At 42.4% G+C, this 72,089-nt stretch overlaps 1 protein-coding gene and 2 long non-coding RNA genes across 3 annotated transcripts in view; all 3 read left to right on the top strand.

Moving 5' to 3' along the window:
* LOC120909320 overlaps window positions 1-18,609 on the top strand; it is a 19,219-nt gene extending 610 nt beyond the window's left edge. Inside the window, exons 2-3 of the long non-coding RNA XR_005741246.1 lie at window positions 13,686-13,820; window positions 18,487-18,609. This is a non-coding gene — a long non-coding RNA (uncharacterized LOC120909320). The remainder of the gene's footprint in view (window positions 1-13,685; window positions 13,821-18,486) is intronic.
* On the top strand, window positions 3,748-4,157 carry LOC120909316. Its single transcript, XR_005741242.1, has 2 exons — window positions 3,748-3,859; window positions 3,959-4,157. It is a non-coding gene; the product is annotated as an uncharacterized LOC120909316 (long non-coding RNA).
* A 19,165-nt stretch (window positions 18,610-37,774) lies between the features above and the next one.
* On the top strand, window positions 37,775-67,065 carry LOC120909311 (membrane-spanning 4-domains subfamily A member 4D-like). Its single transcript, XM_040321059.1, has 7 exons — window positions 37,775-37,893; window positions 40,527-40,822; window positions 53,812-53,925; window positions 54,028-54,084; window positions 55,905-56,027; window positions 57,694-57,813; window positions 66,891-67,065. The coding sequence occupies exons 2-7, from the start codon at window positions 40,553-40,555 to the stop codon at window positions 67,032-67,034; spliced, it is 828 nt and encodes a 275-aa protein (XP_040176993.1). The 5' UTR covers window positions 37,775-37,893; window positions 40,527-40,552; the 3' UTR covers window positions 67,035-67,065.
* Window positions 67,066-72,089: the final 5,024 nt, after the last annotated feature.

Genomic DNA, 72,089 nt, shown 5'->3' with positions numbered 1-72,089 from the left:
AAACCAAAGTTGCGGCGGCGTAGCGTAAATAGGCCGGCGTAAGCCTGCCTAATTCAAATGTGGAAGATGTGGGCTTGTGTTTTGTAAATTTTATGTCTGAAGATACGCCGGTGTAACTTGTACGTGAATCCAGGCCTAATACTTTACCTTAATCATTTAAAAAATTACTGCTTCAGGTTGAATTTTTTATTTTTTTATCTGTATATGTTCCACTGGACAGTGTCAACCCCCTTGCCTTTTAACCCAGATATGGCATTTATATTTATATAAACACATGCTACTGTGCAAAAGTTTTAGGCAGGTGTGAAAAAAATGCTGTAAATTAAGAATGCTTTCAGAAACAGAAGTGTTAAAGTGTTAATAAGCTCAGGGCCCTGCATTCACTATGTCTGGTCTTCCAGTGTACACAGAACATGGAAATGCAATTATTTTAGTAAATATAAATGGCTATATACCTTTTTTCATCAGCGGTATATGGCAGTCTTGTGATATCTATGTGTGTCCGGCTGAGCACTGGTTAAAGCTGGTAGGAGGAGTTTTCATTATTCTCTGACTGTCCTATGAGGCTGCAGGACCCCTGACTCTCTGTCTGAACAGTACTGATTGGCCCTGTCCTGATCACATGCAGTATCCTCCAATAAATAAATAAATAAACAAACAAATAAAAACTCTCTAGCAATACACACCAAACTGAGCATGTGCAGAGTGCCTCTAATGCACACACGATCATTTTTCAGCATGAAAAAAAAAACGTTGTTTTTCAGCCTTTCTCCAAAAAACGAAGTTTTCCCATCTTCATCATTAAAACGACGTTGCCCACACACCATCATTTTTAAAAAATGATCTAGCAAAGCATGGTGACGTACAACACGTACGACGGCACTATAAAAGGGGAAGTTCTATTCACCTTTGGGCCGCTTTAGCTGATTCCGTGTTAGTAAAAAACGATTTGCGCTTTTCTGTCTGTTACAGCGTAATGAATGTGCTTACTCCATTATGAACGGTAGTTTTACCAGAACGAGTGCTCCCGTCTCATAACCTGCTTCTGAGCATGCGTGGGTTTAAAACGTGGTTTTAGCCCACACACAATCATTTTTTTACAACCCGAAAAACGAGATTGTTTAAAACGACGTTAAAAAATGCAGCATGTTCGAATTTTTTTTTTTTCGTTTTTCAGAACCTGAAAAATGATGTGAAGCCCACACACGATCATTTTAAATGACGTTTTTGAAAAACAACGTTTTTTCCATGCTGAAAAATTATCGTGTGTACGCGGCATAAGACTGTTCTATCAGAAGATGGATTGGGGACAGTAAAAAGAATCACAGAAGACGGTATCAAACACCCTTTTTACACAATGCACAGGATTAACCTCTTAGGTTCCACAGAGAGTATAACCTGCATATACAGACATATTTACTGTTTTTAGGAAAGAGACCGCTGGGAATACCATATTACATGCGGGTAGCTTTCACCCCGAACCCCTCAAGAGGTCTATACCCTATAGCCAGTTTCTTAGAATCAGGAGAAACTGTTCGATGGAAGATGACTTCCACGAACAATGCAATGCACTCTCCCTCCGGCTATCCGCCAGGGGATACACCAAAACCTGTCTCCGGAAAGCGTTTAACAGAGTTAAAGCCTTAGACAGACGCAAGTTGATTTTTAAAACCAAATCACAAAATGTCAGATCTGAAGAAAACAACTCAAGGATCATTTTGGGGTTCTCAAATGAGCATGCAAGAATTAGAAGAATAATAACAAAATTTTGGCCTATACTCACTGAGGACCCCATCCTCCAAAATTTACTCTTGGATAGACCTCAGCTTACGTTTAAACGTGCGGATTCACTGGGGACTATTTTGGTCCGGAGTGAATACAAAGGCAACTCTGCCAAAGACCCCTGCAAGACCCATGGGACTTTCCCATGTGGACACTGCGCGCAATGTGAGGTCATTGGTAGGAGGACCACACTGGCATTGCCCAATGGGGAGACTCTCTCGCTAAAACATTTTGCCAACTGTACCACACGGGGAGTAGTCTACCTCATGCAGTGCCAGTGTGGCTCCTTCTACGTTGGTAAGACCAAACAACCTCTTTATAAAAGAGTGGAAAAACACATGCATTCCATGAGAATTGGCAATTTGTATTTACCCCTTGGGAGACACGTGGCCAAAGCACATGGGTACCATATGCCCAAAGTCAACTTTTCCGTTCTTGACAGAATACATATCCCTCTACGTGGGGGGGACTGGAACAAGGTACTTCTCCAGCGCGAGATGCGCTGGATCAGATGCCTTAAAGCTACAATCTTTCCAGGACTCAACGAGATGGAGAGCTTTAGGCCCTTCTTAGAGGGGTTCAGTTCGGGGAAAACGGACTAGCCCCCACATGCCACTGGGAGATCATCCTCCTGCCCCTTCCCCTTCCCCCTTTTCCTGAACCGACCAACTGTTAAAACTGTGCTTTTTCCCCAATTTTTTCTCCCCCCTCCCCCCCCTCCCCCCTCCTGCCTCTTTCTCCCCCTTTTTTTTTTTTTTTCCCCCCCTCCCTATTCAAACCCTAACTGTACCCTTTGGGATACTGGGGTCTCAGGTTGAGATTTGTAATAAGTAGGATTTATACTTATAAATTATTGTATGATTTTGATTTTGTAAATGTATGAGCTAAAAAGTTCTTTTTTTTTTTGGATTTATACATGAAATTTTTGATTGTAAACCTGTGATCAACTATTGATGATTTGTTGACAGTGCACCCTGTGGCTCTCCAACTAGGAGCCATATGTGTCAAGTACCGCTTCTTCACCGGCCCTTTCTGGATGTTGTTGATGTCCGTGATGGTCCCATCTCAACCAATCACAAGAGGGCTCCTCCATCCACTGCCGGGGGAGAGTAGCACCTTTGTGCCCGTCCCAGGGGCATTTTATGCCCTAGAGGCTCTCTCCTACCCGGCAGTGGTGACTTTATCTCCCTTTCAACTGTCAGACCTCCTTATCTGTCAGTTCTGAAATATCTAGGCATAGTGAATATCTTTGCCCTATCCTCAGGAGTTTGCCCTCGCTTCATGAAGCGTTCCTCCAATGGTCCCACTTTATTTGCCCTGCATTTATCCTCTGACTCCCTTATTTCCCCGGGTTCCCTGGTTCAATGATGTCCCGAAACTGCAATTTTATTGCTGTTGTTTAAACCTATGGACTACTCGGCTCTCTGGAGTGGGTAGTAATTTCCGCCCCTTCTGTGCGGACACTTCTTTATTTTTCCCTGTCCGGTTGTTGAGCGCACTTCATTCGCGTCGCTGTGACGCGCACAGTGGGTGGCTCCATTGTGTGTATTGCGTTCATGTCCAGTCATCTGACATCCCGTGCACCTGATTGGGTGCGCTGCTGTCACATGACCTTTCGGGATTCTGTAATCACACTAGACGCCGTGGGTCATGTGCTGTGTGACGCGCAGCATGCGCGTCACCAGCGGCATGTCCACGGTGTCGTGCCCTGATTGATTAGAGCTCGGCCACCTGACGTTGACGTCAGTAGTGGGCGCGCTGTTTGCACGCCAAACATGGGGGATTTGGAGGATGGGAGTCACTCTAGTTGAGCCCCAATGTCTATCCACTGCTCCACCCACAACCAATTATCCCATTCAAGGAACAGCTGCTACATCGCCGGAGTGAATGGATCATCCACACCTGAGGTTCATCATCCTCAAAGTAAGTACAAAGGGAAGTCAGGGGGGTTTCCTGTCAGCATTCATTTTCCTCCCTTCCCCTGTTGGAGCTGGAGGTTATTTTGGCTTCTGGTCAAGTTTGGTTTCTATGACTGGAATGGTTGTTCACCTTTATTTGAGCTGATGCACTGGGAGTGGTAAGTACACTTTAGGGAGATTGTTTCTATTTTTGGTCTCACTTCTTAGTGAAGAATCTAATACCCTCCCTGTACATATCTACCTAAATCTCTCCCCAGCCATTACACCTTCTATTGTTCTATGACTGCTGACTCCTTTGTGGAGACTTATGTTACTCCACCCCCCCATGGTTATGGAGTCCTCTGGATTGGGGGATCGTTATGGACATTAAGCACACCATCTGGTTTGGTTGCCCTGATTGCGGCTCATACACAAGCTCCATGGGGATGATCTAGGCGCTCTGTGTCTGGAAAGGGGTGAGTTCCACTTTCCTTTTACATATTGAGCTTTCCATCTCTCCCCCCTCTTTTCTACATGCTGCAAATGTCAAAAAACAAATCTTTGGTCACAGGTATATATTTTATATGTATGTTATTTTTTTTTTTTTTTTTTTTTTTTTTTTTTTTTTTTTCTTCTTTTTTTTTTTTCCACTTCAGACTCTGCCTCATAGAGTGCATGTTTTAATGCTCATGTTCTACTATATGTATGTTATTATATACCCTTCTTTTGTTTTAGGAAAAACTCTTGCTGCTTTCTATTCCCTGAAGAAAGATGTATTATTGAGACATCTGAAACGCGTCGGATAAATGATCACCTATACCCTTAGCCTAGTCCTGGGGTGTGTGGTGATCCTCTAGCAGTAACAATTTTCTCTATCCTGAAATCTTTCATCTTTTTTTTAAATAATGTTGTTACTATGAAATGTTTATGCTGTAAACTAATGTATTAAAATTTATATATTTTTATGACCTAGTTGTCACAATATTTTTTTGGTTGCCCGAAAAATCTCACCTCACTTAGAGGTATTCATCTTTTTCAATTGATACAGAGATGTTGGCAACCTCATGCCTCCATACATGAGCCAAATTCTTTCATAGTACCACTTTCCCTTCCATTTTGTTAATTGATAAATATAAACCATTAAATAACTAGAAGAGAAATTCAAATCAAAATAATATTTAGTGTGACCACCCTTTGCCTCTGAAACACCATTAATTCTTCTAGGTACACTTGCACCTTGTTTTTGAGGGAACTCATTAGGTAGGTTGTTCTAAAAACCTTGGAGAACTAACCACAAATCTTCTGTAGATTTAGGCTGCCTCAAAACCTTCTACCTCTTCATGTAATCCCTGACAGACTCCATGATATTGAGATCAGGGCTCTGTGGGGGCCAAAATATAATTTCCAGGACGCCTTGTTCTTTTTTATGTTGAAGATGGTTGTTGTCCTCCTGCAGAATAAATTTGGGGTCAAACATGCAGCCAATCATATGCCTCCCTGATGGTGTGGCATGATGGATAAGTATCTGCCTGTTTTTCTCAACATTGAGGACAACATTTATCCTTACCAATTCTCCAACTCCATTTACAGGAAGAAGTGCCAAACTTGCTAGGAACCACCACCATGCTTCAGTGTCGCCTGAAGACACTGATTACTGTACTGTTCTCCAGCCCTTCAGCAAGTTGCCTTCTGGTACAGCCAAATATTTCAAATTTTGACTCATCAGTCCAGAGTACCTGCCACTCATTTTTCTGCACCCTAGATCCTATGGTTTTGCACATAGTTAAGTCACTTAGCCTTGTTTCCATATTGGATCTATAGCTTTTTGGCCGGAATTCCTTCATGAAACCCACTTCTGGCAAGACATATCTGGACATTAGATGGAAACGACTGGGACCAAAAAATACCCATCAGCTCTGTGCTAATGGCACTGCTAGACATCTTCCAATGTCAAAAGGAAGTGAGCATAATGTGTCCGCCCATCCCTGCAAAAATTAAAAGCCAGAAACTACACGTACTGCAGCTGCTAATTTTAATAATAGAACACTTACCTGTCCTAGAGTCCAGCGATGTCGGCACCGCAGTTGACGTTTTCATCAGCTGTCGGGTGCTGCCACCGCCATTGCAGGTAAGGGAACCCAGCAGTGTAGCCTTACGTCTTCACACTGGGAACCCTACTGTGCATGCGCGAGGCTCAGTTCCTACTGGCCCTGTGGCGGGGGAAGGAGGACGAAGGAAGAGGGAGCCGAGCTGCTGGCGTAATTTGCCCGAAAGTGGGGTCAAAGACAGGTATCTACCCCCCCCCCCCCGAAAGGTGCCAAATGTGGCACCGGAGGGGGGAGTAGACAAATGAGCGGAAGTTCCACTTTTGTGTGGAACTCCACTTTATGTCCTTGGCCGCCCACTGTGTCTATGGTCCTCAATGTTGTTTCTTTTAGCTTCTTTAAAGAGCTTGAACAGCACATCTTGAAACACCAGTCTGTTTTGAAATCTTTGTCTGGGAGAGACCTTGCTTATGCAGAATAACTACCTTGTGTCTTGTTGCTGTGCTCAGTCTTGCCACGGTGTATGACCTGTGACATGAAACCGCCTTACACAACCTCAGCTTAGTAGCAGAGTTTGCCTGTTCCTCATCCAGTTTTAGGCTCAATTTACACTGGTGTAATGCGGATTCCTGCATCACAACCGGCTCGCAGGCAGTTCACTCTGCTAACCACTGTGGGTGTCGATATAAAAAGTTAATGACAACCCCAAATTGGTTCACAGAATGCATGCAAGGCAAACTGTGAAATCAGATGGAATCGGATCACATGGGTTTGAACACATACCCCGTGAACAAGTCTGATTGGACGAAACGTTGGGAGGAGGCGTGCTGACGTCACCGCGAGTGAGGAATTCGTTCTACTACCGGCCGGAACTTTTATGCTGTTGTTTTCTTTTATGCTGTAAGTGCATTACTTTTTTACTCATTAAAACGTTTAAACGATGTTACACTATTGTGAGTTCTCTCCTACATGCTCATTTATCGCCTGACTGCCTGTTTGAGGATCGCTCTGACAAGACCCCCACCTGCTGCACATACTTCATTTGCTGTTTGCGATAGTCATTCACAGGGCTCTGGTAAGGAGCAGTGTGTACTGTGGTGGTGGTCTTATATGTCACACTGTCCGTTTGCCAGTCACTGGGGGATATTACATGCAAGTGCTCTATACAGTATCACACTATTTTTGCCTATTTGTTTTTTCTTGGATATTCTGCTGGAGAACCATTGAGAAGATCTTTTAAGGATTCCAATCCCCTGTGCAGTCCAGGTGTGTGGCTGCTCGCTTGGCCTGATCCATGAGGATCATTTTATCTGGTAAGGGTCAGTAATACCAGGGAGTTGGGATCCAGGTCCATTGTTCATCTTCCTTCCAGATCTTCTCCATTTCTGGATAGCTGTTTGTGCTTTTGATCATTCACAGAAATGACTTTTATGAATTTATGATTTCAGCTATCACATCTCTATCAAAAGACTTTTTTTGTTTTTTGTTTTCATTATTGAATTTTTTCTCTTCATCACTGGACTTTTTTACATTTATTCTTGTCCCTTTTTTTGATGGGATAAACACAATCATTACATTTTGTTAGCGCAACTCCATCTTTCTTTATGTTCATTTTGTTTGTATAAACATTTGAGTTTGCAGCTGTATATATTTCACTTGATAAGCGCACTTTTTTTCCTTTTGATGTGTAGGAAGACAGCTTCAGCAACTGTCCCCTCCCTCCTTCCCCTCCTATTTTTTTTAGAAAGGATGATGGTACTTTCCCTTATGCCTAGCTCAAGACTCTAATATTTAAGGGCTAAACTCAAAAATCTTTCACAGATCATGGATAAAGGTGTAGAAAAGTTTAAAGGGTTAAGTTATAAAAAAATATCCCATGCTTTGAACATCTCATAAAGCACTGTTCAATCCATCATCTGAACATGGAAAGAGTATGGCACAACTCCAAACTCTTTCATCTCGACCCTTAACTTAAATGACAGGGGTATTGTTTTAACCCACAAAAAAAGTTCCAGTATGATACATTTTTTGGACTTAAACATTTCTATAGTCGAAGGCAAAATTGTTACTTCAACGTACTTTAAGCCCACTGATAGAAATGGGTATATACTGCTTGATTCATGCCACCATCCATCCTGGTTGAGAGCGGTCCCAAAGGGCCAGTTTTTACATCTCAGACGGAACTGCATGGATCTAGACAAGTATTTGAAGGAGGCAGCACTTCTTAAAACTAGATTATTAGCTAAAGGCTACGATGGGGTAAAACTTGACCACACTATTAGAGAAGTAAGCCAGATAGACCGGTGCACCCTGCTGGCTGATAAACCACCGGACATTAATGTAAAAAGAGAACTTTGGTTTGGCCTTTATAACTACTTTTTCTAGCCAACATTGGGCTATTAAGAGAATCATAAAGAAACACTGGGCAGTTATCAAAAACAACAGGATCCTGGGCCCACTCCTTACAACTAACCCTACAGTTCTATTCAGAGGAGCTCCAAATCTCAGACACTCGCTAGCACCCAATGTGCTAGATGTCCCACGCCAACTGGCGTTCTTTGGAGACTTCAAAGGTTTCTATTCTTGCAAAAAATGTAGAGCCTGTAAACTGAATGTTCTTCAGAATAGACGCTACACGGATTTCACCTCCACAGGCACAGGCAAAACATATCCCATTAAAACCTTTATTACCTGTAGCACTAAATGTGCAGTGTACCTTATAAGGTGTTCATGTGGTTTGGAATACGTTGGGCGCACCACACGTAAATTACAGGTTAGGTGGGGGGAACACATCACCAACATCTTAAATCGGATTTGACAAACATAATGTGTCCAAACATTACTAATTAAATCACAATAAAAACCCAGAGGGGACTGTTTTCATAGCCCTAGAGAAATATGCCCCACATTGGAGAGGCAGCAATGGCACAAGATCCATTTCTAGGGCTGAAACCAATTGGATTTATAAGCTCGGTTGCCATGTCCCTGGGGGACTTAATGTCGAATGGGACATTAATTGTTTCATCAATAACAGTTAAGAGCCCCACCTGAACCCCGTCCAATCAACACCTCACTGAACCCCCATGCTTTTTTTACTTCCATTTCTTTACATTAGTCTGTAGAATAGTTTCACTCTGCTAAGTACATTTTTGTGATCCATGTACATAATTCTGTGATCCTTGTGTACTCTATAGATGTAGAGTACCAATCAACTAGATACTGCTGCCTATGTAAAAAAAAAAAAAATCCCTATGGCATATGTGGAATTTTTTAAGTGTATTTTTTATATATATATATATATATATATATATATATATATATATATATATATATATATATATATATATATATACACTTTTTACATTCATTTGGGGAATTACTCTGGATTTAGTACCAATAATTCTTCAAATAACTGATATATTCAGATCATTGCCCATACACACTGTCATAATTAACGTCAGTGTGTCTTTTATGTCTTATTTTTACTTATATTTTAACTAATATTATTCTGAGCGGTAATACACTCTTTCATCCACAAGATGGCATGGTGCTTTTTTCTTTGTAATACAATGACAAGTCCAGCCTATTGTGCACTCCGTTTCATCTCCGCCTTGTCCAATGAGCCTATCCTACTCACGCTTTGGGCTGTATAAATGACGCATGCGCGGTGATGTGTGCGTGTCCCTGATGACGTCATTACGACAAAACGATCGTCGGGCTGCAACACACGCACTGCGCATGCGCTAATGGCCCAAGGCGGTCTATTTGATTATTCTGAGTTTTTATCCTTGCAAGGACCCTGTGTTTCGCTCCCTTTGTATGGGAATTGTTATTGACCTTTTAAATAAACATACATCAAGAAGTCTACACTATGGGAATGTTTCCTCTTTCCTCCATACATGATGCCTGTTGATCACCGCCAACACACACCTCTGTGAGCGCTGTCATCACCGATCTACACGAGGAGCTGTGGATCCTGACATCTGATCCGTGAGGGTTATCGATCCATTCCTACCATTCCAAGGGACAACTGTCTCCCAACACGCCTGTTTAGACCCCTCCTGAGAAGGTCGGGTCGCAGGCTTTCCGGTAAGCCTCCAATTCTCCTGGTGTGGGATCTTCTGTGGATTGCCTTTTCCTATCTCCACCTGTGGACTTTTATTGGATCTTCACTTTCCTACCACCTTCTTTGGAGTGGGCTTGTAGCCCCTACTCCCCCCTGTGGACCCTATTTTTAATATATTATTTTTTTCTTTATATATATTTTTTTATATATACACTCTGTGGATTTGCACTGCATTAGTTTACTGCGCATTATTATTAATATATTTTTTATATACTTTTCCAATTTTGCTCTCATGTGGCACAGTATATATTAAGTTGGTGGACTACTGTGAGAGGTTTACTGGTTCACTGTCACTGCGGTACCATTTTTTCTGTTATTCTTTTGATTTAGTTATCACATCACTCAACTTAAAGGTTTAGTTATCACTTCACTCACCGCAACTGTCCACTCTTTCAGAGGACAATTGCGATTTAAGATTCTGCTGGTCTACCACTTTATTCATTTATTTATGGTCTATTGCTTAAATTGTTATATTCCACATTTATTTCACACATTTGATCCTATATTCTGTCCAGCACTGCACTGTTCTCCTCTACGTGTTTTTTTTGTTTCTATATCTAAGCATTAGTGTACAGCTGCAGGACGTCCCTCTCAGGACTCACCCTTAATTGTTTAATACATTCATTTCACCTAGCGCGGATTCCCCCACCCCACGCCCTCTCCTTATACCAAACAACTCCAAACCTACCAAGACATGGCCGTTGACCAAATCTGACAGGCCAGGCAAGGAGATAATTACTCAGAGAAGCAGCCAAGAGGCCCATGGTAACTCTGGAGAAGTTGCAGAGATCCACAGCTCAGGTGGAAGAATCTGTCCTCGGGACAACTATTAGTCGTTCACTCCACAAATCTGGTTTTTATGGAAGAGTGACAAGAAAAAAATCAATTGTTTAAAGAAAGCCATAAGAAGACACATTTGTTGTGTTCGCTGTGTCCCCGACATGGCTCCTCGCAAACTGCAAACATGTGGAATAAGGTGCTCTGGTAAAATTAGATTAAAATTTAACTTTTTGGCCTAAAAGCAAAGTGCCATGTTTGATGGAAAACACTGCACATCACCATTAACACACCATCTCCACCGTGAATGGTGGGGGCAGCATCATGTTGTGGGGATGCTGGTCAGAGTTGATTGGAAGATGGATGGAGCCAAATACAGGGCAATCTTAGAAGAAAACCTGTTAGGCCGCATACACACGGTCGGTCCATCCAATGCGGTTAACCGATGAAGCTGACTGATGGTCTGATGTGCCTACACACCATCAGTTAAAAAAACAATCGTGTCAGAACGCGGTGACGTAAAACACAATGACGTGCAGAGAAAAACGAAGTTCAATGCTTCCAAGCATGCGTCGACTTGATTCTGAGCATGCGCAGGTTTTTAACCGATGCTTTTGCATACTAACCATCGGTTTTGACCTATCGGTTATCAGTCTATCGGTTAAATTTTAAAGCAAGTTCTCTCTTTTTTGACCGAAGGATAACTGACCGATGGGGCCCACACACAATCGGTTTGGACCGATGAAACGGTCCTTCAATCCGTTTTCATCAGTTTTGACCGACCGCGTGTACGCGGCCTTAGAGTCTGCAAAAGACTTGAGACTGGTGTGGAGGTTCACCTTCCAGCAGGACAACAACCCTAAACATACAGCTAGAGATTCAATAGAATGGCTTAGATCAAAGCACATTCATGTGTTAGAATGGCCCAGTCAAGGTCCAGACCTAAATCCAAATGGGAATCTGTGACAAGACTTGAAAATTGCTGTTCAGACACTCTCCATCCAATCTGACAGAGCTTGAGCTATTTTGCAAACAAGAATGGGCAACATTTTCACTCTCTAGATGTGCAAAGCTGGTAGACATATACCCAAAAAGACTTGCAGCTGTAATTGCAGTGTAAGGGGGTTCTACAAAGTATTGACTCAGGGGGGCTGAATACAAATGCACGCTTTTCAGATATTTATTTGTAAAAAGTTGTGAAAACCATTTATCATTTTTCTTCCACTTCGCAATTATGTGCCACTTTGGGTTGGTCTATGATATAAAATCCCCCAAAAACACATTTACATTTTTGTTTGTAGCATGACAAAATGTAAAACATGTCAAGGGATATGAATACTTTTTAAGGCACTGTATACATATTTTCTCCACTAGTATCTATCCTCTCTCTCACATGCACCAACAGACATACGCCTTTGCTAGTATAAATACATTTCTGGTTGTGCCTGGTTATTTTAAAAGAAATGTACATACTAGCACATTATGAAATACTTACTGTCAGGTTACCGGATGTCAGGTGACAGATGTACATCGTTGGGGCAGGAGTGCACTGCTAAGGTAGTGGACCATACGGATGACTGCTGCAGACGGAACACTGGGTGGCTAAGGAAGGCAGGTTCACTGTAGCACTAACAGGGATCCCACAGGGAGCTAGAGCCTAAGATTCCCCAGGGTGCAGAGTCTAAGATCCAGCGGGTATTCACCAGAGCTAGTGGTGAGGATGGCCTTAGCTGCAACTGAATCCAGGTCGTAGCCCCCAGAGTCCCCTAGCTCACGCCCCATAGGGCATAGAGGAGAGAGGGGAAGCACCCACTCAGGATACAAGAGATAGTGAGGGGTTAAGCCAAGGTCAGGGCGACAAGCAGACAAGGATAAAAAAAGGACAGGCCAAAGGTCAGGGTCACAAGCAAACAGGAATAGTCGGGGATAAGCCAAGATCGGTACACAGAGATAAACGTAGCACACAGCAAGCAGGAACCCAAACACACAATGCTTAACAAACAATGTTGATCAGCAAGGCAGACCTGCAGTGCACTGGTTAATATAGAGTTCCTGATATGGCCTGGGGTGGAGCCATACAGGGAGGAGAGATAATAAAAGCAGCCAGGTGAGAGTGACTGGCCTCTAAGGCCACGTACACACGACCGAACATGTCTGCTGAAACTGGCCTGTGGACCGGACAATTTTCTGGCGGATCGGACAGGTTTCCAGCGGACAAATGTTTCTTAGCATGCTAAGAAACATGTCCGCTGGAAGCCTGTCCGTCGGACATGTTCGGTCGTCTGTACGACTTACCGGACATGTCCGCTCGGCCGAAAGCCCTCGCATGTGTCAAAGTGATTCGACGCATGCGTGGAAGCATTGACCTTCCAGGGTCGCGCACGTCGTCGCGGCGACGGCGAGGCCACGTCACCGCGTATCCTGTCCGCACGGATTTCGGTTTGATGGTGTGTACAACCATCAGACCGAAATCTCCGAGTGGACATGTCCGATGAAAACGGTCCGCGGAGGCCTTAGGTGAACACATGGAGAAGGTAAGCCGACAGACAAACATTACTGCATATCCATGACACTTACCTTAGAACGAAGCCCTGCTGGCAGGGCTTCCAGCTTCGCCCGGTCTTCCTTCCAGGTTCCGAGCACATACCTTCACAGACCTTCAGAGCTCATGCGTCAGTGACATCACTAACTGCATCCAGTGTGAATAGCTCCAAACACTGCAAGTTTAGGATATATTCACTGTATCTATAGGTAAGCATTATTATAAGCTTACCCGTAGGTACAAGGGTAAAAAAGGAGTTTACTACCGCTTTAAAATGCCCTGTTTTCTCAGTTTAAAAATTTGATATGTTTTCTATTCTCTATTGTGAAAAGGTTTATGAGATATGCAAATCATTGCATTCTGTTTTTATGTAGATTTTACTCAGCATTCTAACTTTTTTTGGAATTGTGGTTGTTAATTTTTTTAAAATTAAACGTTATTGAATAATCTTCAAATGGCCAATCACCAAACAGTAGAAAGCCTAACATCTTAATTTACTTTTTTTCTCTTTGTAGGTGAGAGGTTCTCTTGCTATGAACGTTGTAAGTGCTGTCATGAGTGGTGTTGGCATTATTTTTGCCTGCCTGGATCTAGTAGCGTTGTCATCTCTGAGGTGTAGAGACCAAAGCTCATACTACTGCACAAATAATGTAAGCATATCTTTTGTAATCATTTAATATGTTTCTGTCTTCGAGAAGCAAAAATTAGAAATTAGGAAGATAGCTGTAGCAGACCCACAGTTTTCTTAAAAGTAAAGATACTTGTGTGTTTTACAGAAGGTTTCACGGGATACTCTTTATTGTCTAACTTTGGTTATTATGGTACAAGCTTTTGGGACCCTCCTTGGGTTCCAAACAAATGCATTATGAGGGGAGAGGAGCAGCACAAAAAGTCAGTCAGTTGTGTTGCAGTGCAAGGAACATGCTGATAGGAGAGAGGGTGAAAGAGAGATGAACTCATCAGGGTTCTGATCCTCTTTTTACTGGCTAGCCCAGTGATGGTGAACCTTGGCACCCAAGATGTTTTGGAACTAAATTTCCCATGATGCTCCACTACACTGCAGAGTGCCTGAGCATCATGGGAAATGTAGTTCCGAAACATCTGGAGTGCCAAGGTTAGCCATCACTGGCCTAGCCAAATGTTGGGGGTGGGAAGGAGACCTGTAACAGAAAATGAAACAGCAGCATGGATATTCTATTCAGTTGCTATAAGGTAATACTGTTAATTGTTGTTGTTGGTAAATTAGGCACACATGAGTGTAAAAGCTTCTTAAAATCTATTTATACACAAAAAAAAAAAAAAACGCTTCAGGGAATGGTGCAAAGCCCAGAGGGGCTGCATGACTTGTGGAAGGGGATGCAAGCCTAGAAGGGGTTGAGAATGTAATGCCCCGTACACACCATCACTTTATGTGATGAAAAAAAACGACGTTTTTAAAAACGTCACTTTAATTGACCGTGTGTGGGGGAAAACGTTGTTTTATGTCTTGTAAAAAACGACCAAAAAAAATTGAAGCATGCTTCAATTTTATGTGTAGTTTTTCAAAACGTCGTTTTTTACTTCACAGAAATTGACCGTGTGTAGCAAAAAACGTCGTTTAAAAAGACGTTTTTACACCCGCGCATGCCCAGAAGCTAGTTATGAAGCGAGCTTCAATGGAAAAACATGGTGGAACGTAACCTCGCTTTGCTAGAACATTGTGAGAAAAACGATGGTGTGTAGGCAACTTCGTCTTAGAAAATTGAAGATTCAAAAAGGTCGTTTTTTACTTCACAGAAAATGTTGTTTTTTTTCATCACATAAAGTGATGGTGTGTATGCGGCATTAGGCTTTTGCACCACCATAGATCAGCCTTTCTCAACTATGGTTCTGTGTAATCTTAGGTCCTCTAGAAGTTGCTAAGGGATCCTTGAGCAATATGTTATTTCTGCCTCTCAAATAAGTTACCACTGACACCAATGATCTTTTATTTATTTTTTTATTTTTTACTTTATTTCTTTATTGCAGCATTTTTTTATTTTTACAACATTCACCAACAAGTAATAAGCCAAACATACCCCCAACATCACGACCCCCCCTCCCGTTCTCTCACTGCCTATCAAATTGATAAAAAACATTGAAAAAAATCCACAATTAGAGCCATGGGGGTTTCCTCTGTGGGGGTATATACATACATACATACATACATACATACATACATACATGTAGTCCTGTCTAGTAGTTCTTTTTGGACCTTACATCCTAACCCAATCATTAACCCACTCACCACCATCCAGTTCACCCATTCATCCTTCCTTTCCACTCTCCTCTATCCCGGTCCAAATTTTTTTCCCTTTCTCTTTTCCCTGTAGGGTCACCTACATCACTTAAGTTCTAAAGTACGCTATTTGTTATTTAAATGTTAATCCCTCTTGCTTCCCACCAGGGTTTCCAGATGTTATCTTATTTCTTTAGTCCCCCTTGCGTCTTGTATATCAATTTCTCCTTGGGTGTTTCCTGGGTTACCCACCCCTTCTTCAAGTCCCAGCAGACAATGCTTTACCTCCAACTCGACCGGGTTCCAAATACACGGTCGATGATTCCTATTACCTCCCTCCAGTAGCGAAACAACTTCAGCATCTCCAAAACATGTGGATCAAGTCTGCATCTGGGACAACTTGCATCAGGTCTCCGGCCAAACTGGAAAAGTTTACGTGGAGTGTAATAGATTCTATATAATAAAAACAGATTTGACATCCTCTGGGAGAGCCTTAGGCTGGGTTCACACTACTACACTACTTTCATCCTACTTTGCTCTGCTACATTGGTCCTACATTGATCCTACATTGGTCCTACATCCATCCTACTTTCATGAACAGGATACTACTTTGGTCCAACTTCAATGATATTCAATGGGCCTGAAGTAGGATCAATGTAGGACCAAAAGTAGTACAGGGAGCATTTTCAAAGTCCGACCGACTTGTGTAGGACGCTACAAGACGCTCTCATAGGGAAACATTGAACACAGAGCAAAGTAGGATGAAAGTAGTGTAGTAGTGTGAACCCAGCCTTTTAGGCTGGGTTCACACTACTACACTACTTTCATCCTACTTTGCTCTGCTACATTGGTCCTACATTTATCTTACATTGGTCCTACATCCATCCTACTTTCATGAACAGGATACTACTTTGGTCCGACTTCAATGATATTCAATGGGTCTGAAGTAGGATCAATGTAGGACCAAAAGTAGTGCAGGGAGCATTTTCAAAGTCCGACCGACTTGTGTAGGACCAGTTAAGACAGCTCTCATAGGGAAACATTTATTTTCACACGTCATGCTACATGAGGCTCCCAATGTAGGACCGTTTGTCGGACAAGTGTGAACCCAGCCTCAGGCCCCGTACACGCGGTCGGTTTGGTCCGATGAGAATGAACCGAAGTTCATTTTCATAGGACCAAACCGACCGTGTGCATAGGCTACCGGTCTGGTTTCCTTCGGTCCAAAATTTCTAAACATGCTTCAAAACCGAACCGATGGACCACTGCCCCATCGGACCACACCGATGGTTAGTACAGAAAAGCATTGGTTCAAAACCCGCGCATGCTCAGAATCAAGTCGACGCATGCTTGGAAGCATTGAACTTCGTTTTATTCAGCACGTTGTGTGTTTGACTTCACCGCGTTCTGACCCGCTCGGATTTTGGACTGATGGTGTGTACACATATCAGGCCGTACGGCCACTTCAGAGGTGAACCGATGAAAACGGTCCGATGGGCCAGTCTCATCGGTTTGGTCCGATCGTGTGTACGGGGCATTAGGGGAAAAGTTCCCGCCTCCAGGGCTTCCACTACTACCAAACCGTGTGGGGTATTCTGCAGAAGAATTTTCCTCCCTACCTCTCCCCCTTCCAAATTACAGCCCGCCATATGCTGAAGTTGTAACGCTAAAAAGTATCTGAAGGGGTGTGGGAGCGCTACTCCTCCTTCCTGCTTCTGTAATTGCAAGATTCTTAAACATATTCTTGCCAGACCACCCTTCCAAATAATTTCCCTGAAGACAGTATCTATCTTTTGAAACCACTTTTTATACACCCAGATTGGGGAATTGTGTAATATGTACAGAAGTTGCAGCATCCAAATCATTTTAATTAAATTACAGCAACCAGCCACAGATATTGGTAGGCATTTCCATACTTTTGTTTCCCCCCTAAACTTAACCAGCAGTTGGGTTAAATTATCTTCTATGTACTGTTACGGTCTCTAGAGATGTTTATACCCAGATATTTAAATTGGTTCACCATTTGTACCTGGGCAGCCTCTCTAGGTAAAGGACCTTCCAAGGGGTCTACTGGCAAAAGGACAGACTTGTTTCCAGTTTATCTTAAGTCCAGAAATTCGACCAAACTTATTGACAATACCCATAGCTTCCCGGGGGGAGACCTGCATATCGCCAAGGAACAGCAGGAGATCGTCTGCATATAATGCAACTTTTACTTCCAGCTTGCCTTTTCTAAAGCCCTTTATCTGGGTGGAGGACCTAAGAGCAATGGCCAAATGTTCGATTGCGATGGCAAAGAGAAGGGGTGACAAGGGGAACCCCTGTCTCGTCCCCCTCCCCAATCGAAATTTGCCAGACTGTTCATTATTCACCTTTACTCTAGCCTCTGGTGTCCTATAGAGCATTTTTACCCAGTTGATAAACCCTGGTCCAAATTGGGCCGCTTCCATAGCTAATATTGCCAATTAAGACTGTCAAAGGCCTTGGTGGCGTCCAAAGACAAGACCTCCCTCTCTCCTCCCTTGTCCATTGGAACCTGAAGGTTCAGGTATACCCGTCTTATATTTGTACTAGTGGTTCTTCCCGGTATAAAACCTGATTGATCAGGGTGGATGAGTTTCTGTATTTAATCTATTTGTAGGGGGTATTGTTCTCATTGACCACTAAAGAGTATTCTTCTGTATGTTCATCAGTGCAAAGGGGTGTAAAGGGGCCTGTATTGACCACCAATATAAGGAAGTCCTTCTCTCAGTGACCACTAATGTGGGAGGGGTCATTCTCCCCTGACCCCCTGAGACCGGGACATTATTTCAAATTGGTCTTCTGTGTTAAAATGGTGGAGAAAGCCTGATGTAGACAGACACCAGGGTTACCATACATCACACAGTTGTACAGAGTAGGTACTTTAAGATCCTGCAGAGGATTGATTAGAAAAAACAGGTAATGAAACTATTTACCAAGTCATGATACTGAAGCCATCAAAATGTACACTGTGAAATTAAGGTCATGTATTCCCTTGTTTATTGATTTTCTTTAATCCAAGTCCATTTATTTGGCAGACTGGTGGCATTGTTGTGCATGCTCTGATTCTGGTCAACAACCTGCTAATCCTCTGTGTGTCCATATTTATTGGTGTTTTTGGATGCCTCTCCCTAGGCCATGATCCAAGTGTTCAACAGGTAAGAGAGAGTCAAAAGTCGTGCTGCCTTCATCAGGGAACAAGGGGGTTGTTAAAACAAAAGAATGAGCTATATCCCATGCATGCTGTTAGCTATTTTTAGCACCCCTTACACTCAATCTTTAATGAACCTCCATTTCTACAGAAGAAAAACATTGTTAGTCAAACAGGAGTAAAGCACAAAGTGCCAAAACTAAAAAAAACAAAAAAACAGCTAAAGTTTATTTTAATGAAGGTAGACCAAGATATATAGGTGGATTCAAGTAGCCCGCCGCATCTTTGCGTCGGCGTAGCGTATCGTATTTACACTACGCCGCCGTAAATTAGCTAGGCAAGTACTGTATTCACAAAGTACTTGCCTGCTAAGTTACGGTGGCGTAGCGTAAATGCGGCCGGCGTAAGCACGCCTAATTCAAATTAGACTGAGGGGGCGTGTTTTGTGTTAATGTGGGGTGACCTGACGTGATTGACGTTTTTTACGAACGGCGCATGCGCCGTCCATGTACATATACCAGTGTGCATTGCGGCAAAGTACGCCGCAAGGACGTATTGGTTTCGACGTGGACGTAAATTACGTCCAGCCCTATTTACGGACGACTTAAGCAAACAACGTAAAATTTTCAAATTTTGACGCGGGAACGACGGCCATACTTAACATTACTAGTCCAGCTATTTGATGGAAAAACGTTATGCCTGAAAATGCCTTACGTAAACGGCGTATCTTTACTGCGATGGGCGGACGTACGTTCGTGAATCGGCGTATCTAGTGATTTACTAATTCTACGCCGAACGCAATGGAAGCACCACCTAGCGGCCAGCCTAAATATTGCACCCTAAGATACGACGGCGCAAGCTGTCGTATCTTAGATAGGTTTAAGTGTATCTCTGTTTGAGAATACACTTAAACTTAGGACAGCGCAGATTCCGAGTTAGGTCGGCGTATCTACCGATACGCCGGCCTAACTCTTACTGAATCTAGCCAATAGTCTAGATGGCTGCCATAGATAGTGTACTTTGCTTCTACATAGTTAATCTGGTAGGAAAAAGACACAAGTTCATCTAGTTCAAACAATAAAAGGGAAAAAATGACAATCCTATGCAGTATACACAATCCCATACTCACAGTTGATCCAGAGGACAGCAAAAATAAAACAGCAAAGCATGATCCAACTTGCTCCAGCAGGGGAGAAAAATCGTTCCTGATCCCCCAACAGGCAATTGGATTGTACCTATAAAATGTTAGTACCCAGTTATATTATATACATTTAGGAAAGAATCCAAGCCTTTTAACCACTTGCTTCCTCACTCAGCTTCCGGCACTGCGTCGCTTTAACTGACAATTACGCAGTCGTGCGACGTGGCTCCCAAACAAAATTTACGTCATTTTTTCCCCCCAAATAGAGCTTTCTTTTGGTGGTATTTGATCACCTGTGCGGCTTATTTTTTGTGCTATAAACAAAAAAAAAACTTTAATTTTGAAAATAAACACAATATTTTTAACTTTTTGCTATAATAAATATCCCATTTTTTTTAAAAAAAAATTTTTTCTCAGTTTAGGCCGATACGTATTCTTTTATCTATTTTTGGTTAAAAAAAAAAAATAGCAATAAGCGTATAGTGACTGGTTTGCGCAAAAGTTATAGCGCCTCCAAAATAGGGGACATAATTATGATTTTTTTTATTATTTTTTTTTACTAGGAATGGCGGCAATCTGCGATTTTTTATTGGAACTGTGACATTATAGCGGACACTTTTGACACATTTTTGGGACCATTCACATTTATACAGTGAGCAGTGCTATAAATATGCACTGATTACTGTATAAATGTGACTGGCAGGGAAGGGGTTAACACTAGGGGGCGAATAAGGGGTTAAATGTGTAGCCTAGTGGGTGATTCTAACTGTAGGGGGAGGGGACTGACTGGGGAGGTGACCGATCTGTGTCCCTATGTACAAGGGACACAGCATCGGTCTTCTCTCCCTGACAGGACGTGGATCTGTGTGTTTACACACAGAGATCCACGGTCCTGCTAAGTTACTGGGCCATCGCAGCCGCCGGGCACGCACATCGTGTTCCCAATAACACGGCGGGTGCGGGCGCACCCCCTAGCGGCTTTAAAAGACGAGGACGTCATATGATGTCCTGTCAGAACAATTGAGCTACTGTGCCGCCGTCAATTGATGGCAGCCGGTAGTTGAGTGGCTAAAGCAATCTACTGTGCTGGAGAGAACCTGCTCTTGAGGAAATCTATTTGACATTTAGAGATTATATCTCTTTTCCTCCAGATGTAAAGAATGCCCCCTTGTCCTCTGTGATGACCTTAAAGTGAATAACTCAACACCAAGTTCACTATATGAACCACTTACCCAGGAGCCTCATATGATGAATGAAATGAGAATCATACAGAAGTTCAAAGTGCAAAGTTCAATAACTTGGTTTTATCTTCATTATAGGTGTTCCTGTTACACAATGGAGCCATATTTCCAGTTTCAGCCTCGGTCAACCCCTCACCACCTCTGACACAATATCCAATTCCTTACTTCATCCAAGGACATGTCAAGAATCAGCCAACAGTCAAAATCACACAAAGTCCCTAAAGATCCCGGGTGGAACTGCCCAGCTTTTTGCTTACATACAATTGTATAAAGAATAAAGTAACAATGCTTTTTCCTTTATGCATTTTGTTTTACTCTCTTGTCTGCTGTTTGACCCTCTAGAAAAGTTATTATGTAAATTTATGTACCGTATTTTCCGGCGTATAAGACGACCTTTTGGATGCATAAAAATGCATACAAAGTCGGGGGTCGTCTTATACGCCGTCTCTGTCTCAGTCAGGCTGCGGACATCCATGTTTCAGGCTGTGGGCATCCATGATTTAAAAGCCGTGCCTCCTCCTCAGACTGTTCCGTGATAGGCAGAACACTCATTTTCCCAGCAGGGCCTCTGTTCAGTGTTCCGCCTATCACAGATGCCTTCTCATCCTCAGACAAGAGGACGTCCGTGATAGGCGGAACACTGAACAGAGGCCCCGCTGGGAAAATTAGTGTTCCGCCTATCACGGAACAGTCTGAGGAGGAGGCGCGGCTTTTGAATCATGGATGCCCGCAGCCTGAAACATGGATGTCCGCAGAAAAAAAATAAGGTAGGGAGATCGTCTTGGCTGGCACAGTAGAGGCATGTGATGGACAGTGGAGGCATGGAATGGCACAATGGAGGCATGGAATGGCACAGTGGAGGCATGGAATGGCACGGCACAGTGGGGCATGTAATGGAATGGCACAGTGGGGGCATGTAATGGAATGGAACAGTGAGGCATGTAATGTAATGGAATGGCACAGTGAGATTTGAAAAATGCCTGTTTCTGTCATCGGTTGTTCTGGCTACCCCTCAGCTTCCAGACAGACTGGTAGGAAGGGAGTAGTCTTATACGGCGAGTATATCCCAAAACCAACATTTTTCCTGGAAAAATAGGGGGTCATCTTATACACCAGCAAATACGGTATGTGCAGAGAGTGTCAAAATTGCAGCTCTTTTGCAGCTTTAGATTGTGCTGCTTTAAAACCATGAATCTTGCATGTACTGTATATTTCTCTAATGTGCACATCAGACATGATCTCTATGCCACTGGAAATCACCAGATCTAGCAGAACTTTTTTCCTAGTTAGGGTTTCTACCATTTTGTCCAATACAATTATCCTGCAGTATGTTCAGAAACTGACAAGTTGAGTCATCAGACAGAAGCATCTGTCCAATGAATGTCTGGAAAATTGAAGTTCCCCATATTAATAACATTGTCTTGATTCCCAGCAATTTCTATGTATGATGCATATGAGGTCTGTCCAGAAAGTACATAGCCATTGTTGTCTTATGAGTTTACGTGAAATCTCCATTAATAGTTGTAAAATAATTGTAATTATGAATATATTTTATTTAGACTTGTATCTATGTGGGGTTATAACTAGGGATGAGCCGAATACCCCCCCGTTCGGTTCGCACCAGAACCTTTGAACGGACCGAACGTTCGCGCGAACATTTAGAACCCCATTGACGTCTATGGGACTCGAACGTTCAAATTCAAAAGTGCTCATTTTAAAGCCTAATATGCAAGTTATTGTCGTAAAACATCTTTGAGAACCCGGGTCTTGCCCCAGGGAACATGTATCAATGGGAAAAAAAGTTGAAAAAATTTTCTTTTTTCAGGAAAAAAAAATTACCGTTTTTAAAACTTTTTTTCCATTGATACATGTTCCCTGGGGCAAGACCCGGTTTCTCAAAGACGTTTTCACAGGAAAACTATAGACACCCAGCAGGTACAATATTTAAAGGAATTTATCATAATTTTTTTATTTTTTATTTAGGCATCGTTAAAATCACTGCTCCTGCATATTGTACCTGCTGGGTGTCTATAGTATGCCTGTGATAACGTCTTTAAATAGCACAATCACCTGCCTGCCAGTAAATTAGGAAGAACTGATCTAGCTAAGCTATACAGTGTATAAATATATGTACAACACCTGGGATGCATATATATCCTCTACACACTGTAACATTAACTGACTAGCCTGCCTGCCTGCTCTGTCTACCTGCAAAAAATGACACTCTCTCTCTGTTCTCTGTTAACTGCCGCAACACACTACACAATGCCGCCCTGCAGGCGGCCTTTTAAAGTGTGGGGCGTGTACTAAACCCCCTGAGCCATAATTGGCCAAAGCCTCCCTGGCTTTGGCCAATTATGGCTCTCTGTTTTTTGCGTGCTGTGATTGGCCAAGCATGCGGGTCATAGTGCATGCTTGGCCAATCATCAGCGTGCAATGCCGCAGTGAATTATGAGCCGTAGCGTGTCACTCGAATTTGGCGCGAACGACCCGTTTTGTTCGTAATTCAACGAACGATCGAACATACGTTCTACTCGAACACGAAGCTCATCCCTAGTTATAACATAGCATCCTAGAAGGCCCTGTTATACAGATGAGTCGGTGCCTAGGCTTGTGTATCTAAAAAATGGGACCCAAACCTTTTTTTTCTACAAATATTCACTTCAAAGGATCCCTTGTTGAGATATGCAATGAGGGTGGCCAGCCCATTGTGAATACTTAATGTCCCTGAAAAAAATCAAGTTATATTTACCGTTCAGCATAGTGACAAGGATTTGCAAAGTATGGGGATTGGAGATGCAGCCAATCTTTAACCAGGAATAGGGAGGCCCACCAATCAGAGCCACACCTTGCCAACCAATGAGGCATCAGCCTGTAATGATAGACACAGACTAGATGGGAGGGGAGCACTCACTCTATGATAGAACAGCCACCAGAATGGAACATTTGTGGGAATGGTAACTGTCTGTAAATGTCTGCCTTGTACTTAAAAGACATAAGACAAACATATTTAGTTATATGTCCTACTGTTTGTAGATTAATGTTTTAAAGAATAAACTTTGTATTCTTTTATTTTAACCTAATATTTTCTTCCCTTGTATAGATATTCTATAGATAGATTGCTGTGTATTTCCGTATTTATCGGGGTATTGCGCGCTCCAGCGTATAGCACGCACCCCTAATGTAGACCCGAAATTCCTATTAAAAAAACATTTTATTACTTACAGTTTTGGTGTCTTGCCCGGCGTCCATCGGCGGCCTTGTCCGGTCCGGCGTCCGTCTGCGGCCTCGGTGGTGTCCTCCCGGCTTCTCCCGTGCTGTCTCCGAGTCGAATCCCTACTTCCCGCACTCAGTTTGAACGCCTTCGCCGACATATACAGAGCGCAGTACGCTCGGCCACGCTCGGCTTCTCACGCATAAACGTCACAGAGCGTGACCACGAGCGAAGCCGAGCCTGGCCGAATGTACTGCGCTCCGTATATGTCGGCGGAGGCGTTCAAACTGAGCGCGGGTATCGGCGTATATCGCGCACCCACGATTTTCCCCTTATTTTACTAGAAAAGCTAAATATATAAAAGTCAATCATAAAACACAATGCTATGTAAATGCGTGAAAAATAAATAAATATCAATCGGTGATAAAACCTCTGAGTGATCTTGTATGTATCAAAACATACATATCCCAAGACACAAATCTTGCTATGTTGGTAGATATTTTACAAAAACGGTTCACATAATACTGGAAAACAAGTTGGATCAATCATATACTGGCAATAAGCCTCATGCATTAGGAATAATTAGAATAGATCTCCCCCCAAATCACTATATCAAAGTGAGTGAGAGCCAGATCATCAGTCCATCCACCTTGATGGTGGTATGAATGTAATCCTTCCACTTGGTGAGCTTGATTGAGTGTATGGGCCAGATCCACAAAAGAGATACGCCGACTTAACTCGATTTTTCTAAATTTACACGGCGTGTATCTTTGCGCCCGATCCTCAAAACGAGAAGCGCCTGAAATTCGGGCTTTTCCGTCCTACCTAAAAATATTACGCCGGCGCATTCTCGTGCGCAAATTACGCTAGGCACGCCGCTTTATTTGATAGGCAAAGATGCAAATGAGGGAGATAGGGCGATCCACAGAATTAAGTGTGTGCGCCGTAGATTACGCCCTGTGCGCACCTGTTAGTTTTTTGGTGGGATTTTACACATTATAAAAGCAGCCCTAATTTTACACATGCCGTCTGAATGTCTGCTGAAGCAACACCATTCAGGAATAGCTCAGCACACACACGTTCAGGACTGAAATCTCTCTGCCAAAATGCCAGGACCAGCAATGATACTAGCTGCATTAGTTGATATAGAGACACAAAGAAGGAGGAGGGCACAGAGGAGGAGGATGAGGGCACAGGAGAGGGTCTACCGCCCACGGCAAGATTTGTTTGGCATGCCTGCTTGTGAAGTTTACCGCACCTACAGATTTACCCGTGAGGCCATCCTGGAATTAACAACAATACTTCAGGATGATCTTACCAGCCCAACCCAACGCTCCCATGCCCTGCAGCCACTCACCAAAGTACTGGCCACTTTGCATTTTCTGGCCACTGGCTCATTCCAACGCACAAGTGGAGGCGTGGCTGGGATGGCACAATCCTCCATCAGCAGGTGTGTGCACCAAGTGGTCCCTGCAATCCTGCTGCGCATGGGAAATCAGTTTCAGAAACCCACCCAGGAGGATCAGCGTTTAAAGTCAATGACCGACTTTTACAACATTGCCAGATTTCCACGCACCATCGGGGCCATTGATTGTACCCATGTGGCACTACAACCACCCCATGATACTGAGCACATGTTCCGGAATCGTAAAGGCTGGCATTCCATTAATGTGCAAGTCATCGTCGATGCCCATGGCCTCATCTGGCACGTCTGTGCTAAATTTCCTGGATCCTGCCATGATAGTTACATTTACCGGCAGACACAGATCTCAAGAGATTTTGACCAGAACATGTATGGAGACAGCTGGCTGATTGGTGAGTGACATGTGTGTCAGGTATGTCCCCCCCATGATGCTGACATCACAAGGGGCACATGCATGACTAATATCCTCCTGTCTTTTCCCTTACAGGTGACTCAGGATATGCCTTGGGACCTCATCTAATGACCCCATTCAGGAACCCCCAAACCCCAGGAGAGCAACGCTACAACCAGGCGCACATACGAACCCGGGGAGTGGTTGGGCTTCTGAAGTCCCGCTTCAGATGCCTGGATAAGTCTGGGGGTACCCTGCTGTATTCCCCTGACTTTGTGTGTCAAATAATTGGGGCATGTTGCATACTCCATAACTTTGCCCTCAGAAGGGGACTGCATATTGACTTATGTAATGACCTGACCCCTGACCCAGGCAATACTATCCCAACCAACTCTACCCGGTCTGCTGAGGGCACAACAGCTAGGAGACGCCTTGCAGAAGGCATTTTTTCCCAGTAAATGTACATGATTAATGTCACAATAAGTATGTATTTTTTCACTGTAAATGCACATGATTAATGTCACAATAAGTATGTATTTTTTCACTGTAAATGCACATCAATAAAGTCACAATGATAATGCATGAATGCACACCACTGTGGTTCCTTGCACAGACACATCACATCGAATTGGATTAGATCCAAGTCCCCCCCCCCCCCCCCTTGGGACTTGGGAGCAGTAACGCCACGCCACGGCTCCAATTATGTCACTGTGCATTCATACACCATTCAGGAACCTGGGATTGCACTTCTCCCTGGTCCTGGGGATCCCTTCTCCACCAAAACTGAGGGTGACAACCTTAATTTCTTAGGAATGCCACCCCCCCACATTCACACATCATTCACACACATAAACCAAATCATAAGTACAGAAGACCAAATTTAAAAAAAAAAAAAATGCATAAAAAAAAAAAAACAAGTATCCCAGCAAATTTATTAGCGGCGGCGATTGCTACGCCTTGGCTGGGCAGGGGCACGGGCAGGGGCACGGGCAGGGGCACGGCCACGGCCACGGCCACGCCGTCGCGGAGGATGTCCATTGGGGGGGTGTTGAGCTGGGGAAGGAGGAGCCTCCTGGGGGGGTTGAGCTGGGGAAGGAGGAGCCTCCTGGGGGGGTTGAGCTGGGGAAGGAGGAGCCTCCTGGGGGGGTTGAGCTGGGGAAGGAGGAGCCGCCCCTGCTGGCCTGCCCTCCATGGCCCCTGCAATGCGAGTGAGACAGGCAGTGAGGGCAGCCGCATTGGCCTGGCCAGACCTTGTATTGTCCTGCACAGCCTGGGTCAGGGCACTCAGCTCATGGGCCACGCGCGTTGTGGCGGTCTGTATGTCATTCAAACATGTTATGACCGCCGTTGAGTTGGTGGCCACATCACCGAGTGCCTCCATCATTTCACCCTGGCTGTGCTCCATCTGCGTCAGTTTTTCCAGAATTTTTCCAAGAATGCGGGTCTGCCGGGCATTGTCCTTCACCTCACTGGCCGACAGACGCTCGCCCACAGCCACGGTCTCCTGGGTTGTCCCCCTGGCTGCCGCTGAGTCTTGCGGGCCTGGAGGAGGGGAGAGAGTGACCCTGGTGACTGGAGGCCTGTTGGGGGAGAAGTGGGAGGGGCTACCCCTGATGGTGGCCTGACTGGTGCCAGCCTCAGGGGTAGTCTCAGGGGAAGACTCAAAGGTCATCATATCAGTGGCCAGGAGGACTTCCCGGCCAATCTGCATATTTTCCTCCTCCTCCCCCTCATCATCCTCCTCCCACTCAACCTCAACCTCCTCCCCCTCAACCTCCTCATGAGTGGAGGTTTGGCCAATCCCCTCCCCTGGGGAATCCTGCCCTTCTTGGGACTCATCATCTGCCTGTCTTGGGGGTGGTGCTGCAGCCTGGCCCGATGGGCCTGCAACCTCCTGGCCTCCAACCTCCTGGCCTCCAACCTCCTGGCCTCCAACCTCCTGGCGTGGAACCTCCTGGCCTCCAACCTCCTGGCGTGTAACCTCCTGGCCATCTGTGGAGGACACAAAACAATCACATGTTTGAGGAACCACACACTTGGCACATCTTCCCTTCCCCCACCCACACATGCTAATCAACAGAGAATAAACCAAAAAACCTACCTGTCCTCCTAGGAACATCTGACGTATAGCCAGGCAGGCCCACCACCTGCTGTGGGTGGAAACACTGGGCCACTGCCCATTCCTCCTCCGTCAGTCTGACTGGGCAGGGTCCCCCTCCTCCAGTGCCCCTGGTATGGGCGTCGATCCTTGCCATCTTAGTCCGGACGACGCTTCTCAGATCGTTTATTTTTTTCTGTATGCCAGCGGGGGTCCTAGTCTCCCCCCCCCCCGCCGCATTGATCTGGTCCGTGATCTTTTTAAGAAGCTGCCTCCTCCTGGCCGGGGTGGTGTTCTGGCTCTCAGGGCCATGCAGAAATCGCCCATATTTCACAATGCCCCGAGCAAGAATTTGCTTCTCTCCCAGGGTGAAATTAAGCTTCCTGCGTTTAGGGGGCATCTCATACACCACCCAGCAACAACAAACACACCCGACAAACAATCGACAATACACACCCAAAAACCTGACAAAAATCTATACCACAAAAAAATAAAGAAAATCTAAACACACAAGGACACAGCTAATAGTAATTCAAAAAGAAACACGCACCAACAAACAAACAAAAAACAAACACCAAAAAACAAACACCAAAAAACAAACACCAAAAAACAATCAGCAAAAACAATAACAAACAAATTAAATAAATACACTTCTCAAACACAAACAACAACTAGACTCTCCAACTCCTCAAACACTTTTCTCACAAACACAACTTACCAACACACAAACAAACAGAGCAGAAGCAAATTGCTCATGGAAGGGGAACAATGGGATATACTTTAGCAAGGGAAGTGTGTGTGTGTGGTGCTTTTTAGACACAGGGCGATCCTCAAACTAAGTACACTTGGCCTTTTACCTATCTCACTGATTGCGCCGAGATCAGTTCTGCACATGCCCAGTGAGGTCCCGATTCGTGCGCGCATGCGCAGTACGGCCGGCGCCTCATTTGCATGGGGTCACGGCTCATTACAATGAAGCACGCCCACTTCCTTCCCACTTGCAAAAACCCCGCCTTACGCCTCTGAATTTAAGTTACGCTGGCGCACATTTAGACGCAAATGCGCTGTGGATACGGCACTTACGACACCAACTTAGGGCAACGTAACTTAAATCACATAAGTTAGGACAAACTAAATTTGCACCGCTGGCTGAGGATCTGGCCCTATATTCCTAGAAACACAATCCCATATGCTGGCTCTCACTCACTTTGATATAGTGATTTGGGGGAGATCTATTCTAATTATTCCTAATGCATGAGACTTATTGCCAGTATATGATTGATCCAACTTGCTTTCCAGTATTATGTGAACCGTTTTTGTAAAATATCTACCAACATAGCAAGATTTGTGTCTTGGGATATGTATGTTTTGATACATACAAGATCACTCAGAGGTTTTATCACCGATTGATATTTATTTATTTTTTTACGCATTTATATAGCATTGTGTTTTATGATTGCCTCTTCTGGGATACTCAAGATACACCTATATCTTTCTGTATTCACATAGGTATCACATCTCATTACTGTGATTATTACACAATTGTATGTATTTGGGGTGATCACTCACTTATTTTTGTTTGATTATGTGTACCATAGTCACTTATTTCACCTGTTTATGGTAGCTTACTATCACAGACGTGGGGAAGAATCAATTTGTTGTTTTTTCCTTCACTTTACATAGGCCATTTCCATTGGGCCTGACCTGTCTATTTGAGCACAGTGTCTCAGGGCTTTCCCTGTCCTAAGCAGATCCACTTTACAAGTGGACTTGCTGACTTGGCGCTACACTTATAATCACATTCACTATTACAATTTTCTTTGTTGTGTTGGCTGCCTATTTATATAATTTTTTAGTTTTGCAAAATATAATTATACACAAATATATAAAAGTCACCAAGGCCTGATTGCTTACACCTGTACTGTGAGTCCTGAGAAAATTTAGCTCAAACATAGCCAAGACACTAATCCAAATCTTTAAATACTAGAATAGTATTGTTAATTAGCATAGAGCAAATGTGGTTACCATATTTAAAAATGGGTCCAGATGTATACCAGAGAACAAAAAAACAGTCAGCCTAACATCAATAGTTCACAAGGTGTTTTTTTGTGGGAAGACTCTACTGAAGAATGTGTTAACCAATTCAGACCTGGAAGAATTTACCCCCTTCCTAACCAGAGCACTTTTTGCGATTCGGGCACTGCCTCGACTCAACGGACAATTGCGCGGACATACAACATGGTACCCAAACAAAATTTATGTCCTTTTTTCCCACAAATAGAGCTTTCTTTTGGTGGTATTTGATCACCTCTGCAGTTTAAATTTTTTGTGCTATAAACAAAAAATGCGTCAATTTTGAAAAAAGCAATATTTTTTACTTTTTTCTATTATAAATATCCCCAAACAATATATAGAAAAACACAGTTTTTCCTCAGGCCAATACGTATTCTTCTACATATTTTTGGGTAAAAAAAAAAAAAAAAAAAAAAAAAAATCGCAATAAGCGTGTTCTGCAGCCCCATGACATGATCGCGGGACCACGGCGGACATCGAGTACACAGGCACGGTCACGAAGCTCACAATGGGCGCGTGTGCGCCCACACGGAAGGATTTTTAAAGCAACGTAAAGGTACATTGCTTTGCCCAGCCAAGCCATTCTGCTGAAGTATATGTTCGTGAAGCGGTCTGCAAGTAGTTAAAGAAAATGGTAATATAGGTGTAGCGCCATGCTCCCATTGAGTAGGCGCTATGTGTTAAATTATAGTTGTCTGAGCTGTAGTTTGGCTCAGAATAATTATTCTAAATTGTTGGTTCTGTTTCAGTTCAGCTGGGTTGCATAAGTTTCCCCCTGACGGTGGGTGTCGCTGTCACCACAGGTCAACAGGCTGAATGTATTGGGTATCTCTCTCCCAGAAGTGGCTCAGGGGGCGTGGTCAACTCGCTGTGCATTCTGGGGAGGGATACTTAAGGAACAGATGTCGTTTGGGGGGTGTGTCTCCCGATCCCGACCTGGTGGCCCTCCTGGCCTCAGGGATGTGTGAGCTGTTTCGTGACCTCTGGGCCGGCTGGCCCAAGGCCTAGCAACTGAGAGTAGGACCAGGAGTTTCGAAATAGTAAGGTAACGGCAGGCCCAAATCTAAACCAGCAGCTCCTGGGGGTAGTGCTACATAAGTAACAATAACAATGTGCATTTATGAAATGTCAGTTCAGCCTGTTAACATTACAATAGAAACTGAGCAGCAGACATAGAAAAGGGCAGCAGACATAGAAAGTTTTCTAAAACTGGTGCACACAGAATATGGTGCAGCTGTGGATAGTAAAACCTAGAAGTTGATTGGCTTGTATGGAAAAAAAAAAATCGCCCCCATGATTAATCTTGATTTTGCAAAAGCATTTGATACTGTGCCCCAGAACGACGGCCATACTTAACATTGAGTACGCCTTCATATAGCAGCTTTAACTATACTCCGGAAAAAAAGAACGCAAACAACGTAAAAAAATGCGCCGGCCGGACGTACGTTTGTGGATCGCTGTATCTAGCTAATTTGCATACTCGAAGCGGATTTCGACGGAAACGCCACCTAGCGGCCGGAGGAAAAATGCACCTACGATCCGACGGCGTACTAAGACGTACGCCTGTCGGATCGATCCCAGATGCAGTCATATCTTGTTTTGTAGATACAAAACAAAGATACGACGCAGGAAATTTGAAATTACGCGGCATATTAATAGATACGCCGGCGTAATTCTTATGTGGATCTGGCCCTAGATTTATACTTACTAAAAGTAGAACTATAGGATAGAGCAAGGACGGGTTGTTAGATTTTTTTTTTTGTTTTCGTTATCTGTGTCCCATTTTAAAAATTTCCATTCACTTCCTGTCCCATAAGGCTGCTGGCCTGATGACATACCTGGACGTGTACTGAGAGACTGTGTTGTACAGCTGACAGATGTCCTTACAGATATCTTTAACATTTTGCTGAGACAGGTGGTTGTCCCTACATGTCTTAAATCCACCACCATAATTTCAGTGCCAAATAAGACACCTGTTTCCTGTTTGAATGACAGCACTAACTCCAATAATGAAGTGCTTTGAGAGGTTAGTCATGCATCACATTAAGTCCAGTCTTCCATACACACTGGACCTATATCAGTTTGAATACCGTCCAAACCATTCCCAAGGATGATGCAGTATCCTCTACCCTCCACCTGGCCCTTACCCACTTAGAACAGAAAGACTCTTATGTTAGAATGCGGTTCATTGACCTTTGCTCAGCATTTAATACAATAATTCCTCAGCAACTGATCACTGAATTGAACTCGCTGGACCGCAACCTGCCCCTCTGTAATTGGATCCTGGACTTTTTAACCAGAAGACCTCAGTCAGTTGGCTGCAGCACCTTGAGCACTACCACACTGAGCATGGGTGCCCCGCAGGGATGTATGCTCAGCCCGCTGCTCTTCACACTGCTGACCCACAACTGTACTGTCAAGTTCAGCTCCAACCATATCATCAAGTTTGCGGATGACACAACTGTGGTAGGTCTTATCAGCAACAATGATGAAACACTCTACAGAGAGGAAGTGGCACAACTGGTTAAATGGTGTAGTACAGGGCTTGAAAATTCCGCTCGCTCACCAAATGCAAGGGTAAAGGTATGATTTAGTGGTGCATCAAAGTGACTTCAAAGCCTCGATAGAAGTTTATGCAAAGCTCGCTTGAAGCCCCATTAAAGGCTCATCGAAGCTCCACCAAAGCCCCACCAACGTCTCATTGAAGCACTAAGCAAAAGAAAGATGTTAACAGGCCTGTAAGCTAACCATTTTATTTAGTAACAGGAGCTTTGACTGGTGTTCAGAGAGCTTTTACAAAGCGTGTCCAAAGCCTTGGTTTAGAGCAAGTGTAAACTATCCCTAACAGTAAATAACAGAAGTGACATGGCTGGGGCCCGATTGTAAAGTTCCCACAGTAGATATAACTGAAACTTGGATCAGACTAGGAGTCATCTACTCCTCCCCCTCATGCGCCACCCCACTTCAGCCCTGGAGAGGGCAGCAAAGGGGGGAAGGCAGCTAGGGTAGGGGGGGGTTAAAGAGGAGAAGTCAAGTCTGGTAAGGAGAGTCCTTTCCAATAGACTCATCCAGCCATACAGAATTTCTCAGGTAGTATTTCTGGGGTGTCTTCTTGACATGCACATAGTCACTGGTGGAGTAGGTTAGAGAAGTACACCCATAGGTCGGAATGTAGGTCAATGTGAGACGAGTTTGGGACTGTTCTTTTTTGTTAAATGCAATGGGACACAATATGAAGGCAATCGGGAAATACATAGTTTGCATTGATCATTGAGGACTTTCATTCATATTTACAGAAAAATTGCCAAATGCCAAAACATACCGTTATATTTCAACTTTAATTATCTGACTATGTTTTCTTTACATTTTAAATTCCCATCACATCTTCTGCAGAAATTTCAGCTCAGGCTTACTGTAGGTATATTTGCACTGGCTGTTGAAATCAGAGAAAAGGCGAAAAGCAAGTGGGAGCAAAACCATCAGTCATTCTTCCTCTTTTAGTGTGCTGATTACATTGATCAAAGCTCTGACAATGTCAAGCTTCATTTTTTTTCAACTCTCCTAGTGAGTTATCCAAAATAAATTGAGAGTTTTAACAGTCTCTTGTTCAGTTCATGGATAGTTGCATGTGTTATGGGGTGAAGCAGTGACCGCACAGGGAAAGAATTCTATAGTGACTTTGTTTTTGTCCGAATTTCAGGTATTTTCGTTATTGTTTTAACAAACGAGAACGAACGCACAGAGTACGAAAACCAAAAGATCCGACATAAACAAATGCTTTATTTTCGTTGGTTAAATGTGCCTAACCTTAACCCTATTAGTCAAAGACTATTCTACATAGAGAGAAATTTGACAATCTAGAGAGAAAATATTCAACATTATAGAGAGGAAAGATCGCTGCTGGAATTGGGTGGGGGAAGTAAAATAAAAATAATCATGATGATGATGATGAATGTTATTGGCTGATTGTAACCAAAGAAGAGGAGCAGTAAAATAGCTAGAACTAACTTTACAATTCAACATGAACGTCAAAGATTCGACAAAGCATCGAAAAACATACAAAAAACACATACAAACGGTGAATCTGTCATTGAAGGCTTATGGTGTCTGTTGATAGTTCTAAGAAGATTCGACGGAGCAGCTAAACTGTATGACGCTGCAATCATACATTTCCGGTTAAATGCTCGACCCATAGGCTATAGAAAAATTCTAATGTTGGTTGACTTGTAATAATAATAAATCAAATTATTACTAGTGTCATACAACATTAGAATTCTACTATAGCTTGTAGACGGAACATTCGACCGGAAAAGTATGATTGCAGCGTCGTACAGTTTCGCTGCTCCGTCGAATCTTCTTTGAACCATCGACAGACACCTTAAGCCTTTAATGACAGATTCAACCTTAATTTGTTCGGATTCTTGGACGAATGCAATTATTCAACAAAAGACAAATTTCGGGAGTAACTAAATACATTTTTTCTTTTGGACGAAAACAAAATTCCGAAACTAAATATTTCAGTGTGCACATGTCTAATAGTGACAGTGTGGTGTCATGCTCTTCCGGATATAGATAGATAACTTCTGCCGCACAAAATAAGAATACTTTTGTAGGTAGCTAGTGGCCATAGTCAATCAGTCATTTTCATATCCAATGTATCATTTAATGTCTACATGTATTTACAGAGCAGACTTGCCAGCACTCTTTGATCAAGATCACCCCATTTTGTTGTTATGGAGAAATAAATTTATACATATTTAGTCTTTATTGATTATATTTTCTCCTTAGCTTTCCCAATAACCACAAATAATGGATTTGCTCGTTATTTATCCTCAAACCATGGTTTTGGGTCCCCCCCCTATATACTTATATATGCTTTGCCATGCCTGTATTTTTATTTGCTTCCACTGGTTCCTTTCCTATCATGCTGCTGTCATTGTGCTGTATGGGCACTAGGGGCGCACGGTATAGTGTGGGGAAATAGGCCCGGTCCCTGCGATTCATGTGATCCCATATGGGCTATGTCTGTTGGTGCTGTTCACTCTATGTTTGGCTACATCCATCTGCCATTGATGAGGAGATTTTTGGACTTTGCCTGGCCACCTCCACTCTGGCCTCTTTTCACCATGCCTCGCTGGCCCACCAGTGGGATCACTTTCTTTCGCCGCCGCTCACCGTTTGGTGACGACGAACTGATTGCCAGTGACCCACTGTAGTTTGCTATCCGCTTTGCCAGGTCTCCTTCCCTGATCAAAGATGGCGCTCACTCCCAGCGCCGTTCTGTGACGTCATCAATCTGTCACTGACGTGCGCGCGTCGGGTCTGCTTCGCCGCTGGTGGCGATCCGTGACAGGGGATTCCAATTGGTTCTTCCCCCCTGTCCTCCCCCCTGTAGTTCAGCACCAATCACTGCCCGCCATTTGAGCCCACCCCCAGCGGCGTCATCAAACGCCTCTGTGGGAGGTATATAAAGAGATTTCTCTTCCTGATCCATTCAATGGCTCTGCCTTGTCAGGGTCACTAGACTGCTGTGTGTTTCGGTCTATTCCTGCTCTTTAGCCAACCTGTTATCAGCAATCAGGTATGCGGTGTACTACTTTTTTGCTTTTTTGTATATTTTGAACTTCTCATTATACCTATTATAATTTATATATATTTTTTCAAGTTGATCCCATCTACCCAAATATACATTACTTATATATATATTTCTTTTCATTTTTCCGTTTTTCACCAGTCTTCTACATTGGGGATTTCTTCCCATTTTTTGACTAATGGTTGTTAACCATTCAGATGCTGGATCCATCTGCACATTATTGCCAGCTCTATTCACTGGACCCTACCAACCTTAATAGGTACCCTTTAGGTTATATTTCCTTTTTACTACCTTATACATATACATATATTTCATGCTACACCCTGCAAGCACAGGGCTTTTTGCATAGATTTCTTAATCTGTGCATGCATGTGTTTGTCTGTAATTTTATGGACTTACATGCATTACTTTACCCTATATATATTTAATTTCATTTATTCTCTTTTTATACTGCAGCATTTTCTGACAGCCCTTGTATGTAATGGTTCCAGTGGGGCTTCATGCCTACAGGTTTAATTTGGCTTCAAACTATGGCTGTGTATGCGTAGTTTCAAGTTTTTTACTACATGACCTTTTGATGATCTCTAATCTTTGCGGGGTAAGTCTGCTCATGATTACCTTTATTTATTTATTATGGTTTTTGTGATCTCTGTATTATTCATGAATATTTGACATTATTCAATTGTTTTTGTCCCCCTTTAATTTTCAATGATTATCTATTGTTTAAATTTGCTTATCGCCTGTCAGTGTAATACTATTGACACGCCAACTATCTATACTAATATTGATGATGTTGTTTTCTGTTTATCCCTTGTAGCCTTCCCTGTTTATATGCTCCTGATGAAGCTTGTAGCGAAACATGTCGGGCAATTTCTAACAGGTCTGGGCGTTGCTTGTTTTATCCAAGCCGCTATATGACTACAAGGATCAACAATGTTATGTTTCTATCTTGTGAAATTTTGTATTTTCCAATAAATTATATTTTTATTTATATCATCATTTTTCGATACATCCTTTATTTGACACCGTATAAAGTCCCCGGGTTTGTTACCCGATCCCCCCATCCAATTCTTTTCTATTTGTTACGGGATGTGATGTCCTTTGATTTGACTCCCTATGCCTCACTAATTTAAACTATAGGATAGTTAATTTATCCCTAACTACCCCCATTTGTGAGGGTCGGGGGTTTTTGTTTAAAGTCCCATGCAAATCAATGGGAAATGTATGTTCCCACATAACTTCTGTACGCCTGGAGATATTTCATTAATACCTGGTACACATATTACTTATATGCCAAATAAAAATATATGACATTTAAATTAACCCTTACCTACACCCTTATATAAAAGATGGGTATATTTATATTACTATGATTTTCCTCCCCAAAAGGTTAAGATAGGAAGACCGGGCAACGCCGGGTATTCAGCTAGTGGTTTCATAATTATCAATCAGCTGCTGCAGCTGTAGAGCTCTGATGAAGAAAGCTATAGGGTCTATAAGACATTAGACGTGATTTCCTATTGGGAGTATCTCGCCAAAATGATTTTTTTGTTGCAGAGGATGCCAAAAATCTCACTTATATCTTAGTGCAGAGTTCTGGGAGCTTGGGTAAGCCAAATCACACGAGCAGGAAATGATGTTTCTGGGGGGGCGTTCTGTATACATTCTGTGTGCAGAACATCTCCAGGTAGCCATATTACATTACATTTTACATAAAATTAAAGAGCTGCAGATTGAAAAAAAAAAGCAAATTTTTAATAACATTTAATTACAATACAACTTGTGTCGAAAGTGTATATGCTATATAATTTTTTTTTTTATATGCTATTTTTTTCCCATGAAAGTGGACTTACCCTTTATAGCTACAGCAGTGCCAAGGATAATGACATTCTCCAAGAGGTTAGTCACATCCGTAGTAGAAAGACGCCTTTGCCCAACATAAATGTTATTTACTGGGTGTAAGTACTAAAGCTGCCAGCTCAGTATCCTACAAAAGAGGTCAGGTAATATATAACTGGACAGAGTAATAAAACAAAAGCAACAGAAGCATCAGAGAACAGTAGTCGTATAAGGAAGACATTTCCAGTTGCACAGCAATCGGTAGGATCCACAGTTAAAAGGTGAGTACAGGGGTGCACTATGCGGTCCTATAGTAAAATGTGGATGGGCCCCTGGCTAACTTTATTTTAGCAGGTTGCATTTTCAACTATGGCAAGCTTGTATTCAAGTATATCTAAATTAAAAGTAGGCAACATAATAGCTGTCAGCATTGTCAGTACACTACAAGGGACCAGTTAGTTATAGACAGCTAAGCAAATATTACTCATTTGCTACAAGCAAGGATCCTGAAATTTGACTTTAGTCCTGATATATTGGAAACATAACAGTTTAGCATTCCATAACAGTATTTCTAATGGGACCCCTCTCCTACCCCAGGTTCCATGGGCTGCTTGGGCAATTGTTGAGCCACTGGGCAAGTACCAATACTTATATGCACCATATGAATGGAATTAGTTTTTCCCATTTTGGATTGAGTAGGGAAGGGTTCAAACCTCTTCTATTAATTTTTTTTTTGCCATCTATGTCCCATTGGAGAGATCTCTATGTTCCATTGAAGGAGGTAAGGGTCAGGATATAGCAGTCACAAGATTTTCAGAAATTGGCCTTTAAAGCAGACATTTCAGCAAAAAAATAATAATAATAATTGCACTCTCGACAATATTAAAAATAACGTTTTATTTCCCTTTCTTCCACAATTGTCACCTAGTCAAATGTGACGTGTCAGCCTCCTCCTGCAGCATCCTGGGATAGTGATGTCACATATCTCAGAAAGAAACCAGAGTTTTTTTTCAGGTGGAACTCAGTTCCACCCCCTTTGGCTCAGGCTCCTGTCTCCCCACTATCACTTGTAAACCCAGAGGTCTGGGTTCCTATGTTTTCCAAGTGCAGTATGGGGACAAGGGAGATGCAGGTGCCTGTGGTGCAGTGCAGATGCTTACACCCCCACTGGATGATCTCCCTGCAAGTGAGAGAGGCATAGCCACCTACAGTGTGAGGGGAGGTACTAGAGAAAAAGAGGGGTGAAAGTGAGATGTGGATGGGGGATACAGAAGTAAGCAGTTGTGGAAGAAGGCTGAAATCTGCACTCTGTTTGCAGCCCACCCCTAAACTCTGCACTATGTATGCAGCACACCCCCGAACTCTGCACTTTGTACAAATTGCACTCCTGGTATTTAATGCCCCTTTAAGAAAAGTAAACTACAAGAGAAAATGCTGGATGTGATGGCCTTTAGTTTATTATTATTAATATAGGGGGACATCTATCAATTTAGGGATTTGTTTGCATGGAAAGTACAAGATTTGTTTTAAGACCAAAGATGTCAGGGGAGGAGGGGGGGGGGGGGGTAGTTCCCCTGGGCACAATGTGCCAGATTCTCGTAGATCCGCATATCTTTGCGCGGGCGTAACGTATCCGATTTAAGTTACGCCTCCGCAACTTAGAAGGGCAAGTGCTGTATTCTCAAAGCACTTGCTCCGTAAGTTGTGGTGGTGTAGCGTAAAAAGACCGGCGTAAGCCCGCCTAATTCAAATTTGGAACAGGGGGGCGTGTTTTATGTTAATAACTTGTGACCTGACGTGATTGATGCGCCGTCTGTGGAATATCCCAGTGTGCATTGTTTCAAAGTACGCCGCAAGGACATATTGGTTTCGTCGTGAACGTAAATGACGTCCAGCCGCATTCACGGACAACTTAAGCAAACGATGTAAAAAATTCAAAATTCGACACGGGAACGACGTCCATACTTAACATTGGTACGCCGCATGTACGCCACCATATAGCAGGGGTAACTTTACGCAGGGAAAAGCCTAACGTAAACGGCGTATCTGTACTGCGTCGGCCGGGCATACGTTCGTGAATTCGCGTATCTAGCTGATTTACATATTTCGATGCGTAAATCAGCGTACACGCCCCTAGCAGCCAGCGTAAATATGAAGTTACGATCCGACGGCGTAAGAGACTTACGCCGGTCGGATCTATTCGAAATCTATGCGTAACTGATTCTATGAATCAGGCGCATAGATACGACGGCACAACTCAGAGATACGACGGCGTATCTCCAGATACGCCGTCGTATCTCTTTTGAGAATCTGGCCCAATGTTTCCATGTGGGCAAATGTGGCGAGTGTCCTCCTCTTCACATGCATGCCCTGCCGTTCATTTTGGCACTATTCACAATCAGCTCAACACTCAGTAGGAAGGTCCCATGACATCACTATGAATATGCGGGTCCATGTGGACCCAGATGCTGAGACAAGCATGGTGACAGATAGGAGTGAGATTCCAGCTGCAGAAGAGGCTTGTGCACGCACATCAAAGAGAAAAGGGGTACCATCTGACATCTTTGTCTGGGGCACTGGATGACCTTGTCCCAGCACTGGATATACAAGTATGTTGCAAATGCTCAACAACCAAGCATGCAAGTCTGCTTGATAACTGTTGACATTTTTACTCTGTGCTTTGACTATTTTCCTGATGTCAAGATGACCCTTTAAATTCTTCAGTTAAAACATAGAAGTTGAAGTCTGAACAAACAATGTTCCTATTTTACCAACAACCATATATAAAGAGGTTTATCATATTGGTATTTAATTAAATAATTGCTTAGAATGAACCTATGCATTTCATAGCCACTTGCAGAAATAGATGTTTTTTGAATTTATATGTTGACTCCAGTCCTTTATAAATTTCCAGAGTTGTCAAGAAATATCCTCTTCATTATGGCTCCACATGTTCCTGACAGTACATTCAGTTATGAGGCTGTGCCAACCAACATCTCTTCTCAAGAACCCATTCTGAGCTCTTCAAATCCAGCTCCCATAGAGGTTACCCAACCAGTGTCCAGTGTGTATAACGTCCCTCAAGCTTCTCCGGTTGTGAACATGTCTACTGTAGTTCCACAATGGAATGTCATTGTTCCTTTCCCACAAGTTCCACATCCAACCACTTTTTATCAGACCTTTCTGAAAGGGAAGCCATTTGCACTGAGTGTAAGTACTAAAGTCTTCTTAGGCCAACTTCTTATATTCTCTACTCTGATGCTCATTTTGTAGTTAAAGCGGGTGTTCTAGTATGAATACATAATTAAAATGTGAGATTTTTTTTTTTTTTTTTACAATGGCCCCAATTCATGAAACTACAATATGACTTAAATTAGAATTATGGGATATCTATAAAAACACATACTGAATGTAATAAAGGATGCCTATTGTAGTAAGACTAGACTTATTTTCTCAGTACCCCCGAGAACGTTTTTTAAATGCCTCTAAATCCTACCAGTAGAACTGGATAGGCATTGCCTTTGGTAGGGTGACCACCCTCTTCCTTCTGCAGTGAAATCATTGCAGTGTTGTCACACTTACTGCTTCTGAAGCTGCTTAGATGTTGGTGCCAATGATAGCACACCTAGCTTCGCCACAGTCCTTTAGATTAAAAGCACATTTCCCTACCTGTAGAAGCTTAATGAAATGATGTACAAGTCCTACTTAGTCCATCTCAGTGCAGAAAGTCCAAATGTATTTCTTTTAGACATTTGACATGCCATCCTGCCTTGAAAAAACCTGTTTATCACTTGAAGAGGAAAACAATCCAAAAGCTTTAGATGGACTTGTTAAAATATGTGGTAACATTGGTTAAAGCGGGGGTTCACCCCAAAACAAATGTTTTAACATTAGATTCAGGCGAGTTGTTAGAAGCAAAATCAAGTGTTTTTTTTTAAATCATTGCCGTACATACCGTTTTAGAGATAGATATTCTCCGCGGCTTCCGGGTATAATCTGCGGGACTGGGCGTTCCTAATTGATTGACAGGCTTCCGACCGTCGCATACAGTGCGTCACGAGTTGCCGAAAGAAGCCGAACGTCGCTGCGCAGGCGCCTTATAGAGCCGACTCGCAGTCCGGCTTCTTTCGGCAACTCGTGACGCGCTGTATGCAACGATCGGAAGCCTATCAAATAGGAACGCCCAGTCCCGCAGATGATGTTCTCCGCGGCTTCCGGGTATAATCTGCGGGACTGGGCGTTCCTATTTGATAGGCTTCCGATCGTCGCATACAGCGCGTCATGAGTTGCCGAAAGAAGCCGGACTGCGAGTCGGCTCTATAAGGCGCCTGCGCAGCGACGTTCAGCTTCTTTCGGCAACTTGTGACGCGCTGTATGCGACGGTCGGAAGCCTGTCAATCAATTAGGAATGCCCAGTCCCGCAGATTATACCCGGAAGCCGCGGAGAACATCTATCTCTAAAACGGTATGTACGGCAATGATTTAAAAAAAAAAACACCCGATTGTGCTTCTAACAACTCGCCTGAATCTAATGTTAAAAAAAAAATTCGGGTGAACCCCCGCTTTAAGTGCTGTCATGATGTCATTCTCAAATTCTAAACATTTGATTCAAAATTAAGTAGGACTTTAACATAAAGTACCCTGGAATTTGTTGACAAAAATTAATAATTAATAATTTATTAATACAAAAGATGTATGGCATACATCAACACATATAACATAATAAAATCACTGAGTTTGGACCACATTTTTGACGGGAGGAGAAAAGTATTCATAGCAGCAGATTTTTTTTGGGGAACCCAATAGACATGTCATTTTTTTGCAAAAAAACAACAACTTTTTGCTTGGTAAATGTCATTGCTTCTGCAGCATGTTCTGTACATTACAGAAATGTGCCCCTTCAAAGGCAGGATTAGGGCACACCCCAGACATCGGATTTTGAAGGAATTGGGCTTTTTTAATGTTGCACTTTAAGCATTTAAAAGCATTAAAATGGGATTTTAAAAAGCATTGGTACATGTTCCCCAGGGCAGTGCCCACCTTCTTGGTATTTTTGTATACCCCCTTGCCTATCATCCCAAAAAAAAATTAATTTGACAGATTCGGCTCCCAATGAGGGTTTGGATTTAGCATCCGAACTTCTTTGAAGTTTAGAAAAACAGATATAATGTATTACCACAGGATGGCACTGTGGATACACAGGTAGCTGTGTGCCAATGTCCTAACTGAATTGGGAATAGATTAGCATAGAATTCAAATTGACTTTATAGGCACACCCATAACAAATTGTTTAAACTGTAACACTTTTGAATTAAAATATATTATAACAGCATGTACATACATATAGCTAAAAATATTCCATATAGAGCCTAGATGGCACTCATACCACCACTAGTACCATTTGTTACCAGATATATACAGATACAAAATTAACTTGATTTGTATATTTTCAAAAAGTTGATGCAGTTGGTGGTTAAGGCGAAAAATAGGTTGCTTTACATGTTGCGAACGTTGGCACTTCTTCAGGAGCTTGAAAATCTAATATACATAATTAAAACAATGAGTTTAACATTTATTGAAAAAAAGATAACTATTACATATGTCATTAACCACTTAAGCCCCGAACAATATTGCTGGTCAAAGACCAGAGCACTTTTTGCGATTCGGCACTGCGTCGCTTTAACTGACAATTGAGCGGTCGTGCGACGTAGCTCCCAAACAAAATTGGCGTCCCTTTTTCCCCCACAAATAGAGCTTTCTTTTGGTGGTATTTGATCACCTCTGCGGTTTTTAGTTTTTGCACTATAAACAAAAATAGAGTGACAATTTTGAAACAAATTAATATTTTTAACTTTTTACCATAATAAATATCCCCCAAAATATATAAAAAAAACTATTTTTTTCCTCAGTTTAGGCCGATACGTATTCTTCTATATATTTTTCGTAAAAAAAAAAAAAACGCAATAAGCGTTTGATTGGTTTGCGCAAAAGTTATAGCGTTTACAAAATAGGTGGTAATTTTATTGCATTTTTATTAATATATTTTTTTTTACTAGTAATGTCGGCGATCAGCGATTTTTTTTCGGTACTGCGACATTATGGCAGACACTTCGGACACTTTTGACACATTTTTGGGACCATTGGCATTTTTATAGCGATCAGTGCTATAAAAATGCATTGATTACTAAAAAAATGCCACTGGCAGGGAAGGGGTTAACACTAGGGGGCGGGTAAATACCTAGCAAAAGGGTTCCAAAACAAATTTAAGGGTAATTTTATAGAAAGTATTCAAACAGGCAAAGGGAACAAAGTACATACATCATCAGAAATTGCAAGAGTATTTCAAGAATACTATGGGAAGCTGTATGCTATATCGCAAGGGGATACCCCCGAAAAAACCAAAAGGAGAAGGGTTAATATAAAAAATTTTTTAAATAACACATGCTTAAATAAAATATCAGACGACAAAATTAGTTTTTTAGAAGAACCTATAACGGAATTAGAAATTCGTAATAATTTAAAGGAGTCACCAAAGGGGAAAAGTCCAGGCCCCGATGGGTTAACAATTGCATATTACCAAAAGTTCAGTGACATTTTGATCCCCAGGATGTGTTCTTATATAAACGGTATTGGTTTAAATTGGGATATTCGTCAAGAGGCATTAGAGGCTGCAATTACAGTAATCCCTAAGATAGGTACAGATCCCTCCTTATGTTCTAGTTTTAGACCCATCTCGCTTTTAAATGCAGATGTAAAACTGTTCGCCAAAATCTTAGCAGGGAGAATGAAAACAATCATGAAAGATTTAGTACATACTGACCAAGTAGGCTTTGTCCCCGGGAGGGAAGGCAGGGATAATAGCATCAGAACACTTCTATTGACACAGATAATAAAAGATAGTAAGTCCCCAGGTCTACTCCTGTCGATAGATGCCGAAAAGGCTTTCGACAGGGTAGACTGGGGATTTCTATTGAACACATTGGAGTTTATCGGGATCGGTCCAAAAATGATGGGGTGGATAAGCGCTTTGTATAAACACCCAACGGCAAGAGTTAAGGTAAACGGGACATTGTCAGGGACATTTGAAATGTTCAATGGGACTAGACAGGGGTGCCCCCTGTCTCCCCTTTTATTTATTTTAACCCTGGAACCATTGCTGGCCGGGATTAGAAATAACCCCGATATCAGGGGGATTCAAACAAATGATGGGGAACATAAACTCGCAGCGTTCGCCGATGATATTTTATTATTCATAACGAATCCAACTATAACACTCCCGAATTTATTAAAAACCCTCAAATTGTATGGAGATGTATCTAATTTTAAAATCAATCCTCTAAAATCAGAAATCCTCAATATAAATGTGAAAGCACAGGACGTACGGAGATTTAAGCAAGAGTTTCCATTTATATGGAAAGATACCGAGATAAAATATTTGGGAGTTAATATCACATCTTCCCCTGACCTAATCTATCTACAGAATTATATACCACTATTAAATGATATTAAAAAAGATTTAAAGAGAATTGCATTGAGACAAAGATCTCTATTAGGGAGAATAAACTGTTTTAAGATGTTCACTCTCCCTAAGATATTATATATAATCCAAATGTTACCAATCGCACTACCGGGTGCTTATTTCAAAACACTAAAACAGTTATTGAATAGGTTTATATGGCGGAACAAAAAAACGCGTATTAGTATGGAGGTGTTAATTAGAGATAAGGAACATGGTGGTTTGGGGGTACCTGATATCTATACATATTATATGGCTATACACATGGCACGGGTGGTTGACTGGGTCAGAGATAAAAGAGAGAAAAGATGGGTGAGATTAGAAAGCTGTTCAACTAATTCACGGTTAGGAAAATAAATTTGGATACCGCCACATTTTAGACAAATAAACCCACACATGCACAAAATCACATTGGCTTCCATGACTATTTGGGATAGGGCACATAAAAAACATAGATGGGGTTATAACTCCCCATTAATTCCTCTATTTGACACAAATTTCTTTGCACCAGGGAAAATGGACTTGTTTGGTAACTGGATTAAAAAATCAGATGCTCAATTAAAAGACATATTAAAAGACGGCAAAATTCTTACCTATCAGGAACTAAGTAAAAAAAAAGAATTGTTTGAGTTGAACAGGTGGCGATACCTTCAGCTGACGCATTTTGTGGGCTCCCTCCCCTCCCCCCTGAGGTCAGATAGATACTTGCTCCCTCTGGAGCGTATGTGTTTGGCACCAGGGGGAAGGGGCGCGATCTCCGCAATTTATAAAATATTAATGGGATTGAAAGACCCCGGTTTCCCTCCTTATATTAATAAATGGGAAGAGGAATTGGGAACGGGAAAAACAGAGACAGTGGTCAGGAAAATATTAAAAAAGACGCATTCAACCTCATTTAATTGTGCATTGATCGAAATGAACTTTAAATGTTTAGCACGATGGTATATAACCCCGGCCATAGCACACCGTTACCAAGACGACACCTCCCAATACTGTTGGAGGGGCTGTCTTGAAGAGGGCACTATGTCACATATATGGTGGACCTGCCCAAAAATTAAAACATACTGGCAGGATGTATTATTAATAATCGAGGAGATAACCGGAATTAAAATACCTTCGGATCCATGGGTCTGCTTGTTTCATGGGACAGAAATGTCAACTAAACAGTATATGAGAACCTTACTTCCACACGTACTAGATGCAGCTAAGAGTCTGATCCCCAAACAATGGAAGGACCCTACGAGCCCGACAGTAAAGAGCTGGTTTTGCAGAATTAACGACATATATTATGCTGAACAGCTCAGGTACATGGGAGAGGAAGGAGAGGGAGGATTTAAACGGAAATGGCAGGATTGGGCTAATTTTAAACTTGCACCAAGGTATATAGACAGGATGATACAGTGTAGGAAGGTCAACGGGCAAAGAGTGACTCAATAGGAGACAGTACTCCGGAGATAGGGGAGGGTGGGAGGGCGGGATCAAGGGTTGGGGGGGGCTTGAGGGTGGGATAAGGGTTTGTTCGGCCAGGGGACACTAATGTATCTATTCACGTATTTAAGAATTTTGTTTTTCTTTATCTCCTTTTGTATATTTATTGACATATATTCAAGAAAAAAAGGGAAAAAAAAAAAAAAAAAAAAAAGACATATTGATTAAAAAAAAAGAGGGAAAAAAATAAAAGAAAGAAATTTCCAACCATGATGCGAACAAAGGAGACTGCAAATTGAACGCTAAAGTGATTGAGTATCCTGATAGTTCTCTGAGGCGGTTTAAAAAAAAAAAAAAAAAAAAAAAAAAAAAAACTAGGGGGCGGAGAAGGGGTCAAGTATGTTCCCTGGGTGTGTTCTAACTGTAGGGGGATGGTCTCACTAGGGGAAATGACTGATCGCTGTTCATACATTGTATGAACAGACGGTCGGTCAGGCATTTCTCCCCTGACAGGACCGGGAGCTGTGTGTTTACACACACAGCTCCCGGTCCTCACTCTGTAACGAGCAATCGCGGGTGTCCGGCGGCGATTGCGACCGCTGGGCACGTGCACGGGAGTCAGGGACTATTGGCTGCTGGGCGAGGTGACTTATAGCTACGTGCTCTCGTCCAGCAGAGCCGACCTGCTGCCGTAAAACTGCCACGGCTGGTCGGCAAGCAGTTAATGGTTTGCATACCAATTGTCCAAAACTGTTTACACAGATAACCCTAATTGTATTGCCCAACAACCGCCGGGCACCCGCAATCGTTCCGCACAGAACGGAGATCTGTCAATGTAAACAGACAACTCTCCGTGCTGTCAAGGGTGAGGAAAGCGATCTGTTGTTCATACTAAGTACCCAGGCAGTCCCATCCCCCACAGTTAGAATCACTCCCTAGGTAACAGTTAACCCTTTGATCGTGTTAACCCCTTCTCTGCCACTGACATTTACACAGTAATCAGTGCATTTTTAAAGCACTGATCGCTGTATAAATGCCAATGGTCCCAAAAACGTTTCAAAAGTGTTCCTCATAATGTTGCGATCCTGGCAGATCACCGCCATTACTAGTAAAAAAAAAAAGCAAGCCATAAATCTTTCCCCCATTTTGTAGACGCTATGGGCCAGATTCTCGTCCAGCGGCGTATCTTTGCGGCGGCGTAACGTATCCGATTTACGTTATGCCTCCGCAACTTAGACGGGCAAGTGCTGTATTCTCAAAGCACTTGCTTCGTAAGTTGCGGCAGCGTAGCGTAAATCGGTCGGCGTAAGCCCGCCTAATTCAAATTTGGAGCAGGGGTGTGTGTTTTATGTAAATGTTCTTTGACCCGACGTGATTGACGTTTTTCACGAATGGCGCATGCGCCATCCGTGGAAATCTCCCAGTGTGCATTGCTCCTAATATGCCGCAAGGACGTATTGGTTTTGACGTGAAAATAAATTGCGTCCAGCTCCGTTCACGGACGAGTTACGCAAACGACGTAAAATTTTCAAATTTAGTCCCGGGAACGACGGCCATACTTAACATTGTTACGCCACACTTACGCCACCATATAGCAAGGGTAACTATACGCCGGGAAAAGCCTAACGTAAACGGCGTAACTTTACTGCGTCGGCCGGGTGTACGTTCGTGAATTCGTGTATCTAGCTGATATACGAGTAAATCAGCGTACACGCCCCTAGCGGCCAGCGTAAATATGCAGTTACGATCCGACGGCGTAAGAGACTTACGCCTGTCGGATCTAATAGATATCTATGCGTAACTGATTCTAAGAATCAGGCACATAGATACGACGGCACAACGCAGAGATACGATGGTGTATCTGGAGATACGCCGTCGTATCTCCACTGAGAATCTGGCCCTATAACTTTTGCACAAACCAATCAATATACGCTTATTGCAATTGTGTAGATATGTAGAAGAATACATATTAACTGAGAAAGAAATTAGTTTTTTTATATTTTTTGGGGGATATTTATATAGTAAAAAGTAAAAAAAATGCTTTTTTTAAAATGTTCACTCCTTTTTTTTATAGCTAAAAAAAATAAAAACCGCAGAGGTAATCAAATACCACCAAAAGAAAGCTCTATTTGTTGGGAAAAAAAGGACGTCAATTTCGTTTGGCCACAATGTCTGTTAAAGCGACCAAGTGCCGTATTGCTCTGGTCAGGAAGAGGGTAAATCCTTCTGGGGCTGATGTAGTTAAAGCGCAAAAAAAATGGCCTGGTCATTGAGCAGCCAAATCTTCCGGGGCTGAAGTGGCTAGTAAACTTAGCAATAAATCTGTATAACAATAACAATAGCCGACTAATTCACTCAACCCCAAAGGGGGTCATAATAGCATGTCCACCCGAATGACCCAGATGATATAATATAACAAATATAACAAAATCGTCCACAAAGTATCAAAGTTAGCAAATATCCAGTGATCGGGACAGGAGCCTGCTGTGGCTTTGTACCTGTATATATCTAATAAAAATAGGTGCTAGGGGTGGTATGAGTGCCATCTAGGCTCTATGCTGGAATGGAATGTTTTTAGTTGTATGTACATGCTGTTGTAACATTTTTTAAATGAAAGATGGCCTAGACTTACCAGTAACGGTATTTCTATGAACCTTCCAGGATGGCACACCTGAGAGATGAGGGCTCCTCCCTACAGGAAACACAATCAACAGCTTGTTATACGTTCCCACCCTTCCCCTTGACCCCCAGTATTGATTGTGTTTCTCCCGACCACAGCAGCATGTTTATTTTGTTTAAAGACCAAATGACCGTGTCGGGTCAGATGGTCCCCTGATGAGAATCCGGGAAGGGCTGAACTAACCTGCAGGCTTTTCCTTCTCACAGGTCGCCGTCAAGGCTGCACCACTGCAGGGATTGTGCGCCATCACTGCAAGGGCATAAAACGCCACCGCCAGCTGCTCTCTTCATTCCTGGGAAAAGCCATCTTGCATGGAGGAAATGTCGCACACTCAGGTGTGCCGTCCTGGAAGCTGATAGGAGAAATAATACTTTAACCACTTAAGCCCCGGACCATATTTTTGCCTAAAGACCCAAGGGGTTTTTACAGTTCGGGACTGCGTCGCTTTAACAGACAATTGCGCGGTCGTGCGACGTGGCTCCCAAACAAAATTGGCGTCCTTTTTTCCCCACAAATATAGCTTTCTTTTGGTGGTATTTGATCACCTCTGCGGTTTTTATTTTTTGCGCTATAAACAAAAATAGAGCGACAATTTTGAAAAAAATGCAATATTTTTTACTTTTTGCTGTAATAAATATCCCCCAAAAACATATATAATTTTTTTTTCCCTCAGTTTAGGCCGATACGTATTCTTCTACCTATTTTTGGTAAAAAAAAAATCGCAATAATCGTTTATCGGTTGGTTTGCGCAAAATGTATAGCGTTTACAAAATAGGGGATAGTTTTTTTTTTTTTTTTTACTACTAATGGCGGCGATCAGCGATTTTTTTTCGTGACTGCGACATTATGGCGGACACTTCGGACAATTTTGACACATTTTTGGGACCATTGTCATTTTCACAGCAAAAAATGCATTTAAATTGCATTCTTTATTGTGAAAATGACAGTTGCAGTTTGGGAGTTAAACACAGGGGGCGCTGTAACATTTAGTGTTCACTTTGTGTGTGTTTACTAGTGTAGGGGGGTGTGGCTGTAGGAATGACATCATCGATCGGGTCTTCCCTATAAAGGGAATCACCCGATCGATGCGCCGCCACAGTGAAGCACGGGGAAGCCGTGTTTACACACGGCTCTCCCCGTTCTTCAGCTCCGGGGAGCGATCGCGACGGAGCGGCTAAAAACAAATAGCCGCGCCGTCGTCCCGGATCGCTCCCCGAGCGGACCCGACCTCCGCATGTACCGGGGGGGGGGTCCCGATCGGACCCCCCACCCACGTCTAGCAGAGGACGTACAGGTACGTACATGTGCCTGTCCGTGCCATTCTGCTGACGTATATGTACATGAGGAGGTCGGGAAGTGGTTAAACAATTTGTTATGGTTGTGCCTATAAAATCAATTTTCATTCTATGCTAATCTATTCTTCCCTTCTTTGAAGTTTGCCAAACCCTACTTGAACTGAACTCAGGGCAGTTTGTCTCATCCCCACTGGTAATAATAAACCAGAGAAAAATTAAAGTAGTTTCTTAACCACTTGACCCCCGGAAGATTCACCCCCTTCATGACCAAGCCATTTTTTTGTGATACAGCACTGAGGTACTTTAACTGACAATTGCGTGGTCATGCAACACTGCACCCAAAAAATATGTAATTTTTTCCACAAACAGAGCTTTCTTTTGGTGGTATGAGATCACAACTGAGATTTTTATTTTTTACGCCATAAACAAAATGAAAAAAAAATATTTTGTGAGAAAAAAACTAAAATGTACTTTCTGCTATAAAGCATATACCATAAAAAATTCCCAATAAGCGTATATATTAATTGGTTTACGTGAACGTTCTAGCATCTACAAACTATGGTGTATATATACATTGTAATTTTTTAATTTTTCTTTTTAATACTAGTAATAGCGGTGATCAGTGACTGATAGTGTCCGATTGACCACCGCAATATCGCAGTCCCACTGACACTTTTTGAGAACCAGTGACACTAATACAGTGCTAAAAATATGCACTGTCACTGTAATAATGACACTGACTGGGAAGGGGTTAAACATCTAGGGCGATCAAAGAGTTAACTGTGTGCCTAACCAGTGTTTGTGTTTACCATGTGTGTTGATTTTACTAGGGGGAAGAGATGAATTTGTGTCCCTGCTTAGCAGGGACACATAATCCATACATTCCCCCTAGCAGAATGGAACTCCCTCGTTTAGATCATCTCTGCCCAACAATCGGCTGATGCCAGAGGACATTCACTGCCCGGCACCCACAGATCGGCGTCTGCTGTGATTATTCACAGCAGAAGCAGTGCACCCCCTGCAGACTGAAGTACACACTCACGTATATATACGTGATCCCGGGCACAGCTGCCGCCCTGTAGCAGTAAAAGTGCTATAAGGTGGGCAGAAAGTGGTTAATGGAGGGACAAGGTAGAATAATAAAAAAATAATTATGTGGGGGGGGGGCTGGGGTATGGGTTACATTTGGGTGATACTAGAACTTACCCATTAAATTAAATAAAGATGAGTGTAACGGTCACCACCGTTTACGATATTCCCATTCCATCAACCACGACAGCTTATCCGACACTCCACAAACATCAGACACGATCCATCTCATTTCCCAGAATAACGAGACTCACGCAGCTCTGTTACTGGTTCCAAAATGTATGAACTCCTTTAAATGGTATCTTAGCTTTCTTATATACAGTACGAGCATGTTAAAGTTAATCACAGGGACAAATAACTCTCCACCCACACATCACACAATGGGGCTTTAATCACATTATTTTAGATACTGACATCCAGTTGAGCTAATCATTAGTCTTCTCCCAGATGTCCCGTCTCCGCAATTAGAGGAGGTAATAAAAACACATTGCTACATAAAACACATTCCTTTACTAAACATAATTGACATGCTAATTCCCTACCCCTGAAAGACATCTGACCCTTCAGACTTAGTTAGCATCACACAATGGACAATGGAATGTCTAGGAGCAGCCCCAATTAACACCTCAAAAGCATGTGTCCTCACATTGAATGAAAGCACTCCACTGACCTGGTGGGGTCAGAATAACCACGTGTAATATCTCAAGATATCCTGCAAAACATGAATTATCAGTAATGTCCCATCTCATGTAATTTATAATTAATATTTCTCAGTCACCCTATGCCCAAAAGGGGCACAGGATGACCCTAGACCCAAGAGTCATTAGTGACACGGGCACAGGAGTACCCCTCATCCTTTAAAAGTCTCTGGGTGTCACGGGTCATTCCGTTAGGCCCCATACACACGATAGAATTTATCCGCAGATACGGTTCAGCGGACCGTATCCGCGGATAAATCCTCTCTAAGATTTCAGAGGATTTCAATGCGATGGCGTGTACACACCATCGCATTGAAATCCGCGCTGAAATCCTCTGCCGATGACGTGTCGCGCCGTCGCCGCTATTATGACGCGGCGACGGGCGCGACGCTGTCATATAAGGAATTCCACGCATGCGTCTATTCATTACGGCGCGTGCGGGGAATCCCTTTGGACGGATGGATCCGGTAAGTCTGTACAGACGAGCGGATCCATCCGTTGGAATGGATTCCAGCAGATAGATATTCTGTGCATGTCGACAAATATTTATCTGCTGGAAATCCATTCCAGGGGAGATTTATCTGCGGATAAATATCCGTTGGCGTGTACACACCATAGGATCTATCCGCAGAAACCCATTTGATGGGATTTATCTGCGGATAGATTCTATGGTGTGTATGGGGCCTGACAATGAGCAAAACAGAACACGTGAACAGAATCCTTGTGAAAGCAAGGAACAAGCAACCAATTTCAATAGCTAATTTCACACTCATAGAAAAAACGTAATCAAAATTAACCACTAGGTTTTATCAGGAATATTTTTTGCTAGGCAAAATTAGCTAATAAACGTTTGCCATTAAAGCTAAAAGCACACATTTATAATGAAAGGGATAGTAAGGCCTTGTACACACGATAGGTTAACCAGAGGACAACGGTCTGGTGGACCGTTTCCATCGGTCAAAACCGATCGTGTGGGCCCCATAGGTTAAAAAAAAGCCAACTTGCTTTAAAATTAACCTATGGATTCCTAACCGATAGGTCAAAACCGATCTTTAGTAGGCACAACCATCGGTTAAAAATCCACGCATGCTCAGAATCAAGTCGATGCATGCTTGGAAGCATTGAACTTTTTTTTCAGCACGTCGTTGTGTTTTACGTCACCGCGTTCTGACACGGTTATCGGTTATTTAACCTATGGTGTGTAGGCGTGACGGACCATCAGTCAGCTTCATCGGTTAACCTATGACAACAGTCCTTCAGACCGTTGTCCTCTGGTTAACCTATCATGTGTACGAGGCTTTAAGGTTGAAAATCAGATATATGTTAGGAAGTGATCTGAAAGGAAACCGCAAAAGGTAAGGTCAACAAAAAAAGAGGGGGGGGGGTGAATGAGTAAAAACATAAAAAATATAGCTAGGACAAATGACATACATAAACTGGAGTCTGATGTTTATTAAGGGGTCTAAAAACAAGAATTTACATTTTTTCTGTAGGTGGTGCTGTTTTTTGCAGCCGCAGTTAATGTGACCATGGGAATTTGCATGATCTTCCTCTTTATTTTCAAACTTTCTATGGCAACTGGAAACCCCTTTTGGGCCGCATTTACTGTAAGTATCACTTCAGTTTTGTTCAACTGATTTAGTGTTTTTCAATGTTATACATTTTTATTATTATTATTTTTTTATTACATGTATGTATTTATTTTGTAGTATGTCATTACAGGAATTGTAACCCTTTCAGCTCACACTAAAGCATCAATTTGTCGGGTATGTACATTTTCAACAAACATTTTCCAGGCTCCTGTAGAAATTCTGGTCCACTGTAAGACCCCATTCACATTATTAGATTTTGGTCTTCTGATTTCACAAAACCATATAAGGTCAAACCTTGAGTTTTAATTTGTATGCAATCAGGCAGGCCCTTGCACTACATGGTTTTGGTAAATCTGAAGACAAAAATCTGCCGAAAATCTAATAGTGTGTATGGGGCTTGAGTCTGTTTTCCTGGTTGAATGATGGCCATGCCTTTTCAACCAATTTCCCGTAAGCCCAGGCTGTCACAAATACAACTCTTGCTCACCCCTTAGCCCGTTTTGCCCTTTGACCAGCAAGAGCCAAAAAACATTTATAGAAGCAGTATTGCCACTTAATGACCAAAACCCTCAACCCACTCCCTTATTTACAAAAAAATAAATAAAGTGTGTGTATATATATATATATATATATATATATATATATATATATATATATAGCGCCCTGCTCCTGTTGAACAGGTGCTGCTTTAAATTTAGTGGGGGTCTGAGTTGTTATTTGGCTCAGACCAAAGTGATTAAGGTCAATTTAGCCTCTGTTCCAGCCATGGCTGTGCTGAGAGTATACACCATTTCTCGCCTGGGGGTGTCATTACCACCCCAGACCAAGGGTGGTAGCAGCAAGGTCAAGGTGTATTGAGTATTGTACTGATCCCTTGGCAACGGATCAGTGGGAGTGGTCACCCCGCTGTGCATGCTATGGAGGGGTACTTAAGGGACAGACACCGTTGGTGCGGGGGCTGTCTGTCCGTCCACGCCTCGTGGCCGGCCTGGCCAGAGGTGCGTGCTCTGAATCCTGGTTCCGGGACCACATTGGCCTGGGGCTATGGCTTCATTTGCTGGGCCCAGTTGTCATGCTGGGACCAGTACCGCAGAGGTGATCCTGGGCTGTCTGCCCTGAGGGAGGAAGCCGCTTGATGAGGGAGGTCAGGGGAGGACCTATTCTTGAGAGGGCTATGCAAGAGGCTAGTACCTTGGGAGAAGGCCTGGAAACTTAATCAAAGGATGCACCATATACTGAGTGGCTTGACAATCTCACCTGTCGGATCCAAAGGTTCTAAAGAAACAAAGCTAAAGAGATCCGGGCCAAAGTGTCTCATCTATAAAGGAAGGTCTGTGACAGAGACTGTACTTTACTTTGTGCGCCATCCCGGCTGCTAGGCCAGTGATAGGGACCTATCCGGGTGAGCAATACCCACTCTGGCTAGAGTGGCGATGATTAACTGTTTGCTAGAAACAGGAGTGTTTCCTTACTTTTGATTATGCACATGAACCTACCTACCCTTCCACTCCTCATCCTTCTTTTTTACTAAAGTTCTGCAAAATAAATCCAAGAAAAAGAAGTGCATTGTGTGGACATTGAAATTCTTCATACTCTCCTTTCACCCTGGACAGCGAGAACATAGAAATAATGTGCCACCCAACATATAACCAGCAGCTCCTGTGGGGGTAGTGCTACATATATACATATACACATAATATATGTGTGTGTGTGTGTGTGTATATATATATATATATATATATATATATATATATATATATATATATATTCTCTTCGACACTAAGAAATAATATACCTTTTTGAGCATTTTTCCCACTGGTAACTGTCCATCTGAATAACTCCATCATGAATTTCTCACATTTTTGCTAGTTAAAAAAAAAAAGTTTCTGGTTGTTCCTGGATAAGTTAAAAGAAATAAAGTGTTTTAACCAAAAATCACCAGATGGCCCTAACAAAAGTCTAAAGTCTTAATTTGCTTTTTTTCCTCTTTGTAGGTGAGATGTTCTCTTGCTATGAATGTTATAAGTGCTCTCGTGAGTGGTGTTAGCATTATTCTCGCCTCCCTGGATCTAAAACAATTGTCATCTCGGAGGTGCAGAGATCATTGCCCAACTATGGTGAGCATATCTTTGTAATCATTTAAAAAAAAGTTTGTGTCTTTGAGAAGCAAAATTAAGGAAGGGGAATATTGCAGCAGCAGATCACGGTTTACGCAGAAACCGAGCTACCGTATTTTTAGGCGTGAAATGAAAACATTGTTTTAGGCTATACTCGCCGTATAAGACTACCCCCTACCTCAAACAGAGATGCAGTCTCATAGCTCCGATCCAAGCCCAATCTCTGAAGGCAGCTCTGGAAGACTTAGATGCAGGTCCATCCTCTCTTCATGGTAGAGGTGAGCAGGCACTGCAGCAGATCTCTTAGTTTCTCTCCTGTTGGCTCTGGTCCCGGCAGGCTGAGAGCTCAGACCCCACCTATAGGTCTGTACTCTCCTCTCTCCTGGCTCAGTTTGCCCAGAAAAACAGTGACACTTCCTCCTCTAGGTGCAGACACTTTTGGTGTTAATTGAAGTACACAGTCTACTAGCCTCCATTGGCAACTACAGTGCAGAAAACTGTGACACTCATTGCAGTATGCACTGAGCCAATCACGGCAAGCATTGTATTCTATTAATGAATACAAAACCGGATTGGCAGAGGCTGTGACATCATCATACCGCACAGCTCCAATCCGAGCAGGGTTAACCAGCTCTGTATTCATGAACAGAGAGCATCGCCCGCCGGGATTGGCTGAGCAGCGCATACTGTATGTACTAGTATTACAGAGCACTCGGCGGGCTTTAGATCCATCTGGTGGCCTTTGCATTCAGCGTTTAAGATGACCCCCGCTCTTTGGCAGTTTAATTAAGGTGTAAAAGGTCGTCTTATATGCCGGAAAATACGGTAATTGTGTGTTTTACAGAAAGTTTGGAGTTCAAGTGATACCTTTTATTGGCTAACTTTAGTTATTAAAGATGTATGCTTTTGGGACCTTCTTTGGGTTCCAATTGCAGGCATTATGAGAGGAGAAGCAGCACAAAAAGTCAGTCAGTTGTGTTGTAGTTCAAGGAACATTCTGATAGGAGAAATCAGAGTGACAGAGAGCTGAACTCAGGGTTCTGGTTCTCCTTTTACTGTCTAGTAGGGATGAGCTTCATGTTCGACTCGAACATTGCCTGTTCGCCGAACAACGAACAATTTGAGCAGCATAGATCTAAAACCTGGATGGAATAGGAATTATTTGATAGCTTTACATTTTTCGAAAAAGGGAGGGGGCGAGCACGACACTCCACACCGGGGAGAAAGCCTTGCATTACTGTGTGGAGTTACAGACAGGAGAACAGGAAGTGAGGATTTCTCAGAAGAAATAAGGACATTTAAAAGCAAAATGGAAGGATGAGGTAAGTGAAGGAGGACTGCACTAAGGTAAAGGAAGCTATTTAGGGAAAAAAATTGTACCTTTACAACCCTTTTAAAGGTGTCCAAGACACCAGGAAGTTATTTCAAGGGGTATTCCCTATTAAAATGGTTGAGAAAGCCTGCTGTAGACAAACACCAGGGTTACCATACATCAAACATTTGCACAGAATAAGTACATAACGAGCCAGAAGAAATGATTGGACAAAATGGTAAATATTTTCATTGCTTAAGTCTTGATACTGAATCCATAAAAATGTACACTGTGAATGTTTAAGGTAACCTATTCCCTTGTTTACTGATTTTCGCTTATCCATTTAATTGACAGACTAGTGACATTGTTGTGCAGTCTGTGGCTCTGGTGAACAATCTGCTAATCCTCTGTGTGTCCATAATTCTTGGTGTTTTCGGGTGTCTCTCCCTAAGTGATGTACCAAGTATCCAACAGGTAAGAATGGGTCAAAGTCATGCTATTTTCATCAGAGAACACAGGGCTTTGTAAACACAAAAGTGTAGTGAAGGTGTGTGTGTGTGTGTATATGTGTGTGTGTATATGTATATATATATATATATATATATATATATATATATATATATATATATATATATATATATTAGTGTAGTCCGGTTAGAGAATTGATATTTAGGTGTTAGTATGATGACTAGAAATTATGTTGTTCCGCAGCAACACACCAGGCTCTCCAGAGAGTGCATTTACTTGATTTCCAATACAGAACAAAGTTCAAATTCCACAGATGATACAAATCCAACAGAGTAATTCAAAGTCTCATCTTTTCCTAGACCTGTGCCATATTCATACACAGAATATTCTCATTGACAAGACTGACTGAATGCCAGCTTGTATGTCTCAAATACTGGTCTCACACTGGAGGGAGGGGTTCTTCCAGGTCAACCAAATGTTTCCCTGAATGAATACCCCCTCAAGTCTAATTACCATCAATAAATACTTCCTTATGTATGTAAACAATTTACCCTTTGAGGTTACACACACCTAGGTAGTCTTAGATAAGATTAACACATCAAAGGTTCTTCTGTACCTTTGATATGTTAGAATTCAGCTGGCTTGGACATTTGAACTGAATTCCTGGTCAATATGGTTATGTCATACAATATATTGTGCCATACATACCTACACATATATTAATATTACAACAAAAAGTAGTTATTGGCTTATATGATTTTTAACAATATGTTTGTGTTTTTGAATAAAAGTAATGTGTACGAAACTTCTGTAATGTGTCTGTAACTTCTATATAGTAGGGCTGGACTCTTCCCAGAATTTAATATTTAATTGTGACCATTGTTTTATTTTTTCTACAAGGAAACTTCAGAGTAGAGTCTAAGCTAAGATTGTATCAGAAACCATGAATCAGACCGAGAAAAAAGTGCAGTTAAATCACACTTGTTTTAATAATAAAAAGGTACACAGAGTAAGCGTAGTCAAAACATAGCCAGATTTCAGTAACCGGATCGGGTAGTCGGCCAAGCCAATGTCCAAGAGTCAGCGATAAAAGGTACAGCAAGCAGGATCTGTAGCCAGAGGGAATATCACGTACCTGGTGGAGACTGGAATGTGATGGAGGCCTCCCTTGCTCCTCCCGCCTACACTTCTGAAGGTGGGGACAGGAAAGTGTAAGGCCTCGTACACACGACCAGACATGTCTGATGAAAAAGGTCCGCGGACATGTCTGCTGGGTGATTTTGGTCTGATGTGTGTACACACCATCAGACCAAATTCCCCGCGGACAGAATACGCGGTGACGTGCGCGAACCTGGAAGTTCAATAGTTCCATGCATGCGTCAAATCACTTTGACGCATGCACAGGATTTCGGGCCAGCGGACATGTCCGATGAGTCTTACTGACCATCGGACATGTCCGACGGACAGGCTTCCAGTGGACAAGTTTCTTAGCATGCTAAGAAACTTTTATCTGCTGGAAACCTGTCCGCTCGGCCGGAAAACTGTCCAGTAGGCCCTACACACGGTCGGACATGTCCGCAGGAAACTGGTCCGACGGACCAGTTTCAGCTGACATGTTCGGTCGTGTGTACAAGGCCTAAAGGCAAGGAGTGGCATGAGTGCCGAGTAGCTGGTTGGTGATGTCCACTCTATAGAAGGGTAGAGCTGGTAGTGACAGTCCTCAAAACAGGAAGTACAAGCAGCTTGGCACCAGAGCATAGGACAGGAGCAGAACCAGGGGAAGAGCAGCAGTCAGCTACAACGAGGTAGCAGGGTACCGAATCAGCAGGCAAAGCAAGTCCAGAAAGCAGGCCAAGGTCAGGAACAGCTGGGCAATGCGGTACCAAGTCAGCAGGCAGATCAAGTCCAGTAAACAAGCCAAGTTCAGGATACCAGGAAACAGAGTTAGGGAACAAGCAGAGGTTAAGTCCAAAGGTGAGCCGGGTCATACACGAACAAACAGAAACAGCGGATCCGGTCTTGGGAAGTCAGGAATAAGCTGAAGATCATCCAGCAACTGTTTACAAAGACAGAGAAGTTTAAATAGGCCACTGGACACCAAGTGCTAACTGGTGCGCACACGTGTGCGCGCTCATGCAGGCGCGCGATTCTGCATGCGCGCACGCGTGCACACCCATGCACGATGAACTGGCATTGCAGAAATTATGCTGGTTCTTTGCTTACGAATATTAGCATGGGTGCAATGTGCACAAGCATGTGCAAGTATCCGCACTGGCCTCTTAGTGGTGAAGATCCGGTTTACCTTACAGGGAACGTCAGTCAAGCAGGTCTTCAAAAGGAATGCAGGAGAAAGTCTCTTGTGATGTTAACACAGGCAAAGAGCAAATGAACTGGAAGGCTTTAAGTAGGCAGAGCTGACGAGCGGATCATCAACAGGTGGATCACTGTGGAGAGATGGGAGCTGGCAATTCGCTGACAGCACAGAGAAGGAAGGGCTGAGCCCAGCCATGAAATGTTGTTTTTATTATAGAATTAAGTTATATGAGTATAGTTTATACTCCTGCCAATATGCATTTCTCGCACTCTTGTATGGTATAGGTCAGTGATGGCGAACGCGTGGCACGCGTGCCGCTCCCGGCACGGCAAGCTGTTTCGGTGGGCACGCCGCACGCCATGAAAAATTTCAAAGAACACACTAAAATCCATTTGTCCCCACCGCTCCCCAAACTACAACTCCCACAGTTCTCTAGGGCTATTGATGACGTGTCTGAGTGGGAGTGACAAAGAAGAAACTCCCGGGGGTGACGTGCGTGCGTGTGTGCGTACGCACGCTGATCCAATCAAAGAAGCTGTCTCATCCACACCGCATAAATCAGCGGTGACGTGACTGGGAGCACACACGGCTGGAATCAGAGGAGCCTTTCGGCGGGAATTATAAGCTGCTGGAGCAAGGTCAGACACTGGGAGACAGGAGTTAATGTGCAGTGTACGGTGCAGTTATCTTGTTAGTCCTAAGCCTGCCCCACTCTCAGATATCAGGTGCTAGCTCAGCAAATAATCAATTGTGCAAAAAGAACATCCTCATTACTGTCATTGGGAAACATTGTGCCCCATCATTGGTGTTATTCAACCTCATTATTGGTGTCATTGGGAAACATTGTGCTCCCCTATTTTTTGTCATTATTGGTGTCATTGTGCCTCATTATTGGTGTCCTTAGGGAACATTGTGCCTCATTATTGGTGCCATTGCCTCATTATTGGTGTCATTGTGCCTCATTATTGGTGTCCTTAGGGAACATTGTGCCTCATTATTGGTGCCATTGCCTCATTATTGGTGTCATTGTGCCTCATTATTTGTGTCCTTAGGGAACATTGTGCCTCATTATTGGTGCCATTGCCTCATTATTGGTGTTATTGGAAAACATTGCCTCATTATTGGTGTCATTGGGAAACATTGTGCTCCCCTATTTTTTGTCATCATTGGTGTCATTGTGCCTCATTATTGGTGTCATTGTGCCTCATTATTGGTGTCATTAGGGAACATTGTGCCTCATTATTGGTGTCATTGTGCCTCATTATTGGTGTCATTGGAAAACATTGTGCCTCATTATTGGTGTCATTGTTCCTCATTATTGGTGTCATTGTGCCTCATTATTGGTGTCATTGTTCCTCATTATTGGTGTCATTGTGCCTCATTATTGGTGTCATTGTGCCTCATTATTGGTGTCATTGTTCCTCATTATTGGTGTCATTGTGCCTCATTATTGGTGTCATTAGGGAACATTGTGCCTCATTATTGGTGTCATTGTGCCTCATTGGTGTCATTGCATGTGTCAGGTAGGTGAGTGTAATGGTCAGGTAGGTGAGTGTAATGGTCAGGTAGGTGGGTGTAATGGTCAGGTAGGTGGGTGTAATGGTCAGGTAGGTGAGTGTAATGGTCAGGTAGGTGGGTGTAATGGTCAGGTAGGTGAGTGTAATGGTCAGGTAGGTGAGTGTAATGGTCAGGTAGGTGGGTGTAATGGTCAGGTAGGTGGGTGTAATGGTCAGGTAGGTGAGTGTAATGGTCAGGTAGGTGAGTGTATAATGGTCAGGTGAGTGTAATGGTCAGGTAAGTGAATGTAATGGTCAGGTAGGTGAGTGTAATGGTCAGGTAAGTGAATGTAATGGTCAGGTAGGTGAGTGTAATGGTCAGGTAAGTGAATGTAATGGTCAGGTAGGTGAGTGTAATGGTCAGGTAGGTGAGTGTAATGGTCAGGTAGGTGAGTGTAATGGTCAGGTAGGTGAGTGTAATGGTCAGTGTATGTTGCACAGTGCATTCCTAATCCCTGCAGTCTGAGCGAATCTGGCAGAATCGTACATTTCTAGTCCCTTAGGGCTCATTTAGATAAGTCCCATCCTCTGTACAGAGACGCTGGCAGGTTTAATTCTGTGTTGGCACTTTGCAAGAAATAAATTGCTCTTGTGTCGCGGTTTGGGCACTCGGGCTCAAAAAGGTTCGCCATCACTGGTATAGGTCTTTGTGGACAATTGTGAATTATTAAAGCTTTATAAAAAGAGAACAAAGGGGGGGGGAGGAATCATTGTTCTTAAAATTAGTTGCTGGAGCTATTGAGTTCTATAAACAACAGGCTGTTTCAGCAACACAGGTAAGACTAATCTAGAAAATGTGAAAATAAGCCAGGAGCCCCACCTGCTGAATGAAATGAGAATCCAAAATATTCATATGCATTACTTCATACTTTGACTAAACTCAACTTTCTTGTCATATGCAAAAAAAACATTATCTATGTCTTTGAGATACACAACTCCCAAAGTGTATCCTACATCCTGAAAAAAACAAACAAACAAACAAACACTGGTTAAAAGAAAATAAGTCCTCCTATCGTTCTTGAATGGTCTCATAAGCTTTGGCTTACATTTTTCAAAAACTGTACTGTACTGTCAATAGATGATTGTGGATTACTGACCATGACTCCAACCTATATTGCCAGAGTTCAGGTTTCCAGTGAAGGGTCCTGCTATTGCCACAGTATACAAAACAGTATACAAAAGGCATTTTAGAGAAAAGTGGGCTTCCAACCTTATGACAGCAGTTTGGGGAAGGTTGTTCTGTGTTCCATTATTACATATCCTGTGCACAAAACCTACCCCACAAAAGACACGGTTTGACTTCTTTAATATGGATAAAACAAAGAAGGAAAAAATTTGATTTTTAGGTGCAAAAAATTTAATATATCAAGTAGATTATAGTAAAATATTTTTATTTTGAACACCAAAATAAAAACAGTAAAAAATAGAAAATTGGAGAGTGATAGTACAAAAATACAATTAGTAGAACAGTAGAATAGAATAAGTTCCCGACATGTTTCACCCTTAATTTCGGGCTTCTTCAAAGGGAAAACTGTCCAAATAAGTGGTACAATCCTTCTAAAAAGATAAAAAAACAACAAATATATGTGTCACAATACAATAAACAATATGGCCCAGATTCACGTAGATCGGCGCATCTTTGAGCGGGCGTAACGTATCCTATTTACGTTACGCCTCCGCAACTTTGACGGGCAAGTGCAGTATTCTCAATGCACTTGCTCCGTAAGTTGGGGCGGCGTAGCGTAAATAGGCCGGCGTAAGCCCGCCTAATTCAAATGTGGAACAGGGGGGCGTGTTTTATGTAAATGTTATGTGACCTGACGTGATTGACGTTTTTAACGAACAGCGCATGCGCCGTCCGTGGACATATCCCAGTGTGCATTGCTCCAAATACGCAAGGATGTATTGGTTTTGACGTGAACGTAAATTACGTCCAGCCCCATTCACGGACGACTTACGCAAACAACGTGAAATTTTCAAAATTCGACGCGGGAACGACGTCCATACTTAACATTGGTAAGCCGCATGTACGCCTCATATAGCAGGGGTAACTTCACGCCGGGAAAAGCCTAACGTAAATGGCGTATCTGTACTGCGTCGGCCGGGCGTACGTTCGTGAATTCGCGTATCTAGCTGATTTACATATTTCTAGGCGTAAATCAGCGTACACGCCCCTAGCGGTCAGTGTAAATATGCAGTTAAGATCCGACGGCGTAAGAGACTTACGCCGGTCGGATCTAATACAAATCTATGCATAACTGATTCTAAGAATCAGGCGCATAGATACGACGCCTCACACTCAGAGTTACGACGGCGTATCTGGAGATACGCGGTTGTATCTCCTTTGAGAATCTTAAAGTGCAAAAAATACATCAATTAAATGTAAAATGTATTGCCCCCACCCCCAAAAGGTGCACAGCCCCTTACCTCTCCCCACTATAGCCAATCCAAACAGTCGCACCCCAAGGCAGCGATGACAGGCCCAGACCATCAAGCTGCACCAAATGATCACAGGGGGAACAAATGACCAACTATGTGGCAATATCTATAAATTGGGAAAGTGGAATATAAATAGATACTCAAACCCAACATGGGAAAGCAAAAGCATAAGTTACAGGGCACTTTAGAAAAATTGTAAAGACATACAAAAGACTAGGTCTACTGATAGAGTGAATCCTAGGACTATGCTGATCACTGAGTTCAAAGAAAGATAGTAGCTCCAATGAACTGAAAATAAAACAAAAGAATAATAGTAAGTGGATAGGTGATAACAAGGGAATAGACCAATTCACAAAAAATTATAAATAAATGAGCCAAAAATAGACTATCATTTACAGGTGAACAAGTCAGCTGCAGTGTTTCAAATAAATAAATCAGGCTTCCAAAGAGCGCTTCCATAGGTGCATAATCAGAGAAAAAGAAAGACAAAAGGAACAATAACGAAGAAAGAGGATGAGATGGAATGGATGGTTCCGCAGTTACCATAAAAGTTGTGGCAGTATATATTGTCCCAGGGGCTCAGCAGCGTCTATGCGCCAGAGCCAGTGGCTTTTTATACCCCCCCATCCAGCTCTGAAGCTGACGAGAAGCTGAACCGCTGATGTCACTCCGTCTAGCTCCGCTGTGTTTAAAACACATTCGGAGAAGACAACAGAAGGGGAGTGCCCTCTTGTGATGGAAAGGGAGAAGACACCCTCAATGGGGCCTCTCAGAGGGAATGAAGCGGCGAACACATCCGCAGAACAGCCAGAAAATCGGGCATCCAGCCAAGAGGCTGAGGTGCCCTTGGGCGTCCATATGGTCATCAGGGCACACTAAAGTCAAGCCAAAATCATCACCAGGGATGCAGCTTGGGAAGGCATCAAGAAGGGAGAAAAAATCATGCATTTGCAATCGAGTGCTTCATGAAATACAGTACATTAATAATATTATTATATTGATAACAATTCAAATATGTGCAAAATCGTTTATTAAATACAATAAAAAATTATCTAAACAATAATTTATAATGAGAAATCAATATACTAAGGGTTATATCTACTTGTCTTGAATATTAAATACACAAAAGCCAAGCATTTAACATACCTGTAACGGTCAGGGGTTAACACCGTTTACGATATTCCATTCCACCAACCCAAGACAGCTTATCCGACACTCCACAATCCAGCAGACACGATCCATATGGATTTTCCCAGAATAACGAGACACAAGCTCTGTTCTCTGGTTCCAAAATGAATGAACACTTTAATGGTAAGCTCAGCTGGTTATATACAGTTAGAAACCAAATCTGGACAATGACTAACTCCACCCACAACATCACAAAAAAGGGTGCTAACGAATCCACATCTTAGACAGACTTTTTGACTCCACGATAAGCTATTCCCACCTGCTACATAAAACACATTCCTTTAGTAAACATAATTGACATGCTAATCCACTACACCTGAAAGGTCAGACATCTGACCTTTCAGACTGCCAACACATATCTATCATCAATAGAACTTTCACACCATGAGGCAGACTTAATTAGCACAATAGACAATAGAATGCAAACACAGCAAGCTTGTATCACTATAGCCAGGTAGACTTAATTAGCACCTCAACAGTCTGTGTCCCCACATGAATGAATACTGTCCTATTGACCTTTTGGGTTCAGAATAAACCACCTGTAATATTTCAAGATATACTGCAATACATGCATTATCATTAATGTCCTATCTCATGTAATCCGAGATATCAGTTCTCAGTCATCCTATGCCTCTAATGGACATAAGATGACCCTAGACCCAAGAGTCATTGGTGAAGCTGACACAGAAGTACCCCACATCCTTCAAGAGCCTCTGGGTCCCACGGGCCATACCGTTACATTGCCTTTTTAGATTATATAGATACTGGAATGGTTTTATATATTTTATTATAGCTTCATATAGATTAATTAGGCCAGAAAAAGGGACAAGGATGTTGAATATGTCCTAATAGGGGAAAATTAAAAGGGGAGGGATAAAATGCGGGTTCAGATGGAGCGAGTCCCGTCTATATCACCAAAACACAAAAGGAAAAAAACACTGTTTAAAAGAAAATAAGCCCTCCTATCGTTCGTGAATGTTCTCATAAGCTTTGGCTTACATTTTTTAAAAACCTGACAAAAAAGACATACACTGTACTGTCAATAGATGATTGTGGATTACTGACCATCACACCAACCTATATTGCCAAAGTTCAGGTTTCCAGTGAAGGGTCCTGCTATTGCCACAGTATACAAAAGGCATTTTAGAGAACAGTGGGCTTCCAACCTTATGACAGCAATTTGGGGAAGGTTGTTCTGTGTTCCATTATTACATATCCTGTGCACAAAACCTACCCCACAAAAGACATGGTTTGACTTATTTAATGTGGAGGAACTTAACTGGCCTGCACAGAGCGTTAAGCGCAACCCTAAAAAACATCTTTGAGATGAGTTGGAACACTGATTATGAGCCAGAATGTCTCTTTCAATATCAATAACTGAATAGACGCATACGGACACAACCCAAAATCTTGTGGAAAGTCTTTACAAAAGAGTGGAGGCTTTTATAGTCACATGGGAAAAGGGGGAGGGAGGGTGGTGGTAATACCAATATACCATCATTGAAGGTTGAGTTATATACAAGTTCAGCGCTGCCTTTCATTTCATTAGTGCAAAGCTCAGTAACTTGGTGTTACCTTCATTATAGGTGTTCATGTTATACAATGGACCCATCGTTCCAGTTTCAGCCTCAGCCACCACCTCACCACCTCTGACACAATATCCGACTCCTTACATCATCCAAGAAGATGTCAAGAGTCAACCAACAGTTGAAATCACGCAAAGTCCCTAAGAGTCCAGGGTGGATCTGCCTTTGTGCTCACATTAACTTGTATGCATAATAAAGTTAAACTGTTTTTTCATCACACATTGTTTTACTCTACTATCTACTGATCTACTATAAAACCTCTAAAAGGGTTATTTTATTATGTAAATTTCTGCTTTAAAAAAAATGAACAGTTCGTTTAATAAAAAAAAAAAAAAAAAGGAATAGAAAAAAAGAAAAGGCTATATGAGCTATAACAACCAAACAGAGTTAACTTTGTGCAATAGTATATCATTTAAAATTAGTTTACTTTGTAAGTTGTTTTCAAAATTCAATATAGTAGGGAGCAATGAACCATAGTTTAACATCTTTTTGTGTCTTCCAAGAAGCATATATATTACAAACCTTTCTTTTGTAACTGCGCCGTTCAGCCATTGGGAGCAACACTATTGCTTGGTGATTGGCCCAGCGCTGTGACATAGTGTGAGTCATGGGATCCTCAACAAATGAATGGAGTGGGATGGGGCTTAGGACTGGAGAGAAAAGGGGGGATAAATAGAATCTGATCATTTCTTCCTGATTGCCACACTCCATTTCTTTCTTGTTTTACACACTCAATTTTGGCATGTCAATTCCCTAAACACACTACAGGATAATTTTATGGGACAAAATCATAGAAGCTCTAACTAGAAAAATGTTCTGCTAGATTGGATGATTTCCAATAAGACAGAGCCTACATTTTTTGCATACATTTTTTTATCAGGTCATTTCAAAGGACATACACTTAAAGGGGTTGTAAAGGTAAACGTTTTTTTCACCTTAATGCATTCTATGTATTAAGGTGAAAAAACATCTGTGGATTAGCAGCCCCCCGTTTACTTACCTGACCCCTCGAAAGTCCCGCGCTGTGAACGCGCAGGCTTCTCGGTCAGCTTCTCGGCTCATTTATTGGTTGATTGAAAGCAACGCAGCCATTTGCTCGTGCTGCTGTCAATCACATCCAATGACGCGGCGTGCCGGGGGTGGGGCAGAGTGATGCAGTGGAGCGTGCCCGCAAGAACTCACCACAATGCGAGTTTGCTCGCATGAAGGCGGTGAATTCTTGTGGGGAGGAGCTGAGACAGCCGCCGAGGGACCCCAGAAGACCAGGTTCGGGGACACTCTGTGCAAAACGAGCTGCACAGTGGAGGCAAGTAGGATATGTTTGTTATTTTAAAATTATATATATATATATCTTTAGTGTTCCTTTAAAGTTGCATACAGTAATACTGTTGTGAACAAACACAAGAAGAAGAAAAAGGAGGAACAGGGCAAAATAAATATAAAACACAATAATAGAGTATTCCAATGGCAGCTTCCAGTTATGCTGTTGTGTTAGGCTTCATTTTATCACACAGTTTAAACTTTTATAGTGGTTAGTAAACTATAATTGTTATAAAATGAGAGTACTAATGCACAAACCAAAATAAAAAAAACAAATAAGTAGCTGCCAACATAAATGGTGTTATTGATGCCACTGTTTTAGTGTGGGAACAACACTTCCAAAAATCTCTGTTTAATCCCCCAATTGGTAATGAGGGGCATATAGTGGTATTTCGAAAGATGGTCTTAAAAGACCTCCATGATCTGAAAATCAATAAAATATACAATCTTGGTGATATAAAGAACAGTATCAAGAAATTGGAAGCAAGAAAGGATGTCGTAGTAAAGCTGATAAGGGAGGGGCTATAGTGATACAGTCCAAAAAAGAGTATAAAGAAGAAGAACTGGACCAACAACTGTGTAATGAAGAGATGTATCAAAAATTACTCAGCAATCCAACTTTCAGATATAAGAATGAATTAGCTAAAGTGATACAAAAGGGTATTGCGAAAGGTCTGTTAAACAAGAAAGAAGGGAGATATCTCCAGCTTAATGGATGTGAAAAAGTCCTATAATATATAGTCAAAAAGGGAGAGTATATCCTCAATTAAGACTGATAAATAGTATACCAATGTGCCATCATCCAGAATATATGATTGAAAATATAATATATACACTTCTAAAGATCCATAAAGACAAAGTGAACCCACCGGGGAGACCGATAGTAAATGGGATCAACTCGGTGGGAGCAAGGATTGGAGAGTATATTGATTGGTTTTTAAAGTCGATAGTGGGAAAAAACAAAATCATACCTTAGGAGATATTAAAAATCATATACAGTTATTAGACAATATTAAGCTTAGTGACGGTCCTGTAAATCTAGCAACAGCTGATGTTGCGTCACTGTACACAATTATTGACCATGAAGAAGCCACACAAGCAACCAAATTGGCTCTAAGAGAACTCAGTGAATTGAAATGTGTACCAAGAAAATTCCTATTTAACTGCCTCAAGTATAGTTTGGATCACAGCTATTTTTGGTACGACAAGATCTTCTATAAACAGATACGTGGAATATCGATGGGCACAGTGTGGCTAATCTCTATATGGCTGAATGGGAGGAGGATGCTAACATTCAGCATAAGCAGATAGAGAGAATATGTAAAAAACATTGGATCATTATAAAAGCTGATTGACATCTTGATAGTATTTTGCCTTAGAAACCTAAATTTACATACTGAAGAGCTCTGACTCTCAAGGATCGCATCGCAAAAGATTTACTGGATCCACCTGTTCAAATAAATGTTTTCTTCTTTGAAGGAAAGGGGTATTATCTTTGTAAAAATTGCTATACATGCAGACATACAAAAGAAATTAAGTGTGAAATCTACAGTAACTGGGAGAGAATATTTTATTGAAGATTTCATATAAATGTAGGACTGAAGGGGTTGTCTATCTTTTAGGAATGTCCCTGTCGGATTCAACATATTGGAAGAACTAAAAGAGAACTATGGAAGAGATTGTGAGAGCATACACAAAATATAAAAAACACATTTACCAAACATAGTTTATCTAGACATTATGCTCAGTATCATAATAGAGAAAATATAAACCTCATTGGAGAGGGGACAATAAAATTATTAAATTGAGTCAGTCTGAATCCTTTTGGATACATGAGTTACTTACTTTAGCACCACTAGGACATAATGTGGGGTTTGATTTAAATTGCTTTATATCTAACTTTAGATTTTTTTTCCCATCATGATTGCCTTTTCATAATCATCCACTAGAAGCCGCTACTGATCCTAAAGTTGTAGATGGGTGTTATATTATATATGTCCACTAGATGGAGTGTTCTGTATTAGGAGAGATCCTTATAAGAACCGATACGTTGAAGATAAATTGTCTTTGTTGCATATTCTTTATTTATATATGTAACATATGTGAGGATTTAAATTTATATGTATCACAGTGCTTTTATATTAAGAATTTGAGAAGAATACCAACTTTGTTAGAACATTACTGTTACCATGACAGCGGATTCTGCTTGATAAAATCAAGTGTTCAGTGACGCAATGCGTCAAGGAAGAGTCGGGGGTCGTCACTTCCGGTTGTGGCCGAGACCGGAAGTCTCCACATTTGCTACGCTGTATTGTGCTACTCTAACTGAGTTACTATGCGTTTTATTTTTTTGCTTTTCAAATGCTTTATTGAAACAAAAGTTGCAATACAATCGTGTACAATTGTAGATAAGACAAGTCTTGGATGACAAAAATACATACACTGCGTTCGTCCGTTAACAGTGAGAACTAAAACATCAGTAACCAATTGAGGAACATTTATCAAGTATGAGTATGAGAGATTAACCAGTTACATTGAGCTGAAATTATCGACAATAGAGTTCCTCAGCTGCCATTCCAGCTAAGTCTTCTTTTGTTTATTGTTGTTAGCGGGCTTGTTTTTCGGTCAAGAGCCGATAGAGATCTAAGAGACAAGTGTAAAGGTAAGAAAAGTTGGAAAAGGTTCAAGAGGGGGTGAGAGTGTACTGCAGTTGTATTCATCAGTGCCGTGTGTTGTTCATGGGAGTCTCATGCATGTGGGATATCATCCATGCGAGACAAAGGGTGTTTCCCTTCTCGCTGTGCCTGATAGACATGAGGTGATAGATAGGAGAGAATTTTGGGTGTGTCAACCCAACTGCCATCCGAATCGGGTAGCCTATTCATGTAATAGGTACTGAGAGTGTCAGCTCAAATTCTTCCGAGTATCTAAAGGCCACCCATGGGGACCAAGTGTCCTGGAATTTTACAGCTTCATCTGTGGCTTGTGCCGCCGTGTCCTCCATGTCATGGATCTCTGAAATTTTTTGTAGCCATTCCTTAATAGTTGGAACGGAAGTGGACTTCCAGTATAACGGAATCAATGACTTAGCCGCGTTTAGCAAATGTCTGGTTAGAGATTTTTTATATCTTCTATATGAGAAGTTGTTGACATGGAGCAAACAGCATACTGCATCAAGCGAAAGTTCTGTTTCAGTTATGGTTTTTATCAACCTAATGATTGCCGACCAATACTTTTGTATCTGTGGGCACTGCCACCAAATATGGAGCAAAGTGCCTACGTCCGCATTGCACCGCCAACACAGGTCTGAGGACTCCGGGTACCATTTGCGTAGCTTAGCAGGAGTGGCATACCACTGCGTGAGCAGTTTATATGCCGTTTCTTGGGTTCTGGTGCTAAGTGAGCATTTATGTGCGAATACGCACGCTCTGTGCCATTGTTTGTCAGTCAGAGAAATCCCAAGGTCTCCCGACCACTTATCTTTGAATCTGTTGTTGTCGTCTTGCGACAGGTTCTGTATCCATGTGTACGACAGCGAGGTGACCTTACAAATTGGTTTTTCCTCCAGGCATACTGACTCCATCTCCGTTAGTTGTCGGTTAAATTGAGTCTTACGTCTGATGTCGGTCGCATAACTGCGGATTTGGAAGTAAGTCCATAGTGGTAGTTGTGGACAGTCCATGTCTACTTTTAGGGCTTGGTGGTCTTTAAATTGTGAATTCTTAAAGCAGTGGGTGGCTAGGAGGGGTCTGCTAGTGTCACCCATTCGCAAAAGTGGGTTTCCCATCCCAGGTTGAAAGTCTGGGTTATTTCTTAGAGGTGTAAGGGGGCCTATGTGTGAGAAGGGTTTTGAGTGTCCGGTCAGCGAGTGGAATATTG

This window comes from Rana temporaria, chromosome 8, assembly GCF_905171775.1.
Source record: "Rana temporaria chromosome 8, aRanTem1.1, whole genome shotgun sequence".
NCBI lineage: Eukaryota > Metazoa > Chordata > Amphibia > Anura > Ranidae > Rana > Rana temporaria.
Note: the sequence above shows the minus strand (reverse complement) of the source record. Positions and strands in the feature narration are given on the sequence as shown.

Excerpts from the sequence above, each read along its gene's own strand:
- LOC120909311 (XM_040321059.1), top strand. The coding sequence starts at position 40,553 with ATGGCTCCACATGTTCCTGACAGTACATTCAGTTATGAGGCTGTGCCA. Across the intron at positions 53,926-54,027 it reads CCTTTTGGGCCGCATTTACT|TATGTCATTACAGGAATTGT; the intron begins GTAAGTATCACT and ends TTTATTTTGTAG. Across the intron at positions 54,085-55,904 it reads CTAAAGCATCAATTTGTCGG|GTGAGATGTTCTCTTGCTAT; the intron begins GTATGTACATTT and ends TCCTCTTTGTAG.